At 38.2% G+C, this 72,089-nt stretch overlaps 2 protein-coding genes across 2 annotated transcripts; one reads left to right on the forward strand and one right to left on the reverse strand.

Moving 5' to 3' along the window:
- The first annotated feature begins 14,009 nt into the window (after window positions 1–14,009).
- Window positions 14,010–21,697, forward strand: LOC121326904 (regulator of G-protein signaling 5-like). Its single transcript, XM_041270545.1, has 5 exons — window positions 14,010–14,136; window positions 16,963–17,076; window positions 18,372–18,433; window positions 20,683–20,849; window positions 21,147–21,697. The coding sequence occupies exons 1-5, from the start codon at window positions 14,093–14,095 to the stop codon at window positions 21,303–21,305; spliced, it is 546 nt and encodes a 181-aa protein (XP_041126479.1). The 5' UTR covers window positions 14,010–14,092; the 3' UTR covers window positions 21,306–21,697.
- Window positions 21,698–32,622: 10,925 nt separating this feature from the next.
- Window positions 32,623–38,747, reverse strand: LOC121327035 (regulator of G-protein signaling 4-like). Its single transcript, XM_041270809.1, has 5 exons — window positions 38,634–38,747; window positions 36,642–36,734; window positions 34,710–34,771; window positions 33,339–33,505; window positions 32,623–33,080 (listed from the first exon to the last, which is right to left on the reverse strand). The coding sequence occupies exons 1-5, from the start codon at window positions 38,675–38,677 to the stop codon at window positions 32,832–32,834; spliced, it is 615 nt and encodes a 204-aa protein (XP_041126743.1). The 5' UTR covers window positions 38,678–38,747; the 3' UTR covers window positions 32,623–32,831.
- Window positions 38,748–72,089: the final 33,342 nt, after the last annotated feature.

Genomic DNA, 72,089 nt, shown 5'->3' on the forward strand with positions numbered 1-72,089 from the left:
TGTCTGTTCTGTTCACTCATTAAATGTTGAGCGAAGCCATTCGCTCAGCTCCACCAAACCTTCTTTTTGTTTATTTCCTGCTTCTGGTCTGACGTCACCCACTCTGGCCGTCTTTGTGACACGTGGTTTCAGAACCGGGATTACCAGCTCCCCCTAGATGCAGACCAGAGCAGGAACCGCAATTTCTTGTTTATATAAAAAAAAAAATGTCAGAAGACACTGTCAGGCTGAGGGACTGGATCTGGGACAATGCTGGGCTGGAGGCACAGTCCATGCCCATAGCCATCCAGGTCCTTTGGCTGACGGACAGGGAGCAATGGGAGGCGTACGAGAGGGAACACACCCCAAACTCCCTGGAGGAAGGTGTGGAGTTGGTCTTCTGCTACCTGGAGGCTGCTATAAACAGAACAGCAGCCCAGGTAGCAGGGTCTCTAGCACCCAGACAGGGGGACCGCAGGGATCCAAAGCCCGAGAAGGCTGTTCCCATCTCCACCAGCAGAGGGTGAGTGCCTGCTGGTATCACTTCCCCTACCATCACCACCTGGAGGAGAGGAGCAGGTGTTTCCTCTGCCTCCAATACCTTCCCTTGCAAGTCAGGGAGAGCCACACAAGTCCCCTGCACGTGAGGGAGAGCCGCACCAATCCCCTGCAAGTGAGGGAGAGCCGCACCAGTCCCCTGTAATAAGAATAGATAACACGTCGCTCCCTCCTCCACCACCAGTAGCAGAGCAGCAGGAGCTGCCTCGGCCTCTGCCACCTCCACCGCCAGGAGCAAAGTAGCAGGAGCTGCCTCTGGCTCCTCCACCAGCAGATAATGCCTACTGGGTCCCTGTCCACCAGCAGAGGGTGAATGTCTGCTGGGTCCCTGTCCACCAGCAGAGGGTAAATGCCTGCTGGGTCCCTGTCCACCAGCAGAGGTTAAATGTCTACTGGGTCCCTTTCCACCAGCAGAGGATGAATACCTGCTGGTATCACTTCCCCCACCAGCAGAGGATGAATGCCTGCTGGTATCACTTCCCCCACCATTACGAGGAGAGGAGCTTGAGCTACCTCTGCCTCCATCACCATCAGAGGGAGAGGAGCAGGAGCTGCCTCTCCCTTCACCAGAAGGACCAGGACTAGATGCTGGCGGTCCTCAGCAGCCCTTGCATAGGCTGCTGAGGGAAGCATGGGGAAGAACTGTCCAGTTGCAGTGGCCGAGAAAAGGGCCAACACCTGCACACCAGCTTGTCCTGACTCCCTGTCTCGCTTCACCCAAGGATGCCTGACATTTGCTCAGCTCCACCAAACTCCACCTTCTTTTTGTTTACTTCCTGTTTCTGGTCTGACGTCACCCAATCCGGCCGTCTTTGTGACATACAGTCATCAATCCTTTAAAATACAATAATTTTTAATATTTAGGGGTGTCTAATACACCACATTAATGTGTCTAATTTTTGGCCTTGCTTGACAAATTCCTTTCTGGTCTCTAAATGGCTTGTTTATTAAGTTCACAAGCCATGGACAATAATAAACTGATTAAGAGGTCAAAGAACATTTATATTGTTCCTCTATTTACAGTGGCTCTCAAAAGTATTCACCCCCTTGGACTTTTCCACATTTTATTGTGTTACTACATGGAATCAACATGGATTTAATTAGGGGTTTCTGCCACTGATCAAAACAAAAAAAAGTGAAAAATAAAATCTACAAATTGTTCTAATTACAAATATAAAACAGAAAATAATTGATTGCATAAGTATTCACCCCCTTTGCTATGACACACATAAATAAGCTCTGGTGCAACCAATTGTCTTTCGAAGTCACATAATTAGTTGAATGGAGTCCACCTGTGTGCAATTAAGGTGTTTTACATGATTTCAGGTTAAATACACCTGTCTCTGGGAGGTCCCACAGTTGGTTAGTACATTTCCTAACAAAAACTACATCATAAAGGAACATTCAAAGCAAATCCGGAATAAGATTCTTCAAAAGCACCAATCAGGGGTAGGATATAAGAACATTTCCAAGGCACTGAATATCCCCCAGAGCACAGTAAAGTCCATTATTAAGAAATGGAGAGAATATGGCACAACTGTGAATCTGTCTAGAACAGGCCGTCCTCAAAAAGGACACTAGTCGGGGAGGCCACCAAGAGGCCTATGGCAACTCTAAAGGAGTTACAGTCCTCCATGGCTGAGCTGGGAGACACTGTGCATAAGGCAACAATAGTCCGGATGCTTCACAAAACTGGCCTTTATGGGAGAGTGGCAAAAAGAAATAGAGCTTTTTGGCCTCAACGCTAAGCGATATGTTTGGTGCAAGCCTAACACCACACATCATCCTGAGAACACCATGAAGCATGGTGGTGGCAGCATCATGCTATGGGAATGCTTCACTGCGTCAAGGCCTGGAAAGCTTGTGAAGATAGAGGGCAAAATGGATGCAGCAAAGTACAGAGAAATCCTGAAGGAAAACCTGCTGAAGTCTGCAAGAGACCTGGGACTTGGAAAAGATTTATCTTCCAGCAGGGCAATGACCCCAAACATACAGCCAAAGCCACACAGGAGTGGTTTAAAAACAAAAAGGTCAATGTCCTGGAGTGGAATTTTATAAGCTGGGTGTCATATGCAAGGTGAACAGTATACTCAATTACAATATTATTTATGTTATATTATGTACGTTATACACAGGAGGTATTTTGTATTCATAACATTGTAATATATTGTAAAAATTATTTAACTCAGTTATTAATTATTTTTCACCTGGTTCAAACGCACAGCCATGAGGGTTCTCCACAGATTCATCTCTAAGCTTGCAAAGAACAAAGAAACTGGCTTTTCAGTTCATTTTTGAAGCATGTGGCAAGGGTTCATTGAGAATCAGTTCTTCAATTAACACCTGGCCACATTCTACACGTGTTCCAGTTTGACTGGGGATTTTAAACCCAGCCTTGCCATATCTAACCCATAGTCAATTTATATAAACCCAAACAAGAAACGAAAACACACCATTTACAGTTGCAGGGCACTCAGTGCCACAGTAACATAAAACAACACATGTGGTATAATTTCCATAAATGGTGTGTCTTCTGAAAATAAGCATATGCTGCAGCAATGTACTGATTGAGAAGCATGATAGATGTTTGATTTCTCAGTTATCAATCCAATAAGGCCAGTCAAAACAAATTCCGCTCTGTGGAAGATGCAAAATCAGCCCCACTGCTGGCAACAAAAGAGAGATAATATCAAAGGTTAAAATAAAGGTGATTTTGATTTGGCGTGTGAATAAAAGAAACATAATCAAGTGGAGGGGAGGTAAAATGTTTCATTATGCTAGTTGAAGGAAAATGGAAAAAGTGAGTGTAATAAAAGCTAATCTGGAGCATATGGTTCCCAAGTGACTATAACAGTTTAAATGGACAATTACCAGTACAAAGTATCAACACATTGCTGGATTCCATTTCACTTGCATTTCTTTCTCTTCTTCTTGAAATAAAACATTACTTGCCTGTTCATAATTAAAGTGTTGTGTGCAAGTCACATAATTGTTTTGGGGACAATGTTTACAGTACATTTTTGTTTTTCTGCAAGTTCAATGCATGTCTAACCAGTGCAGGCATATACAGAGGAACCTCATATTGTGTAAAAGATTAACGTAAAATGCACTTCTGTAGGTGGCTGTAAGTATGTAATAAAATAAAACATTGGTGAAGATTGGATGCAAAATCTAGGCAGTTATCGTGTCCACTGTGTAGAGTGTGACAGACAGACATATGAATATGCATTATAGTCAAAATCTGGACTATATACGTTCTCTATACATTAAGCAGAGCAACAATCAATTCGGCAACAAACGTTGCTGAATTGTACAAAGAAATGTGTTGCTTAAATGTGTACACAAACCAACAATAAGCACAACTGACTAATAAATATCCTCCTGCATTGTCACTCACAGGAGTTGCGTACTTCATATGAGGGATGATTTCTGATCTGAAGACTTTAAAAAGCAGAAATGGGTGCACATGACATTCACCATCAATGTGACATAAACAAAAAAAAAGTAATTCAATATAAATAAACAATAACATACATATCAACCGTCGAAAAAAATACAATATGTTGAACAATCAAGAGCATACAACACTGAATGTTTGTAAGAATTGCATTTAAGGTTTTCATGTCAAATTATATTTTGAGGACTTATAATGCAGATATAGCTTTTATTAGTCCAAACAATTTTAGACAATTTTATGACCTAGGTTACAAAAAAAGCCTTTACAGGAGATAATACAAAGCAATGGGGCCATACAGAGTTTAAGGGCTATTCAAACTGAACCTAAACTTACATGTGTTGTTAATTATGACTGACGGGAAGTGTGGGAAGTGTGGGGAGGGAGTATTGTTCAGTGCACAACATTCCTGCCATTCCAACATTCCTTTTTTATTTTATTTTACTGTTTTAGAGTAGTATTTACATGGCTGTGAAGATTCTGGGATTAGTTTTGAAAAAAAAACAATGATAGTGGGGGAGCTTTCCACTGAAATAAACAATTTAGATTTTTTGTCAAGATCATTTTTATTTATGTTGGCTTATTTTACAAGTATACTAATACATCCTGACAGTAAGTTACAGTTAAACAAGGACCGTTTGGAAACATAAAAGTGAAAGTTGTTAGAGCTTTCCAAGGAAAACAGCAAATGCTATTAAATGTTTTAGTTCTTATTTAACAGATGGGTAATATGGTGAGATACCAGATGGTGGATTTACTTAAAACTTTATAACAATAATGCTATTGCTGTTGTTTATTAGGTTACATTTTATTTAAACAATAAATTCATAACACCGACCAAAAAAAAAAAAAAATTCCTTAATACGTTTCAATCTCAGTTTTAAGAAGTGTGGAGTGAAATTCTGAGGGAACTTGAATTGAATGCTCGGCATTTGCTCCACTCTTTACAAAATATGGGACTCAGTGATGTCATGCTTTTTCCCTGCCATTATAGATATTGTAGCAGAGGAAATGATGGAGACGAGTTTGCACCGTTGTGGCATCAGACCAAGCAGTTTTGATTAGCCTGACTTTAAAGAGCAATAATAGGTTTATAACACTTAGCTAGACTACAATGACTTCCTCTTCCTGTTTAGCAAATACACCCTGTCTGGCTTCCAAATTATATTTCACCCATGAGAAAACAGTAATCATTACAAATAACTACTATTTGAAACAGTCATTCCAAAATACACTAATTAAAATAGCTTGTTATTTGGATTAACATGTTGTATAGGTCAATTTAAATATTTCAAGTAGTATTTCCCCATAAAATCTATAAACGCAATTATAACCTCAAACCTTCCCCAGTGCATGTGAATAAAGATTATTTTTAAATTGCATAAATTAATCTCAGTGTATTTATTTAGCAAAGTTGTTTACCATATCTTATAAGAACAAAAGAAGAGATTTCCTGAATGTAAAATGTCCTTTTGTTTCTCATAAGTGTTAATTAACAGAAAATGTAATGTTTATTTAAACAGAAATATTCTGAGGTAGGGAGATATTAAGGGGTAGGGAGTGCACCACAACAAAATGTACTCCAAGTATTTGAACTTCTTTGAGACTGTAATTTCTACTTCAGACATACATGTCTAGTTTCACTTCAGTGCTTCAATCAAAAACTGTCAGCAAAAAGAATTGCCCTTCGTCTTTTTACTGCGTATAAAACTAAAACCAAATTCCATTCCATTCAGGTGCCTGCGGTTTTCACAAATGATAGTTTGTGTTGATCACTTGCAGTAACTAACTTCTATTGATCCCACCCCTCTGGTTATTCTTTTGGGTGCAATAGTCAATGATGCAATCTAATGCCATGGCCTTTGAGACATTATTGTTTAGAAGTCGGATACTGCTTGATTGAAAGGTTACCTCACCAGAGACCTTCTGCAAAGGCTAAAGTTGGAAAAGAAAAAACAGCCTTGCAGACATTTTTAACCTGACTGATACTATGTTCTCTCTCTCACGCTCAGATTTTATTTTATCCAAATTGGTACAACATAATATAGAGCTTATTCACATACAGTATTATAATAAGTTTAACCCTATTATACCAAGAAACAACTGAGTGACCATAGCCTTATAAACCTGGAAATTACTTTGGATCAACTGATGAAGAGAACAGTAAGCTTTGATGTTTATTAAATAAGGTTTTCTAGTTGGTCAGTCAGGCATATGGGTAATCTTGTCTTTTAAGTTGTTACTGCTTTGCACAAGTCACTGGCCTCATTTCTGAGAACACTTGCTTACAGTACTAGGGGAACATTTGAAGATGAACAAAACCCTGACCCTTATGTTATGAAATGTTGTACATCCTAATTTAGGAGCACATGAGAAAATGATATTAACTAGCTATTTTCCCCTCATAGCACTTGTCAAGCATTCCCATGACACTGAGCGTAATATGATAGTTAAAATGTTTTCTTGGCAGTAGACTGAAGTGTCCATAATAGAGAGATAATCATGCCACGTGTTATGTTCTGAATCCATGGGGTTCAGAATTAAGTCACCCTGTTTCATCTCAGAAGTCATATAATCTGTAAAAGCCGGTTAGTGAAGAAATATTGTAAAGAAATATAAAGGAAAGTGTTTTATTTAATTTAGAATCATATCCATCACTATTTAAATACAATCGTGCTATTTATTGGTGGAAGCTGAGCTGCGCATGGTTTAGAGTTCTGCTGTGACGTCAATCGATTCCTCATGCTAGTTGAAATGGTAGTTACTGTTATTGTACTAAATAGCAGACAGCACAAAGTACTTAAAAGTATAAATAGCCCACAAATGAAATGTAAATAAAGCTGCATCCACACTGGACACGAGCGAATAATTTAGAAGTCACTGCAGTCAAATGGGAGTATCGACACCAACAGCGAGTCACGCCTCAAAACAAGTTCATCATGGACGACAAAAAGTTAATTTATGAAGTGCAGTAGTATCCATTATTATATGATTGTAAATTGAATGACTACAAAGATATGCAGTAGAAAGACAATGCCTGGGTGGCTTGCAGTTGGTGTTTTAGCAGCACTGAGACATGTTTTTTTTTTTTTGGTTTGTTTGTTTGTTTGTTTGTTTTTATCATAAATAACATTTTGTTCACTAAATTGCTCTCTGGCACTAATCCGTGACAAGAAGTTCTTTACAAACGCATAAAGCAAAGTTTTGTGGTTGAGCTGTTTGTTTTATTAATAGTTCCAGGAAGATTTGTGATATAACAACATTTCCATTAACCACGGAACACGTAGTTATTTGAATCACCAGACAAACAAAAATATTATCAATGTCCTTCTACACTATATGTTGTAAGGTAATTGGTGACTTGTGCATAATAATATTTTAATAATAATAATAATAATAATAATAATAATAATAATAATAATAATAATAATAATTATTATTATTATTATTATTATTATTATTATTATTATTATTATAATAATAATAATAATAACGTTTCACTTTAAAATACTTTAAAAATGACGTTTATTTCATACCAGTAACCTAACCTAAACCTCAGGTTCATGGCGTATTATGGTCACGTGGTAAGGGTGTAGCAGGTCAATGAAGCACTATGTCTATTATGAGTTGCACATGCAGCACTACCCTGTGTGAGCTACGCTGTGGGAGCCTTTGTTCTTCAACTATATACACTTGCAGAATTCGCTCGTGTCGCTCTGGCCAGGGTGGGATACAGCCTAATTAAGACTCCAGTAAATGAACAGTCGAGCAAGAAGGTGAAATAACCTATCTTAGACTTTATTAATATAAATATGTATCTTTACAACAGGTAGCATGTTTTAGTTCAAACTCAAAGCAGCATATTCCAGTCCTATTCATTCTGAATAGTTGGAAAAATGAAAACTCTGAATTGGACATTTGCCATGACAGGTGCATGCTAGTATGAGAATACAGTCAGGCTGTTCAGGAAAGTTGCAGTGAATTGTTTATTTGTTTTTGTCATCACATGTACTGTAAGTATCCTACAATATCAACAAGTAGGCATGAAACAAATGTGCCTGTTAATGAGATCTTAAAAAGCCTTGATCTGCTAGTAGACACAGTTTTGACAAGGGACATCTACCTGTTTGATGGAACATGTAGCACATTCATTCCCAAAGATAAAACAAAAAAAGAATCACTGAATAGCCAGTACAATGATCATATACAAATGATTTAAATTGATCATATACAAATGAAGACGATCCTGTAGTTAAAAACTGAAGATTTAAATGTAAGTGTAAAGCCCTCCACACACAGACAACTCAGACCACCCCGACTCATCTCAATTGAGATTTTCCTGACAGGGTGTGTCGCACATTGCTAAGACTGAATTAGACTGACCACAACTAGATTCTGGTGATTACAATGTGTGCAAATTTAATTAATACTGCCCTGTACACATTTTTTTATTAACTTAGCCCAACATAGCAACCCTCACATTATGCATGGAATCGTATGCTGATTAGATGACGAAGACAGCACCGCAAGACAACCAAAAAGAAGTGCCTAGCCTATTAATTTAGCTATTGACCTTATACACCATGCAAGCGTTTCAGGCAGTGTTTGATTTGTTTTATTTTTTATAGCATTTCCAGTTGGGAAGTTTTTATATGTAATAGGACGTTGTTTTTATGCCCAAAATCAATTTTGTAGCATCAAAATACATTGACGCAGGTGAAGATATAGGTGATAAAAAGTTTTACTGAAGTTCTGAAACTCATTATAATGGTTTTAATCCACTGTTTTTTATGCCAACAAAGCTCTCAATTAGGCCTGCTTGAACTAACAATTTGCATAATTAGACTTTTTAAATTGTTTAGCTTATAAAAAGTTGGAGAATTCAAGTTCCTTTTACAAAAAAAGGAAGTGATTCATGAAATGCTTTTGGAAGAAATACAGGACTTGCAAACACTGACACATTGATGCATAGAGCCCACGGTGTGGTGTTATACCTTAAAGCATCAAAATATGTCGCTATGACTGGGATTGTCCTGTAGTAATATAGGCAGAGGAAGGTATAAGGAGTGAGTTCTACACATAGGCTACTCAGTAAGTGGTGTTGCTTACATGTTGAATAAAACAAGTTCTCTTTCAACGTTTGAGGCTTTGGTTGAGCGAGCAGCTCAACGTCTACAGGTGGAATGGCCCAGAGACAATGAGCCCCAGGGCTCCTGGTTCTCCTCAGTTAAGCCAGTACAGAACAGGACACTGCCCGCTTTCCCCGACTTTGTCAGGCAGATCCAGTTTTCCTGGTCCAACTCAGCGTCAGCATCTAGCACGGTGGCTGGAGCTCAGGTTTTTCTTCCATGCAGGGAGCAGAGGGTGCCAGCTTGGCAGCCTTCCCTCCGGTGAACTGCCGTTGCGTCCCTCGTACAGGCACCAGGCATTGGACTGGCCAAGGACCTACAATGTCCAAACAGACAGTGTTGGACAACAGAGACGCACCTCAAGAAGGCATATGCTGCTTGCTCCCAAGCTGCCCAGCTTTCCAACGTGTCGAGCATGCTCTCTGTCTATCAGGACATCCTTATTAAGGAGTTCCCTGATATGGTCATGGCGTCTCACAGACAAGAGCTGAATCATGTCTCTGAGGCAATCACCAGACTGGCCCAATTCACGGCCAGAGTGGAAGGCGCTGGTGGTCACGAGACGGCAACTCTGGCTTTCCCAGGCTAGAGTTCAGGAGCAGGGAAAGTCCTCTCTCCTGGATGCCCCTATCACTCCAGAACATACGTTTGGCCCCACAGTGGAGGAGATGCTTCAGAGGACTTTGAAGACCAGGGAGGCATCAAGGCAGTATGTCCAGCTGCTTCCACGGAAGCATACCTTGCCTGTTAGGGCTTCCCCCCTGTGGGGGCGACAGCCTCTGTCCAGGCCCGCTTCTGCTCTTACAGCACTCCCGGCAGCACCTGCCCTGCAGTGCCATCAGCCAGTAAAGAGGGTCAACTGCCACCCTAGGGGTGTCCATGGGGCGACCCAAGGGTCCCGCGACTGTGCCCCCTGTGCAGCCTAAGGCTCAGCATCCCTGAAGGGCCACAGCAGCCTTCAACCCCTGTCTCCCAGTTACTATACTGGCAAACCAGTACCAACGACAGTTGGGAGTTCAAGACTATGCAGGCTGGTTACAGCCTTCAGTTCCAGTTAAAACCACCCCCCTTTCTGGGAGTGAAGGACCCACTCCAACATGCGGCTCTCAACACAGAAATCTTGGCGCTTCTCTTGAAGCGTGCAATTTGTGAAGATCCCTCCTCTTGCAGGGAGGGGTTCTATTCAAAGTACTTCCTAGTGCCCAAGAAGGACAGCGGGTTCTGCCCTATCTTGGATCTCAGACTTCTGAACAAACACATTCGGGTGTTACGTTTCAAGATGCTCATGCACCGCCATGTCGTTCAGATCATTTGGCCGGGCGATTGGTTTACCACCGTGGACCTGAAGGATGCGTACTTTCACATACCCATCAGGCCCTGGCACAGGAAATACCTTTGCTTCATGTTTCAGGGCAGGTTTTAAGAGTACTGCGTACTCCCCTTCGGCCTGTCCCTTGCTCCTCGCACCTTTTCCAAGTGCATGGACGCCATTCTGGTCCCCCTGCGGGTTCAGGGTGTTCGATTGATGAATTATCTAGACAACTGGCTCATCTGTGGTCAGTCACAGGAGCAAGCCCTGGCACATACGGCGTTGGTCACAGACCACCTCCAGCAGCTCGGTCTCAGTATGAACCTGGAACTCAGGGCAGTAGATCTCGCCCTACAGCACTTTCTTCAGGTGGTCCTGAACAAACACATGCTCGTGTGGTCAGACAACATTATGGTGGTGCATATATTAACCGCCAGGGCGGCCTGAGATCTCCAAGCCTTTAACGCATGGTGTTTCAGCTGTTACCGTGGTCGCAGCCCTGGCTGGCTTCTCTTCGAGCAGTCCACTTACCGGGCCGACTCAACCACGGCGCGGATCTCCTCTCCAGAGGAGGTCCCCTGGCCTCGGAATGACGTCTCCACCCCAGGGCAGTGGAACACATCTGAGAGTGGCGGCAGAGCAGACGTAGATCTCTTTGCCTCGCGGGAGTCTACGCATTGCCCTCTTTGGTTCTTGATGAGAGACCTCGACAGTCCCTTAGGAGTCGATGCCCTGGCCCACGAGTGGCTGACTTATCTCCTATGTGACTTCTCGTCGATACCACTGCTCCCCGCCTTCCTAGAGAAGTTCAGGGTAGAGAAAGCTACAGTGCTTCTGGTAGTTCCTCCGTGGCCCCGAAGGAACTGGTTTTCGACCCTGGTGCAACTCCTGCACGACCAGCCGAGGCAGATCCCCCTGCGGGCGGATCTCCTCTCTCATGCCCAGGGTGATCTGTGGCACCTGAAACCCCAGCTGATGCAGCTGTGGGACTGGCCCCTGAACGGGAATACCTGTCAGCTCTAGGGCTGTCATCAGCAGTTATTCTCACTACTCACAGCGCAAGAGCTCCCTCTACCAGGTCGCAATACGCGTATAAGTGGCAGTTATTTCAGGACTCAGTTACTTGCCCCATGGCCGTTATCTTACAGTTTCTACAGATACTAATAAATTATGGTATGTCCCTTTCCACATTGAAGGTGAACCTGGCAGCGATATCTGCTTGTCACACGCGCATTTCCTGGCGTCCCAAGGACATCTAGACTCCCTTCGTGGCACCTTGATGTGGTGCTGGAAGCCCTTACAAAAGCCCAGTTTGAGCCCCTCCATTGGACCTGAAGCTCATGTCTTTAAAGACTGTGTTTTTTCTGGCTATTGCTTCAGCAAAACGGGTGAGTGAGTTGCATGCACAGTCTCCATGTGACCAAACTCGACATTTTTGCCAAGAGTAATATCCCCATTCCACGTGAACCAATCTGTGGAGTTAATGGCATTCCATCCTCCTCCCTTCTCTAGGATATATTGCTATATTGACCATACATAGGGTGTCAGACACACTGAACAGTTGTTTGTGTGCTATGGTTCTAGGACGCTGGGTCAGGCATTGTCTAAACAGCGCCTGTCCCATTGGATAGTGGACACTATTACTCTGGCTTATGAATCTGCTGGCCTTTCCCCTCCGGGGCAATTGAAGGCGCATTCTACCAGGGGTATGGCGATGTCCTGTGCTGCGGCTAGTGCTGCTTCAGTAGCCCTTGCAGCCTGAAGCAAAAGATGCTGGGCTTCCTACGCTCTCCATAGTCATTCAGCACCCATGGGGTGGGGCACTGACGTCAGAGCTATGGAGGCCTAAAGGCAGCTGTTATATTAATCTCAGCATAATCCTATCACCTGACGGTGATACCAATTAGTTGATGGCTATTTTCTCTTTCAGAGAACCTGGGTTGCACACACATCCTTACGTTATACTTTACAACCGTTTCTTTATTGTTATTTATTTATTGTCCACAACACAACATACTGTTTATAGCAAAGTTCAATAATAGTATTTAAATAAAGTATAGCCTACTAACCATATCCATGTTTGAGATCGACAGACTCTTTCGGACATGCAGGGTAAGGAGCGTCAGGTTCTACACTACCCACTCTTGATGCAGCATTCTTGCCTTTTTTATCTTGGATAATCTTGGTTATGCACACTGCTACGATTCATCCAGACTATGTACGTCCAGTTGAGATGAGATGAGTCCGGACGGCTTGAGTCGGGTTGTGTGCGGCTGGCTAACAGGCCAATGTTACTTACATGGGTCGTTACTGAATAATATTGAATCAGACACAGAGCAGTGGGTGTTGACATGCTGCACAGGCACGCATATTTAATTAACACACAGGTGCTGCCACTAGGGTACTAGCAATGGCCCTAGTGTTAGATTTAATAAAGAAAACAAAACCAAAACTAAAAATAAAAGTTTGCCCACAAATTTATCTCGAAAATGCTACTATAAATGAGAATGTTCAATGTCATGCTTATGGCAAATAAAAAAAGTACTATATATCTTTTTCAGTGAAAGGATACATGATACATTTAAAATTTTTTCCTTAAAAAATCTAGTTTGTGTAATTATTTTCCAAAAAAATGTAGTCATTTTATAAGCTAAATAACCCACTCTAGGGTGTGCGGCAAGACCATTCTCAAAATGCACACCCTGTCGTCGGTTATTTTTTACATATTGTGTGGTTATAATACACATTGTTAAAAAATTTGACTGTATAATTGTCAAAAAAAAGTTATTCCTATTTTAATTTTGCCATGAAATGCCCCATTGGAATGTATTGTTTTGCATGTACTCTAAAAATAGAAGAATTATAGTGGACAGTCGAACCTAGTGATTTCACCCCCCACCCCCCTCCCCAACCTTATTATTTTATTATTATCATTATCAGTCTATGACAGTATGCTCACTTAGAAGAAAAGGGTAACATCTAAAAAGTTTTTCATATACTATTGCATCAAATGTATTGTTTTGTGTCTGCCCTAAAAATAGGAGTCTGGTGGACAATTGAGCCTAGAGACTATTACAATATGTTAGCACTGTGGAAATGTGAAGAATCACATTTTAATTTAATTGTGGAACTAAACCATTTTAGTAGGCACATTCTAACATATACAGTAGGCTATTTATTCCACTTAAATTGTATATATTTAGGGTGACAAGACAAAAAGATAAACTCTAAACATTCAGGTATATCAGCCCTTTTGTAAAAGGGACAGGAAGCTTAGGTGGGAAATGTAAGGTTAGCAATTTGCACCCAGCATTAACTACAAAGCAATTACATCCAAAGCCTTACATTTAAAATACAAAAGTGAAATATTTTAACCATTGAACTGTATTTCCTGTTTTATCCCATGGTTATGGTGTATACATGTAATGTTGCATAGTCTTGGAATACTAGTGATGTCATAGGTCTGTTTCTTGTAGACCCCTTGTTCCCCAAAGTATGTAAATATTATAGGAAACCCTGATTGGCTAAGCAACTGGCATTGGTCCAGCAGACAGGCTCTATAAAACCTCAACAGCTGTAAGACCAGAGCAAAAAGGAGAGCTTCACTGTGCACTGGATGAATACTGACTTTGTGAGAGAGCAGGACTGTAACAACTTGTTAAAATGTGCAAAGGATTAGCAGCCTTACCCCAGACATGTCTAGAAAGGTGAGAAAGATTTTTTGAATATATTCTTTGAATTAACATGGTTGTTTTATACAGTAGCACTGGAGCTGTGGGATCTATATTGCGTTTTTTTTTTTTTTATTGAAGTCATTTTTCCAAACTATCAAAAGTAATGTTTTGTTTATTTACACATTTTAGTGCTATTATTTATTGCTGGACTGTATGCACAGCTATGTGGTTGAACTTGCTGATTGTGATGAATTGAGTTCCTAAAAGATAATGGGTATTTAAATCAAGAACATCTTAGTTTTATTTTGACTATATTTATAAATGCATAAATAATACTAGCAAAGTAGTAGAAAGGTATACTTACTTGTAACCCATGGGGACCACAAACAGAACATCTTTTTAATTGAACTAATATGTATTAAAGTGACGATGTACAGTCACTTTCAGCAGGTAGAATAACATCCACCAACCTCTAAACAAAAAGCATCTTTGCAGTGTGTATATCATTCTGTTTCATATCAGTGAAAAATGTTATAATTGATACCTGATTTATATCAATATAGGTAACAGGCAGACTTTGATCCGAACAACCTCATTTATAAGGTCTAAGTGACTAATACATTGATCCTAGCCAGCGAGCAGAATGTTTTTTATTAGATTAAAAATGGGCTCTTTCAAACAATCAGTGGTTTGTTTTGTGATTTGGTCTATTCATGATATGAGCAACAGTATATCACGGTTGCAGTCGTGTAGAAAATCATTAGACTACTAGTTTTAATTCATTATAACTGAGTACCTGTACCTTTGGGACCAAAACTATGCAATATTATAGTTTTTCAACTTCATTCTGTGTGTTGGTATTCTGATATTTGTAACAGGTTTCAATAAAATATATAGCCAATGTCTGGTACAGTATTTGGCAAGCTGCCTTTTTTTTTACTAAGAGTAATTTTATTTACTTAAACAGAGCTTCAATGTGTATACTTTTAGCATTTTAAAGAAACCAAATGAGCACATAGAACAGTAAAAAATATTCATTTTCATGCAATGAGTAGTATTATAGGAAAAAATTAATCTGACTCAAACTGTCTTGCCTGTGTTTTATTTTTAATGCAGTTAATAACCTCTACCTTCTGAGTTCTTTACTTAGGGTGCAGTGCAATTAAAGGGAAAGGATTTTAAGAAAATACAATGCAATAAGCAGAGCAAATGATGTTGTTGTTTTTTTTGTTTTTTTTTTCATCATTGATGGTCTGTTTATCGAATCAAAAGAAGTCTTGTTTTTTGCAATAATTTATTATTTTCCTAACATGATAATTTTCCTGAAATGACAGGGTCATTTACTGTTGTTGCCATGCTATTGGCTTTACCAGATGGATTTCTGTCACAATAGTGTTCTCTTCAATTGCATTGCCTTGTCCTTGGCCTAAATGGGTAAGAAAGGGATCAGGAGCAGATGCACAACATTAAATTCATCGAGCTAAAATGCATTTAATTCTAAATAAACTGAGCTTAAAAACACATAATAGTAGCACCTAATTTAGTTTTCTTTAGAAGTGGATGCATATCATTCAGTAAAACACCCAAAGCTCACCATGTTTTCTCCAGCCTGCCCATACCCATCGCTTTGTTGTTTTAAACAGGCTTTTCTGTACAACATAATTAATTGTTTTCTTTCAACAACCATTTGTTTAGCTGTTGAGAAATGAGATAACAGAAAGCTTCCATGAAAACCTTGTTGATATGGATTGCCAGAATATTTGAAAACCATGTCACATATTATTTGAAAAATATTTGAAAACCACACCACTTCATGTAGTGTCTAAATTATATGTGCATCTGAGAAGCCTTGTCTACAGAGTGATGAGAATCAGAGGGTTGTAGTTAACTCTGAGCTAATACGCAACCAAAGTATCAGTAACGGTTGACTGAAAATGTGCTTTAAACACAGACAGCTGCACAACCTCGTGAATCAATAGTTATGCAAGTGAATGAACGGTTTTAATTAAACAGTTACATTTCATAATGACAGGTAATAGATGTACATGTACCAGAACAGTTGAGTGCTGAATTAGTGATTTCTCAATAGTGTTGTTGGTGTTGTATTGTAGGTGGAACTACAAGTAACTTATTATGATGATAAATGATTACAACTTTTTCTTGTGTGGTTCGTTTTCAACAACTATTGTACTTGTTTGCATATATCGAACTCCCTTAGGGTCAACCTACCCCGCTGGGATAAGCCACAGCTGGATTTTTTTAGATGATTTTAATGTTAGGGAATCACCTTGAATTGCATCAGCCACCTACTATGATTAACTCCTAGTCATTCAAATGTCCCACATCGCCCTGCCTTTCCTATAAGACAATATCATGATATAAGGTCCCCATGATTTGTTTTGTTGTCTTTTCATAAATCACAAATATGTCCTTATGAACTTTAATAGGAAACAGTATTTGTTTCACTTATGAGTATATATAACCAAATCTCCCACATCAATTTCATGTATTTAATTTACTGTATTTATTCCAGTCCCATCACTCACTATTGTATATTATGCTATAGCTGAGTTCCATTTAGGAAAATAAATAGATCCTACTGTAGTGCTATTGTCAGGGTAAACTACTGTACATGCCAGTCATTCAGTTTTCATTGTTTTGATGAGATGATCTGAACATGTCACTGAGCTTTGAAATATTCCATACACAGTCACATACTGGTTTAAAAGAAAATATATTTGTTCATATGTAATGCTTTTAATGAGTTTCTGAATCCTGGTCTTTTTTTATATTTTTGGGAATGCATACAATGGTTATTAGCTATTACCACATTATATTTGTGTGTCTCTCTTTTTATAGGGCTAAGGAGATCAAGATTAAATTGGGGACACTCCTTCAAAAACCTGAAAATGCCATTGACCTTATTATCCCTTACCCAGAAAAGCCCGAGAAGAAGCCAGAGAAGTTTCAGAAGTAAGTAACTTTACAAAATTCAGATCTAGATTGGTGGCTACATAAATGTGAGATGTGTTGTGTTATTTCTTTATTTTCTTTTGTGGCAGAGACACTCAAAATATTCCCTGAAAACATTTAAATAGATTTTCTGACCAACACTTCTTGTAGTGGTCATTGATTATTTGGTTTAGGCTCTATTATGAAGTAATTGGTTCGCAGACAAGAGGGTACTATTTTCAATAGTAATGCGAATTGTGCACAATAAACTGGTATGTTAAATACCCTTTTTAGATGAACCATAGAATTCAGTTGAAATTTCAATTGCTTGACTACAGCTTACACTCATATGGATACACACTGACATAAATTAATGTAAGTGGCACAAGACAGACTCTGCTGCCTTTTTCAGTTTCGTTCCATCGCCCATCTGTTCTCTTATTTATGGTTTCATTATTTAGAGACTAAATCCATTTGGAATAAAGCCCTTGAGCAAAATGCTCAAATAAAGGTATAGCAGATGCTCTGTTGTACTTAATAAGATAATGTCTTACCGTTATGATTGGCTGATGCCCTGGCCTCATAAATGATTGCTGTTGAATCAGTCGCTATTTAACAAAGGTCTTTGTACTTTGTTATACTGTCATGTAACATATCACATTTAGGATTAATTATAGAACTGGAAACTTTAGCGGTTTCAAGCCTGCTAATTTGAGGTCAAATAGATTTGTATATGGCCTTTGAACGTGGCACTATATGCTCTTTTATACTGTCATGTACCAGATCAAGTTTAATTACAGAACTGGGAACTTTGGAAGTGTCATGCATGCTAATTAAGGTAAAATACATTAATTAGTATATGACTATAGCACTTGCTAACAAGCTACTTATTGTGTTTAAACTATATTTAGATAACTTTAAGGAATGTTTCAAGTATTATTTTGTTAAGTGTTGTTCATTAAAGACCATTTGATTTAAAATAAAATCTAGTTTACAGTTAATGAAACCTTTACACTGAGGCTTAGAGGTTTTACAGAGGCTTAGGTTGTATTGTTATTTTAAAAGGCATGATTTGATATAAGTTTCTAAACATCATTCTAAAACGGTCCTTGGAAAGCATTTCTTAAAACAGCCTTTAAAGTTTTGAGAATAAACAAATTAGAACTAATATGGGTGCTTGGGACTCCTATCCTTCAATGTGTACAGTAGCGACTATATACTTGACAAATCTAATCAACTTTCTATAGACAACACTGCTAAATCCAATTTCATAGAAAGCTGGTAATTGTCAACCTCCCATGTGTTTTATTTTACAGACCATCGCCAGAAGAAGCACTGCAGTGGCGTGAATCCCTGGATAAACTGTTGCTTAACAACTGTAAGTCCTTTACATCTACATCCCATTATCTTAACTCGTGTGGTCTCTTCACAATCCCTGCTGACACAATCTTATTAAGCATACACCTTTACTTTAAAGTGAACTTACTTGCAGAATCATATTTATCTTTTGTGCAGAAAAATAAGTTAAGGGCATTATACTGTCCTTAAATGTCAAACAGCTACAGGTTACATCATACACCTTCTCAATGCTTTCTCTAAAATAATAAGGAAAAGTGTTGTGAACCTCTTGCATCTCCAAATAACAAAAGATAATAGAAAAATATTAAGTGGATCTTATTGAAATGACACGCCTCAGAATATTTAGTTCTCCCTGATTCATTTATCATTTTGTTTATAGTATGGCAAATCCCAGGAACATGAAGTTGAGTATATACATTGTTCCTCTATGGTATGCATGAACTGTTTATTCTATCTAAACTAGCAAAGATGTTTAAAAACAGATTTTCAGTAAAAGCAATTAAGCTTTGAAGTGCATAATGAGAGTTGACTTCCAGCTGGCTTCGGTGCAATACATTTATATAGAATATTTCACAAGTTATTTTCCATTTGTTAAATAGACAGCAGTTGACGTTTACAGATGTACTTTGAAATTAGCAATGGCTGCACAAGCTTACCAACAATGGTAGGATCCACTGCTGTCCTGTTTGTTTGTCTGGTCTGTCTTGTCCTGTGTATATATACTGTATGTAGTGTATGGGTGCCACCACACCACTTACGATAGGCAGAGGAGAAAGGGGGAATCTGGCTGCTTGGTCCAGGAGGAGTGGGTGGGAGCAGGGGGTGGGGGGGGGGGGGGGGGGGGGGGGGGGGTGGGGTTATGGCGGAGGGGCCCGCCTGCCCGGGAAGGAAAGGGAGAGGGGGCTGCAGGTTCGAGAGGTAAGCGGATGGATCCACTGAGGCATGACATTTAGAGTGAAAGAGGGGCTGCAAGAGTGTGTGTAAAAAAGTCCTTCGTAGGAGATATAGTCCTCTGTAGTTAAAAAGTCAGTGTGGCAGAGTGGTCCAGTGGTCCAGGGCTTATAACCAGAAGGTCACCAGTTCAAATCCCACCTATGTCAATGACTGGCTCACTGTGTGACTCTGAGCAAGTTACTTAATCTACTTGTGCTCCATCCCGTGGATGAGATGTTAAATCAGTGTCCTATTGTACATATAATGCACAGTTCACAGCCTACCTCTGTAAAGCCCTTTCTGATGGTGGTCCCCTACGAAAGGCACTATATAAAAATAAATATATTATGCATAGGAGTTAAAAAGTCCTATGTAAGCCATATAAAGTTCTGGCACTAGGACGCTTCTGTAGATTTTCAAGTGGGATAAACAGAAACAAAAATATACAGCATTTTTGTATGACTCACGTAACAATATCACATATCTACATGCACTTTATTTATCCATCAACTTACCAAGATGTTTTTATCTTAAGCTGAAAAAGTCAAGTCAACTAAAAAACTAAAAAAGAAATTACAAAATGTTATGGAATAAGAAAGTATTTACAATTAAAATGTAAGGTGTGAAAAAAAAAAATCTGTGAAGATTATTATAAAACTGATATAGAATAAGTAGTTATACCTTGTCTAATATATCCTGAAAATAATACAATCTAGGTATTACAGTACTATGTCCTTAAAAATTTGTAGCAGTATTCAAGTGTCAAATAGGTATTGGGAATTCATAGCATGGCTTTTCTTCCAACTGTTTGTAGGAGTATATGTATATTAATATTCTTCCTTGAAAGATAGTATGTCAATGTTTGGCAGTTTATCGAAACAGAGAATAAAAAGGGTTTTCAAAGCATGTCAGCTGGACATGATGGTAGTTTCAGCTAAGCAAGGGCTGAAGGAACGTTAAGTGTTTTCATATGTTTTTATGTTTTCCTTTTTTTTTCAACACTTTAGACCCCAGTGAGGTTTTTTAAACACTGTAAGAAGTTATTAATCATTCGTGACTTTATTTAACTCGTGGTCTTTCAAGCCAAATGCTTTCAGCCTGTTACTGACGCACAACTACTTTTGCAGTAAAGATTTGATCAACACTTTGTCTTATATGGCATAAAGCCCAAACACAGCCAAGCATCAAAGTAATTTGGGCTAGATTTGTTCTTCAGTTACCCCACAATAACTGAGGTGGTTCAAAGGCTTCATAGGTCACAGCTGATTCTTCTCTGCTACATATAGTGCAGTAATAAACTTTGAAATAGATGTTTCCATTGGTTCTATTTTACAGATGGGCTGGCCACTTTCAGGAGCTTCCTGAGGTCTGAGTTCAGTGAGGAGAACATTGAGTTCTGGATGGCCTGTGAGGACTACAAAAAGACCAAGTCCCCAGTGAAACTGGCCTCCAAGGCTAAAAAGATCTATGAGGAGTTTATTCAGAAAGACGCTCCTAAAGAGGTTGGTTGCAAAAATACTGATTGCATATTTCATACTGGGGTACTGGTTTCAGCTATTTGGTTTGATCATTAGAGGTTTGTAGAGAATTCTTAAAATACTTTCTCTTGTTACATTTATTTTAGAAATATTATAATGAATAATGCATGTCTTATAAAGCCATCTTACTGCAGGAGCTACAGCTCACGTATTATTGAAAACAAATTAACTAGAGCATCAGTAATACCTGTTTATGACAACTGCCATGGCTTACCACCTGACAATTATTCTAAATGTTAACCAGCTATCTTTGACCAACAGGTGAACATCGATCATTTCACCAAAGATGTGACCATCAGGAACCTTGTGGAGCCTTCACAGACCAGTTTTGAACTGGCCCAGAAGAGGATCCATGCCCTTATGGAGAAGGACTCATTTGGCAGGTTTTTGCGGTCAGAGCAATACCAGGAACTGATATAGCAATGTGGTTGGGCTGTGTAAAGCATCTCATCTTCCAAATCTCAGTAAACTTTTCCTAACATCTCTGACTTCAAACCAATTCCATTATAATGAAGTGTAATATTTTGGTTTCTAGGTTGCTTATGTAACTGTTTAAAAGCCACTGTTTCCTATCACTTGATTTTTGTTCCAGGTTTGCTTTACATACAAATAGTTTTCTTAATATTAACTCACAAAATGAAACAATGTACACAACAAGCCTAATCTTAAAACAGGAATGACTAAACAGTGGCCTAGGTAGGCAAGATGTAGCATTTCAATGGTCTGACAGCTGAAGGGTACAGCTATGGCCAAAAGTTTTGCATCACCTAAAATTTTTGGATTGAGACGTAATTTAAAAAAAAAAAACTATGAACATAATTTAGACCTTTTATTTAACACCATCTAATCAAAGAAACTACAAAATTATATCGCAAAAGTCTACCGGAAGCCTTAATAATAGTAAACTATTTCATGATAGATTTACAAATGTCACATTTTTTGTAAAGTACTTACTTTCTAATCACCCCTATATAGAAAACTACAAAGCGGTATGTAATTCAATATGTTTACATTATTCAGCAGGTTTCATTCAACTTTATGAAGCAATATTAGTTCATTTTATAGGGTGATGCAAACATTTTGGCCACAACTGTAGGTGCTTTCTAGCATGACAAAACTGATATTGTTATAATGTCTTTTGCTACAACACAGTATAATGTATTACACTTTCAGTCCCAGTAGAAATCTGTATGCGTTTATATACTGGTATATAAAAAACACACAATTTAATTGGGACATGGCAAGGAATTTGGCCCCAAAATATGGATACATAACCTTAAACACCTTACTATTTAATTTCTCTGTCTACAACCCATGTTGGTTCTTTACAGCCTCTTCCAACTTGCTTCAAGATGACTTTGCACAGCCCACAGAATATCGCAGATGAGCTCTTAAGCAAACAGTGCATTGCTGTTAACATTGGCATTCCCTGTAATACGTTTTGTCACTTTCCCTTAATTACTGTAGTAGATATAATAAGTAATGTGTATAAAGCATAATATGTGTATACCATCAAAAATATAGATTTTCCTGTTTTTCAAAAATTCTGTTTAAATTATACAATAAAACAATATTGGCAAAATCCCTTAGTAAACAAGCTTAATGTTTCCCAAGATCTAGTTCAGGAACGGCATGGTACCACTTTAAACGGTCAGCATTCTACAAAACCTGTTCTAATGCACTATTCAGCTCTTCAGCTAACTTAACAACTGTCAAGTATTCCATTACGTATCCAGACACAGTGTTTTAGTCACAAAACATCTTACATGTTTACTCAATTGGTTGCCCTTTATTCAAATGGAACCGGTGCTAAACGATGCCCCTCATTCTTCATCGATAGACTTAACATTTGTTGTGTTGGGGAGGATGTATGGTAAATGTAATTCCTATTTCATCTTTGTGAAACTTGCTTAAAAGATTCAAATGCAAAAATAAAGCAATCTGCTGTATACAAGAAAAACTAAACTTTTTAAAGTTCAGGAAGCCTCACAGTTAACAAATTAATTAGAATGACCTTTTCATGAAAACAGTTTCCAGCAGCAGCAAACCAAACCTCAAGCCATACCAGTTTTATGCCTGGGAAAGTTTTCTTTAGAGATATGCGAAGTGATTTCACAATCACCGCTAAAGCGCAAGTGGATATATTGGGAAGTCTGAGTAGGAGTGGAACTAAATCAAAATTGTACTTGTCGGTTGAAGTTTATCCTTTAAAGCGATGAATTGCAGAGCGTGCTACCCAGGCTCCAGATCCTTCAAAATCATTTATTTACAGGTAATTAAATGCATTTCCTTAAAAATTACAATAATGATTAAGTGGGGATGTAACATTACCCACATAGTTTAGGATTAATCAAACATGTTTCCACATTAGGCTACAGTCCAGTTCACACATGTTGGCTTCATTTCTATCATCCATGTTATTGCACAGTCTACTGGGTGCTTTCACCTCTGGGCCTTGTTGCTGTTGTTAAAGAAACAAAGACATGTTTTATGAATATCAAACATTGGTGAGTTCAATCTTTGTGAAGGGTTCCCAAGTGGCTCACCTGGTAAAAGCACATATGTGTGGTGTACAGGTTGAGTTATACAGCGCATGTTCGCTGGGGATTCCCAAGGGTGCGTCACATTGGCTCTGGTGCTCCCGTGGGTTAGGGAGGCAGAACCAGCAAGGACTGTTTCTCCTCATCGCGCTATAGCGAGCCCTGCTGGCCAGGCGCCCAATGAGCTCAAAAGCGGACACCTGGAGGGCGTGTCTTTGTCCTCCAGAGGTTGATGGCTCCCTGATATCCGCTCTCAAGTTCCTGGGTGTAAAAGAGAAAGCTTTCTCGGCGGTGAGTGGTGGTGGGACATCCACTGAAACTTCAAATTGGGGAAAAATTGGGGTAACATAATTGGGCACACTAAATTAAAAATGTATAATAATCGTTGTGAACAGGGCCTTTGTGAATAGGGTGATGATCTATCTATGGGATAAATCTTTATGCCATTGACTGCTATTTTAAAAAACACACTTATATAGGCCTTATTTTTTAATGTATTGCCCACCTAAAAAATATACTATGACAAATGTCAATTAAAAAAATCTGCTTACAGTACTTTTACAGTTTAATGATGACTAGATAATGTTATATATATATATAGAATATATAATATATATATATATATATATAATATATATATAGTATATATATATATATTATATATAAATATAATGTTTATAATATATTTATGTCAAGAAAAATACACATTTGTGTTCTTTCTTTCACTGTTTTACCAATATATAATATACCTGTATGTTAACCTATGTATTAAATATATTATGTTATGCATGTGTGTTTTTATTTATTATTGTTCTAGGTATAAATCAAACTTAAAACATAGCATTGACATCAATTAAGTACTTATTGCCATCTCATTAAAAAATAAACACTGGGGGCTCCCGAGTGGTGCATCCAGAAAAGACGTTCCATGTGGAGTGCAGGATGCGCTCTATAGCCTGGACGTCGCCGGTTCGAGTCCAGGTTATTCCTTTGCCGACCACGGACGGGAGCTCCCAGGGGGTGGCGCACAATTGGCTGAGTGCCGCCCAGGGGGAGGGAGGACTAGGTCAGCCAGGGTGTCCTTGTCTCACTGCGCACCAGCAACCCCTGTGCTCTGGCCAGGTGCCTGCGGACTTGCCTGTAAGCTGCCCAGAACTGCGTTGTTCTCCGATGCTGTAGCTCTGGGTGGCTGCATGGTGAGTCTGCAGTGTGTAAAGAAGCAAGAGGCTGACGGCACACACTTCGGAGAACAGCATGTGTTCGTCTTCACCCCTCCTGAGTCTAAAAATAATTGGACACAACACAAAAAAGTTGAACGAAACAATACAAATAATTGGCAACTACTAAATTAAAAAAAAAGGAAAAAAACTAAATAAACACTGCAAGTCAGAATTTCAATTGAAGAAGATGAAGTTATTTGACAACCCGTCCTATCTATATAAGAAAGATTTGGGGAATTAATAGAAACAATACATCAAAAAGAAATACAGAAATGTAAATGCCTAATTATGTATTCCCATTAAAAGGCAATAGTATTTCAGAACACAAAGACAATTAAAATCCATTATTAAAATATAAAAATAATAGTGCCTTGATCCTATTGCTACCCTTTAGGAATCAAAACCACCCCCCAAGACAATAAATGCAAATAAGGACTTATTGGGTCAATGCTGAAGCTATAGTTAGTATGACACCATATGCATGTAATTTCTATTGTAGTTAACAATATAAAGATGCATTAATACCATCATTTCTGCAAGATGTATTTATTTATTTATGATATGTAAAAGTGCGTCCTTAAAGTAGCACTCCTGTGAAGTCGTAATATAAACTGTTTAATTTAAAAGATGCAAAAAGAAAAAAAATCATGTGTATGTTAACATACTACAGGTTATAGAACACATATACTTTGATGTAATTCTCCTATTGACTAACAAGATTCAGCTGGCAAGCTGGATGTAATCCAGTTAACCAAACTGAAAATAATGAACTAATTTCCTCATTTGATGACTCATTTTCTTTCACACTCATTTCGGGGAAGCAAGTACAATCCCTCTGCTGTTCCCTTTTTCTTAGACTTTCATATAATTTATGCCAAAGAAGATATGAAAGCTATTCAACATTAAACCAAAAACATCCAAGTTGTTTAAAATATTGATACAGAGAAAATTATATTTCTAGAAAATGAATTATGGGTTATTTTATTTACATGGTCCCCTTAAAAGTGTCCAAGCTTAGCATAAAATAAACAATGTTAAACAATTGCATACTCAGTTTTTATCTTTCCTCATCGTTCCATGAGGGAACACGACTCCCAAGACCTGAAGTCATCTAATTTTGAAAGTTTCACCATTTTAAATTTGTGTCTAAGTGCAATCTGTGCTACAGCACTACTCGGAGGCTGGGCTTATTTTCCAAACTAACCCTCTGCTCTAAGAATGTCAAAGTAAGGGGGCTGTGCAGGGTACTGGCAGACAAATACACCATTGCGTTTTGACTAACAATACCCAGACAGAAGGTTAAAAAATGTTTTACCTTGAGATATCTTAATTAATGCAGTTCTGCTAGACTAACACTACACAATGCCACAAACTATCCAGAATGTCTTTCACACTGTGCCATTTAAAGAGACACACACTTACCAATTTCATCACACACAAAATACATGTACAAAAAAAAAATCTCTTTGAAAAGGAACATGCAGGCTTTTAACATTTATTTGCATTACATGTTACAATGTGTACTATAATTCTTATTCTGAATTGTATCCAGACCAGACTGTATTTCCATGGTTCATAGATCCAGGTATAACAGATGTGTTATTCAAGGTCATTATGGGTGGCAGGCTCTCCAGGTATGCAATCTGTGATGTAACAGAATATGCACAAATAGTATGCAATTGGTTTTACTGACAGATAGACTAGGAACTGCCTGAGAACAGAAAAAAAGGCGGAGCACCGAAACTAGACTTCACGTCCACAATAATCTTTAATTACCTACAACAACAGAGGATTGTAAATTATTGAAAACACACCCTTTAGCCTAAATCAATGGCATTACTTTTAAAAGCATCAGCTTTGCGGGTGACATTTTTAGTATATTAACTTTATTTAAATGTCAGTCAATATTTCCCATGAGTAATTGTACAGCAATGGCAATGTATTAGAGATAATTGTTTAAAGCCATCATTGTGGTTAAGAGTTAAAAGAATGAGTTCCACTGGTTTCCATGGGTGTTGAAAACAAATATATTGTTTAATCAACTTGAGTATACATAAAAAAAATATACATGTTACATGTTCACAGGTCTTGAGTGGTCACAACCAGTTGGGATTAACTGGATAACTTGGATCCAAGGAATGTTTTTTATGCTATGCCAGATGCTACAAAGTCACATTAACCTGTTCTATTATTCTGTTGTGCGGTGTATAGACCTTTCATGCACGACTGTGGTCTGCTTTGCCTGTCAAAAATAGGTCAAATATTTGAAATATTCAAAGGATGAGGGATTAACACAGAATCATTTGTTGACAGACAGCAGGATGTGTCCTGAGTCACTTTCACTATTGTGAACTGTTTTGCATTCCTTGTTTTATTCTATTAAAATGCTTGCTTGATGACAAAATATATTGTGCTTAATACTACAATTCAACACCATAGTGGCTAAAACATTACGTCTGGATTCATCTAAAAGTGAATAACTAGAAAAAATAGTCTTTCCCTTCAAGTTTTCTTAAATACAGGGTTGATTGTAACCTCTGATTCACCCTGCATTACTACTGTATATTGTTGTTCGTAACTGGAATGAATTCAAGACAGTCCATTCCAGGGTAATTGTGCCATTTAGAAAGCCTTTTGCTCTGATGCTCAAAAAAAAAAGATCGACATACACTAAGGGAATAAAATCACTTATAAAGATGTAAGATCATTAATTGTCTGTTGCAAAATATTTCTGATTCTATCCCACCACTAATGCCAACTAATATACGAAGAAATAAAATAACTGTACCCATTATCACAGCTTTTTTTGCAGTCGATTGCCTCTTATATATCAGTCTTATATTAAACACTTTGATTTGATGTGTACAGAACAGCAAACCATCTAGTTCTTTGGAACGTAAACAGTTAAATTGTAGCCAAATACACATTTATTCAAGTTAAAATATATTCTAGATGCATTTCTTATTTCATATTTACCAGATCAGCCTTTCCATTTATTTTAAAAACCTTCCAAGTTCTACTTCGTTTTTGCATATTCCCCAGAAATAGATCATGAGCCGTACCCCCAGTGGCTGTCTCTGTCTCAACAGTCTGCTATAATGCATGACTCCTTTTTCTTGAAATGTTTCTCTTCCATAATACTGTACATTTACAGATAAACTGTACCTACTGTTCCATGAGCATAAATCTACTAAATAAGCTGAGTTGCATGGTGAAATAAATCTGTTCAATTTTTTAAACCAATAAACCTGGCTAAGTATAGAAAAAAAAAGGTCACAGGGCAACATTAACAACCATTGAGTGATGTTTTAAATAATTGGTTTGTCATACCATTTCCATTTACAGTCATGGACTGCTTATACATCTTTGGTCGCCTGGCATCTCCTCCTTGAATGTGACAAAAATAAGGAGGTGAATGCTATCTGACGGCAAGCCTAAGGGGAGAGATCCTGCTACAGAGGTAAAGGAGTTATGCAAAGATGAAACAATAAGCAGAACACGAGGCGAATGTAATACCCTACAATTAAATAGTACAAGACCAAGATGAGACTGTACAGCAGTTAGGTACCAATCATTCTTCTTAGTATAGGTATTTCTGGAGTTGGCAAGTAAACAGACAAAACCATAATTAAAAGTCAGCAATTGTTTGCCAATTGGCATTTGGCCCTGAAAAGGATTTATGATTAGCTGGCTTCAGCTTAATTTATTTATTTTTTAATAAATGCTCTTTTCCTGAAATGTGGTATTTAATGCTTAATGATTTAAAAGTTTCATAATACAGATATGTCTATGGCCCAATCGGGGTTAGCAAAAGACTTTTCTGCAACTTTTATAATAATTTAGTTTGTTTGTAGAGTATTTGATTTTGACAATTTAACTAAAACTGTTAATAAATTTACTCCGGTATACAAAATGAGGCCATGTGTATAATTATTTTTGTTTTTTTAAAATTCTTAAAATGTGTAAGAATTTGACATCATATTGACACTGTAGTTCTAAACGGTCACAATTTTATTCAGAAAAATAAGTCTTTTCCCAAATATACAATTGTGATCTTAACATAGATTGTACATTTTCTAGATAGTTTTTTTTGCATGCGTCACGCAAGTGTCGTTAGGGGGACCCCACGGGCTCAGTGCCCCTGCATTAACGTATCAGCTCAAGCAGATGGGGACCCTGGGACATGTAGTTCAACGTGTGCAGTTTTACGTGCTTCCGGCTATTGAACTCCCTCAAGTTAATGCTTTTGTACCGAATAGTACATATGGTTGGGTATGTCTCTTGGACTTAGACGATTACAGAGTCACCGATCGGTCCGTGTAAATGGTGAAGATGCTCTGGTATAAGTTACAGGTCTGTTCCGGACACCAAACAAGACCACTAACGTACGTTCCATTTGTGAAAATCATGTGGTTACAAAAATGTTTTCATGCACGCGTAAACAGTATTAAAGTAAAAAATGAATACTCTTTTTGCAGCATGCTTGACTGTTTAGTTTTAATGGTCGTTACTTCTAAAAACTGACATCATTCTTTTCCTCGACAATACATGGGCTCCGAGCTCCCCTGTCGTCAGCAGTATAAGCCGTGCACAGTCGTATACATCAAAATACAAGTGAGGAAACCGGAATTAAAACTAAGCACTATGTTTGGTATGTTAAAATAAACACACTGTTTTGACTACAATTAACACAGAACAGTTTCGTAGCGTGCAATGCTGCAGTAGTTTTATATGCATTTAATAGGAGGTAAAAAAGACTGCTGCAGTAGTTCTAGGTATGTAGGTATGCCCGGTAGTTCTAGTGTTAATCTGCTTGTCTAGTGGTCCCAGGGGTTTGTATCAGGTCCCAAGCTTGGGTTAGCACCTGCTTCCTTACTTCCCTGTCAGTAAATAAAAATATAGCTTTACTGAATAACAAAATAATTGTATCAGGGCAGCGCGCAAACTAGCGACCCCTCACAACGCAAGCGAGCATCTTAACCACTATGCAAAAGAGCTGGGCTTGTCTGCATTCATGGCTATAGAGCTTTTTAACCTCATCTAAATTCATGACAGAGGACATAAACTGTAACGTGAGTGCATCACTGTGACAGAGACAGAGTTATTCTTGGTCATAAATCTCCCTCCCGAACTGTGAGGGCCCTGTGTAAAGGGAACAGAGTACCCTGGACTGAATGGCCAGACAATGGCCTGAACGGAACTCAGCCATCTAGAAAGGGGGCAGAGCTATGGTACACTAAATCATTGACCCGGAAGGGAAACGGTGTGGCCACTGCGGATTGGAGGAGCAGTTGCAAATGTTAACCAAGTGGTCATGATTTTCATTTTTCAACCTTTCATGCATATATTAACAAATAGAAAATTAACAGGACTGTATAATAGTTTGATACAGAGTACTGAGTCATTATAGTTGGAAGCTTACAAGTACTGTACCGGTAGTATAAATAGATATTTATATTAATGTTATAATAATGATGCTGCAGATCATTTCAGATTGTTGCTGGACTGATCATCTCCTGTACGCTTAAAAAAGTGGAGTATCTTTTGTGGGGTATTGTGACAGCTGGTTATGAATGACTACCACTGAAGGAATCTGCTATACATGTTTTATTATTCAAATTACATAATTATGTCAGTTATCAAAGTCAGAAATGAAAATGAAAAGTAGTACTTTTTAGAAATTAAACTAATTGTAAAGTGACTTACTTTTGATAACAAGTTTGGTATATCTAAGGTAAGGTGTCTATTGTTGAGGGATCTAGCTTAAATTCAGCTAGAGAGTATATCAGTTTATTCATTGCTTTTTTGTATGTTAAAAGTTTCAAGTAATTACTGTTTAGTCCTGTTTCGATCTGAACCACTTCCAGTGAATGATTCTGAAGGCATACTAAATACGGATGCTGCAGCTCTCCCAAAATCTGTTATAATGGTTACTTACTGTATCTAGGGAAATTCAGCCATGAAATGGGGGTGGTTATGAGCTTATTAGCTGGGCTCATGATGCCTGGGTTCAAAGTGAAAATAGTGTTGCTTTATAGGGGCAGGACAACTACAGAAGGTTTAGGGCAAAGATGCACTAGCAGAGAAATAAGGTGACGCTCCAAGGGTGATTGCAAAACTAGTGTAGCATGAAACAGAGCTGCACCATTTTATATGTATCTAATACAATATACTCCTGTCAAAACGTATTCAATGCACGCTGGAAAGAATGTATACAGATTGTATTTGTACTGCATATGATATATACACTAGTATAAGTAGTCGTATTATCTACAGCTGACATTGTCCCAATAAAGAAAGGTATTGGCTGAGACTGTTAGAAAAACATAATTTTATTTAATGCCAGATTGCAATTCAGTTATGCCCTATGTACAGTCAGAATGAGTCAAGCTCTAGCAATTTGAACATTTGGAAAGGTTAATTCATGGATTAACATTTAAGCACAATAGCACTTAAAATTCATCATAGAAAGCTGATGAAACACAGCCGAGTAAAGTAGCATCAAATCTCTATCAGGATAACAAACAGGTAATGGAAATTACTGCAGTTATCCTTCCCATGTTGCACAAATCGTAAAATGGCAGTTTTCAGCTGTAAACTCCATCGCCTCTCAAGGGCTCAGCTTAAGCTGATTCGGTTGAATGTATGTCTCAAAGCCGGGTTGAAGTCAACCCATTTCTGAAATTCTGCGATTCAGATTTTACACTTAATATTGTTCAACCTAATGTAGCTTTAACTTATATGTGCATTTTAAAACTATACCGTTTTTTTTTTTTTTTAAAGGTCCATAATTTGTAATGGCAAATACTCATTCTTAAAAGCTGTTTTAAAAAGGCAGAACTGCCATTTCAGAAAAAAAAAAGAAATAATGCTAATTTACTTCAACATAAAACTTTATCAAAATATAAAAATACATATGCAATAAAAAGAGTCCAATATGATACAAGGTGAAATCATAAGTTAGTGATAAATAACATATATAAAAAACTCTTATTACACATGTTGCCCACTGCACATAATTACAGTATAAATACTAGACCATTTAATATTTTATACATGCTCAGACAAATGCGAGTTCAGTACAAAGAACAGGTAGTTTGATGCACAAGTTCCGTATAACATATATAATGCATGACAGAAGCAGGTTGCATTAAAGTACAAGTTTTGTCTTCAGATTTATACATAGACAACATACACAGTACATCACAACAGGTAATAGGCCTCTTGACAGCAATACAAGATATTATGTAAAATGATACATAAAATAAAAAATGTAAGCTTTGACAAATGAGTTTTATCAGTGCACCGGCTGGTATCTGCACAACGTTTTACATTTGTGAAGTGGCTGTGTTAAACAGGCTTCGGTCTATGCCTGTTAATAACTTCAGGGGTTCCTGAAGTTGTTAATAGCATCAGTGAATTGTTCTAGATTTAGTCATACCCCAAGGAAAAAATGCAATAGCAAAGCTTTACAAAGGATTCTCTGAGCTTAATTTGGAAAATCCAAGCAAAAAGGAGAAGACCTGCATATTTCCGATAAGAGGGAATGAGGATAGGGAGCTCCCGAGTGGCGCATCCAGTAAAAGCGCTCTGCGTGAGTGCAGGATGTGCCCTATAGGCTGGACGTCGCCAGTTTGAGTCTGGGCTATTCCACAGCTGACCGTGGATGGGAGTTACCAGGAGGCGGCACTCAATTGGTTGAGGGGGAGTCTAGGTCGGCCAGGGTGTCCTCGGCTGACTGCGCACCAGTGACCCCTGTAGTCTGGTCGGGTGCCTGCGGGCTTGCCTGTTAGCTGCCCAGGAGCTGCATTGTCCTCCCACACTGTAGCTCCTGGGTGGCTGCATGGTGAATCCGCAGTGTGTAAAGAGGTCGGCTGACGGCACACGTTTTGGAGGACAGCGTGTGTTCGTCTTCCCCGCTCCCGAGTCAGAGCAGGGGTGGTAGCGGTGAGCTGAGCCTAAATAATAATTGGCCATTTCAAAATTGAGAGAAAATAAAAAATAACTGACAATGACTAAATTAAAAAAAAAAAAAAAAAAGGGGGGGAATGGGGATGGTCTTATTATTTTTCCCCCAGTTAGGTTAACATTGTTGGTCTTTGCTTGAGTAACTTGACAGCTCAGGTACCTCATTTTCAGATAGCTGTGTTTGGCTATGTAGCAATGCAATGCACACTGAAGCTCTTTTAGGCACACTGGGGAAATTGCTGGTTGAATTCAGTGACCTTATTCTTTCTTCTCTTCTGGATCCTAAAACTGCTACTGCTACTGGTCTGCTGTACCATGTCCTGATAGAGCTTAGATTTCAAGAACCTTCGGTAGGAATCCTTCTCCATCAACAGAAAGATCCTCCTTTGAGCCTCATCAAAGCATGCAGTTGTGGGTTCTAAAAGGTTTCTGCTGGTCTCCTCTCTCGTTGAAGAATCAAGGTTGACCTTTATATGCAAAAACATTAAACATTTTAGTGTAAATAAAAAAGTCCTACAAAATGTATTATTTTAAGTATGTTACTTAAATAAAAAGCTTTTATTAATCTAAGGGGAAAAAACTTAAATAGCAATAGAAACGAATTTTTTTTTTTTCTTAGTTCATTTTGTCTTAGATCTTTTTTGGTCCAATCCCTTAAAAACCGAGTGGAACTAGGTTGTTAATTTGATTAACTCCACTATTGCTGTTAGAGCACACACACTTACTTCTTTTGGAGACTGAACTGCAACATATTGTTCATAAATATTCTTTGCCATGGGAGTCAGTTTGGATGGCAACTTGATTTTCTTATAGTCCTCACATGCCATCCAGAACTCTATATTCTCCTCACTGAATTCAGACTTCAAGAAAGTGATAAAAGAGGTCAGGCCATCTAAAAGACAAGAAGGTCAATGTTAAGTCATCATATCAAACCAAATTAACATTGCAGAAGAAAACTGCAAAGTTTCTGTATGTATTTTGCAAAGTCTCATTTTGAATGGTAGCATAAGTGATGTAAGATTGCATTATCTTCAATTCAAAACCATGAACGCCTTTGAATGTAAAAGGAATGCATGAAGATCTCTCCATGTAGCTATGGGATTCAATGTCAATAGATCAAGGAAATGGAAAGGCCACCACGTGAATGATTCTCAGGGGGTCAGTGATCTTTCATAACATAACCCCACATGCTTCTATTTGAAAAGCTGCCAGTATAAACAAATAGCTCCTTCTAGGGCCACCCAGGACTGACTGTGGACACGTATTACCCATTAAGATCATGAGAACCTCTTTCTGGTTGAGAATTAGCCAACAGGTCCACCGGAACTTGGGTCACAAGTTCTAGAGATCCTCTATAGCAATGGATTGCAAACAATTCCGATCACTTTGAAATCAAAGAATATGTGTGTCATTTGCCAAACTGGTCTTGGGATGTAGTTATATTGTGCACCATTTGTATGAGGAGGGCAATTACTATCTTACTATAGAAAAAAATCACTTTCCCAGTGAAAACTTTGGGAGGACAAGTACTCTATAAAACAAGATTATATTTGAAAACATCTACGTATTACTCCCATTTTACAGCATACTCAAATTGTAAACTCATTAGGTTGTAAGTCATCCTACTGCAAAGCTGGTGCTTATCTCTTTACACAGGACCATAGTCATTTGAGTAGTACAACTACACCTATGTATATTAATTAACACTTTAAACTATTTGCACAGTGGTCATTCTGAGAAAAGCAGCTGATTAAGTGACAGAAAGTGTCATGTGTATGAATAACAATGTATAATACAACACAGGTTTTCTAATGGATGAGATGTATTATCTGAATTTGTGTAAACAGTGAACGAAAAACAAAGGTGATACATATTTTGTTTAGTTAGTCCAATAATAGGTATCACCTCTCCTTTGTCTTAAATTATACATGTGTGGCATACACCTACTGTACATTATTTAGGATACAAGAAATGTGTTCTAAACTAGCAGATAGGGGCCATTGCTTACTTGTTTTTTAAAGCATGGTAACAATCTGTGTAACAAAAGCATGAGCAAAATTGTGCATCATCTATTCAGTCCAATTCCAAATACTTACCCTCATTATTTATCAGGTTTTCTAAAGATTCATCCCATCTCTGGACTTCATCAGCACTGCTCCTATAGATATATATTTTAAAAAATTATAGGTTTTCTAAAAATTATGCAACACACATAGATGTGTATATATTTCCAAAATTATATATGACTGCAGAATGATCCTTAAATAGGTGTACTTTCCAAAGATCTTACATTGAAGCACAACTTCAATTGGACAAACATTTCTGGACATTATACACTATGGGCCTCATTCACTGAACAGCGGTAAATGACCAGAATTACCTCAAAAATGAAAGCAGCAGTAGCTCTACTCACTAAGCTAATTATAAGCACAAATACAGAAAGCTAAATGTTTCATTTGCAAGTTGTCACATCGCGCAGAATTCAACACACTGAAAAAATGATGCACTTTTACACACATTGTATTATAGTATATATACTATACACTTTGACCCTGAAGTCAGTATTGGGTTGACCAAAAAGAAATTAATATTGTTTAGGAGCTGCCCCTCTATAAATATCCACAGATAATTTTTTAGCCCAACGTGATTTAACCCCTTAAATACAAAGCCAGTCATTCAGTTTGGAGCAGATCAAAGTCTGAATAAGAAGCAGCGAATAAGAAACACGCGGATAAGAAACAGGTGAATAAGAAGGCAACTTCAGCCTCGTTGATGGTTTAGGCTGAACAGCATCACAGCAACCCAGCAGGCATATTACTGTTACAAAACGTGAATCTGTTACCTCTATCTATTATGAACAAGTAGCAAATGAACAGGGGAGGTGAAGAGTACAGTAATGTAAAATACTGTAATGAAAATAAATGCATATTTTTCACAGTAGGCAGTTAAATAAATGATTTCTGTGAAATTCATAATACAATGAATTTTCCGGGGCTCTACATATGAGGCTAGTATGATTTGTGCTCAATCTGTATCTACTTATTACCTCCTCCTCACACAGCCCTAGTAACCGACTGGTCTGAAATACTCTCTCCCTGACTCTTCTCTCTCTCTCATCTTCTGCTGGTTCGGCGACACTGCCTGGTTTCAATAAGCAGTACTTTTAACACACGCCGAGCAACCTATTAAAGTTTGCACCCTTAAGTGAATATGGTTTGCATATGAAATACTTCCCTTGCTGTATTTGGTGATGTAATTTGCATACATTTCCATTCATTAACATTATTCATTATATTTAAATTACTCGAACACAGTACTTTTAACACACATTTTTTTCTACGTGCTAGTTTGCCTGCCACTGGTTAGTAAATACAGCAGGTGTACAAAGCACACAGTAAAGGGGCTTACTGCATGTAAAACACGTTACCACTGTTTACTGAATGAGGCCCTATGTGCCTTAAATGGCTCTTAAATCATATATAGGCTACTGTATGGCAAGTCTGAAGTTAATTCTGTTCTCTCTGCACTGGGTTGATCTCCAAAGCCAGCATCGCAGCCGTTGTGTGTGCTGATGTGCTGGGGAGGCAAACTGAGCTGATCCCTGGAGCCAGCATTACACTTCAGCAATCAACACCAGACAGAAGGATATCCACATCATCAGATGGAAAACAATGCAAATGGATGGAGATGCAGATGGATCACACTAGTTTACTGCAAAGCTACATCTTAGTTGGTGCTTATCTTGGCGAGAGCCGAGTTCAAATCAGCATGAAATTCAACATCTACTCTCATGTAATGGAAATCTCTCTATGGTTTGCCCATTAACTTAAAGGGCATATATTGTTACAAGAAGGGGTAAAACTTGAATTGTTACGACATCATAATGTGTTGTACAAACAATATAGCACAGCATCACAACAGACATATTACTGTTACAAAATGTGAATCCGTTACCTCTGTCTATTATGAACGGGCAACAACATTGTAACAGATATACTGTAGCTTCCAGGCTTTATTGAAGTACTCACTTTTTTGCACCAGCTGCTTTTTCCTTCTTTGGATCACATACCAATTCTGGCTTTTGTAAAAACAAGCCAAGACGGTGCTTCATATCTTTTGCACTAAAAAAATTAAAATAAGTTTATAATATTATATATTATATATATATATATATATATATATATATATATATATATATATATATATATATATACTGAGCCATTCTAAAATAAAAGGCATAATACCACAATGTTAATGTCAAAAAATTCCACTAGAGGAAAATATACTTCAACTTTTACCCATTCCACTCCTCGAGACCATCACTTTCAATTCAAACACAAAATGCCTCGTGTTTAATCCCTCGACCACACCCACAGTATAGAAATGTTCATTAATAATCAACAAAATTATACAAAGATGTAAAGCTGGTACATTTTTATCTCAAGCTGGTACATTCGTATCTCTGGAGAAACAGATAATGACATAGAAAGTCTGTACAGCACTAAAACACTACGTTTAAAAAACCAAACTGTACTGTTGAACCTTATCTTCTTTAATATTAGCATCACAAGGATATCCATGTATTATAAAAAAAGATAATAGATGGGCCTCTTCAGTGAGTTACAGGAAAACAATTCCATCTCGGGTTTCTGTGACAGTTTAAATGACTCGTGACAGAAACCCTGACCCGACCTAATTTATGACGTCACAGAAACCCTATATTATAATATATATATATATATATATATATATATATATATATATATATATATATATATATATATATTAAAATGACAATAGATCTCATATCTGACATATATTTGTATTTCCAGTTATTGCAAAAAGTATTGTTGAGTTTAGTAAATAAACAACTAATGAGTTTCTTAGAACAGACTAATACCCTAGCAGATCATCAATCTGGATTTCCCTGCAATTCTGAAGGTGATTAATGGTGTTGCACTTGCTTTGAATTCTGGTAAATTTGTTGGTGCTTTATTATTGGATCTATCAAAAGACTGCTGTAGATGCTGTAGATCATACAATTCTGTATAACAACATATGTTACTTAGAAGGACTGTGGTTCAAGTACTACCTAAAAGACTGAGCACAAGCAATAAGAGCTGATAGGTGTATTACTCCCTTTGAACCTCTATGTAAGGGAGGACCTCAGGGTTCTGCCCTTTGACTGATCCATTTTACCCTCTATATAAATGACCTTGGACTTGTTTTGGATTATACTAGTATACATTTATATGCTGATAACACTATTGTCTATATGGTAGGACACTGCAGAGAGGGATTTGCAGGATGCATTTCATATTTTACAGCACAGACTGTTTCAGGACAGATTATTACTGAATGTATTGAAGTCAAAAGCAATGTTGTTCTGTTCTAACAGGAGGGACTGGAAATCTGTCTTGGGTTATTGTGACATTGCATGGTGTGTTACTAGAGAAAGTATCTAGGTATGTGGGTTGATGAGCCTCTTACTCTGAATTACATTGTATTATTAATCTATCATTGTATTAAATAAATAATACATTTAAAAAAAAAATTGCAAATACATTTGGGATTGCTGTTTAATAATTAAAAAGTTTCCATCACACTTTCCACAAAACATGATGTAGCTTCTTTTTAAAATAGACCAGTTCAACACATGTTCTCATTAATATTAAAAGCACACTGACAGAACAGCACTGCGGGGTATGGTTTTGTTTTGGGGGATTTTCATCACTTAAAAAGACTGCACATAATATGTTAAATATTTGCTATGTGCATTTGTAAAATACATATTTATATTTGGTCTAGGCAGGTCTTATTTTCAATTTACAAAATTGAAGTATTGCAAATTTCTGTAATAAAACATGCAAATGGACAAAGAGGTTTTAGGGATTTATAGTCAGTCATGCATGCTGTATACCGTTTAACATAAATACACAACTAATCTAGATATTAAATACCGGTTACTGAAATATGCAACGTACAAACTGCCAGTAAAAATAGAGAAACAAAAGCCATACCTTCTCAAGCATGTTGCAGGCAGTGCAGCAAGTCCCTTACACATTTTGTTGTTAGGTTATTATAATTCTCAAAAGTAAATGTAAAATGATAATTGGTGAGACCAGCCTATCAATGTTTTGCTGTGTCTGTCTTTCCCCACTCAGTCAGCTTGTTCTTATAGCCCGTAATCTCTGGGCTGGGGCCAGCTGGCTAGCCAATCATGTGTGCCAGTATGCAGTTAAAAAACAGCTCTGCTGACAGCAGAGAGTAGAGGAATGGAAAGTAATGCAGACACTGTATGAGAAAACGTGTCACTGAAATTATAGTGCCCAAGGAAGGGCTGTTTATAGTATTTTGGTTAAAAAAATGTTTCTATCACTACAGAAAACTACATTTTACTAATTTTCTCTTGTTTCAATTGAAGCATATTTAGAATTATATCATAAGATCCAACATATTATGACTTTTTGAGGGGTTGTATTTAAAATCAAACAAAAGCTTCCGAAGCTGTCATTGTATAACCAATAAATGTGCTTCTGCATTATTTAGACTTGAACACATATAAAAATGTTCTGTACGCACAAGCCATGAGTGCAGGTTTGAACTGATATTCCTTTTGGCACCATGTGTACTTGCGGCGACATACAGTTTAACTGGCATGGTTTAGGTACAGTACTCAACATGTCATGTCAGACACATCTACTGTACTATATGTACACCAGCTAGAGAACAATGTGGTAGATATTTGTCTAAGCTTTGGTCAATGGAAGAATCTGCACATTTTCTGAAAGGAAATAAAACATGACTATATTATAAAATTAACTTGGGAGAGACAACCTGCAGTACAGCTGTAGCCAGCAGTTTTGCATCACCCTATAGAATTAGCACATTTGTTTAAGAAAGTCGAATGAAACCTGCTGAATAATGTTACGTTAACATATTGAATTACAAACCGCTTTGTAATTATCCATATACTTAACGAAAAATGTGACATTTCAATGTCTAACATGAAATATTATACTACTGTTAAGGCGATATCATTTTGTACTTTGATTACATGAGGGTAAATAAAATATCTAAACTATGTTCACTATGTTTAAAAAAAAAAAAAAAAAAAAAAGACTAAATCCTAAATTACGTGATGTAGAGCTTGTAATTATAAAAGGCTCCTTTTTAATTTCGCTACATTAACCACTTTTTAGAAGACATGGATTCAGGTGTTTGCATAAAGGGTAACAGATTTCTTTTTACATGCTTCAATAATTGTGGTTAATGAATGACTTAATGGTCAATGAATAACAACAAATATTAAAATACGTTTGTCGTCATTATTTTCTAAGTAAAGCTATTATATTTATATATTTTTTTAATTTTAAAGAAGGCATAATATACTCACATGAGAGACAAATAATAAAAAACATATTTAAATGTATGGCAGTTTTAAATCTATTATATTAAATATATTCATATACATTTTTTAATTCATATGTACCCATGAAAGCAAGATAATGCATTTTGCATTTCAATGGCCTTCTGTAGCCAAGAAACTTGATAAATAAAATAAACAAAACACATTGGCAGAGATTATAGTCCTCGTAATCAGTGCTTTTATTGACCATGTTTTAAACATTTTCTACAGATTTATATATACAATTAAGTAATCTATTTCCCTGTCACTACTTGTACTATAATTCTTGGAAAACCCTCTAATGCTGGCTTTACCTTATTAACATCGCAGCGACATTCTTATCCAAAAAAGGATTTGCGGAAGTAAACATAACTTCAGTAAAGTAGTGTGTGTAGGTGTCACCTGACCTAAATCCTATGCCCAGTAGTTTCCCTGGGATGGGCTGTAGCTCTGAGGTGGCTGCATGGCAGACCTGCAGAGTGAAAAGAAGCGGGTGGCTGATGGCACACATTTCGGAAGACACGTGTGTCCATCTTAGTCTCTTCCAAGACAGCGCGGGGGTGGCAGCAGTGAGACGGGTTGAAATAAAATAACTGGGCTTTCCAAATTGAGGAGAATATGAGAAAAAATTATTGGCAATTCCAAATTAAAAAAAAAAAAAAAAAAAAAAAAAACTCATCAGCTGAGTCAATGTAGGGTTAGGGAGTAGGAATCTTTTTTCAGCATTAAAGACGCAATAGGACATGTGTTTTTTTTCCTACAACCAGGCTGACAGTTCCACTGACGCAAGTCAACAGGGGGAAAAAATAACATGACGAAGAAAAACAATTTGCACAGACATGTTTCTAAAGACATCTGAAACACATTGGAAATGTGAAAAAACGGCAAGTTATTAAAAGTGCTCAGCCATTTAAAGTGGAAATATTAAAAACACGAGCCAAGTTAGTAGAAACAATTGGGGAATGTTTTTGTTTCAGATGTCACTTTTTTCAGTTCATGGATAATAACGCACACACATTATGAGAATAGCAAAATTGTTCAGCCTATATCGAGGCAATGTATTGTAGTTCGGATAGGGTAAATGTAAATAGTAGCCTAGCCTAGCCTAGCCCAAATGTTCCATTTTAAAAATATATATAAATAATTTAATATAATTGATATAAGTGTCACAATAAATGTGTTCCCTAATATATTTCCATGTTGACAAACAAGTCAATTGTCATTAAACTAAGATGTTCTCTAATATACATATGTGTGGATAAAAGTGCAAAAAATCTGCGAAAAAAAGGGAGAAAAAGAAGAACATTTTTACCTTACTTTGGTGACTTATTTCTCTTACTGTATGAGAGGTTGTAACAGGGTGAGGTCTGAGCTGGCTATCTGATGCATACAGGGGCGGGGGGGGCGGTCGGGATCCCTGTAAGATCTGCCTGTCAATCATGGCAGTCACACTGAGAGATGGGGTGAGGGTGTGTTGTCTCTCCGTCTCTCTGAGTGGTCGGGAGGCAGGCCTTGGGGGGTTCACTCAACCTATAAAAATAACACTGTGTTATCTCCTCAGCCCTGCCCATCTAGGAAGAACGACAGCAGATTACAAAAAAATAGACCGCCAGTGTCTAGAGCAAGAAAAGGAGCGAGCAAACGTGGCTGAGGAAGACAGCCGGTGCATCTATTTTTACATACCTGAGTGGGATGTTTGAGATTAGTTGGGGAAGTCTGGTCAACCCCGAGAGTTATAGCGAGAGAACAGCAACACACAAATAAGACCGCAGCTGCACTGAATAGTGGTGGCTACGGGATTCTGCTAGGAGCAGCACTTTTTATTTATAGGTTTATTACTGTGTTTTATTTTCTTTTTTGCTTTCACCTTTTGTTAGTGAATATTATTTTCAGTACTTGCAGGTGCACTTGAACTGTTTACCTGTGTTGGTAACCCTGTGGTCCTGATTACCATTGTCGGTATTCAGGCCCCAGACAAGAGCACCCTCTGCGGGCAAAAATAAATCTGTGCACCCCAGTGGTGTTTCAAAAGAAACTTCTGTCTCCTGTGTCAGTGAATTCCCCATACCCCCTTCTCAGAGGTATTTACCTTTTTTTCTACATTTCACCTAAGAGTGTTGGGGCCTACCAGTTAAAAGTGAAATGGTGCTTTTGGCTGATTTACTTTTGTTATGCCAATACAATACTGAAAACACGTAAAGTATCCATGCTGTATAGATAGTCACTAGCAGTTCTCGTGCTTCGCTGTAATTTGGCGCGAACTACCATTCCTCTCGATTTGCAGACTTCTATAGTATTCTGTATACAGTATACTGTAGTATACTGTGGTTTAGTGAATTTGAGAAATTTTCTCATTTAAAATTGCTTATTTAGTGTATATGTACACTACTCGACTCCACATACAACCACTATGTATACAAATTGTACATTTTGTTTATAGTGGATTTAACCACTAAAGTAAACTATTTTCTTGAGCTGCTATTGTGTACTTTATAATACTATAAGGGCAAAATCACATCAGTAAACATTTATGTAAATATTCTCCTTTACCTATTATAACCATAAAATGCAAATATGTTTTGGTTTTCTTTGTTAAAACCAGCAATAGCTGGAGTTACACAGTGACACATACATGTTGGCTCTTTAGTATTGACAGTTCTCATGCTTTATTTCAAACTAAAGCCCCTTTCACACTAGCACTTCTACCCGGGTCCTGGCTAACCGGGTCACAATCCTGCCTAGTGTGAAACCTCGTACCTGGGTTTGGACCCGGCTTAACCCGGACCCAGTGACCCACCTCAGGATGTGGGTTGACAGACTTTGACCCGGATTGAACGAGATAAAATGCTTAATGGCCATTCGTGAGCCGATGCAATAACAAACAACCAAGCCTGCCTGAAATTTTATTTTCCGCAAGGAACATTTCTATTGAGCCAAGTTTTTGTTGCTTGAGACACAGCATGAGCCAGATTGCAGCATAGAAACATTTGCTCTAATCAACATTTGAGCCGATGGTTCATTCCATAGAAGCTTGGATGGAAGCGTCAGTAACAAGCTGCTTCCAGGGCATTGATACGCGCATTGTGCACTTGCGTCTGTCACACAGGTCAACCCTGCTTTATTAAAAGCAGTGTGAAATCACGTACCTGAACCGCATGACACCGAGTCCTGCCCGGGTAGGTTCTGACCTGGGTAAATCATGCCAGTGTGAAAGGGGCTTAAGACATGCACCACAAACAGTCAACAGAACAGTTTATTCCTGGATTGATCCCAAAAAAGGATTTCTTCAAATGTTATTGAATGAGGTCACTTCACTAAAGGTGTGCTGTGGCAGAGCTGAAACCCAGCCCATGCAAATAATGTTTTTGCAGAATCTGGCTGATTAATTAATTGGTGATCAATTAAGCCCAGCCATGGGATTTAAAAGAAGAGCCAGCTCCCCCGTTCTGTGTTTGTTAGTTTAGGATGACTGAGAGCAGCAGGATGTGCTCTCTGCTCTAGCACCATGATATCACAGCTTGGGTGCATTTTTGTTTTGTTTGCTTATTTTGTTGTGTAATCAAAGTGCGTAAAACTGCAGTGCTCTGCCTCTATGTCTGCTATTCCTGCTGCTGGCCAGCCTTGACTGCAACACTACTCTACCACATCTGTTTTGATTTTGGAGAGGTTCTGATCAAAAGGTGACTGGCTGGTGGCAAAGAATGATAACTGCAGTGAATGAATGTCGATGTAGATGAATAATATCTGTTTAACATTTTTTGTTATGCAAGGTTGATATCCCTTCTTGTTCTTTTTAATGGTGCAGTTTATTGAAATAGTCAGGGTTTCCTTTATTATATAATGTTCATTCCAGGCAAGTATAAGTTTTTAAAATTATCTTTATAACCCTTTGCACACAGGTTGTTTTGGATTTCGAACTGATCACCCGGACCTTCCCAATGACTGTACAGGGGCTACGCAAACTGGTAAGTAAAATAATGATTATTTTATTACAGGAAATTTACACAATCAAATACAACTTATTTTATAAGATCACCTTGCACATTATCTCCATACAAAACCTATTCTAAAAACACCTAAAACTGTACACTACGTAAAACCACTAAAACCTTCCATAAAATATTTCAACAGGCTACTTGTGATTGCAGGGGGCTATCAGGATTACAATTATTCCACTCCACACAATATATCATCATATCACAGTCCCGAACAATATAAGCAGCTGTTTGGTGAAACGATAGTTCCGGTATATTCAACTGGGCCTCAAAAGGCCTAGAAAACTCAGTTTGTAGGTCCTGTATTCAATCCAAGTCACCAAACACCATCCCGGTAGAAACACCAACAAGGAAAGGTAAAGTTAAAGGTGACCGATCCAAGAACCTCTTAATCCGTTGGTTTCTCCTGGTGTAAGGCTTATATTTAGCTCCCTTCAGACTCAATCGCCCCTCTCCAGCTCCATGACACAGGATCCTGCAATCCTGTAGTAGAAGAACAAACAACACTTGATCACACTCCCTCAGTGACCCTGTTACACCGCGATCTCAGCCCTCCCTACTCTGGTTTGATCTTCTAATCCGGCCACTGGCACTTAAATTAGGTAGGGTAGGGCCTTGTGTCCCGGGTGTGTACAGGGAGCTGCTCTTCTGTCCCTTGGCTGGTGTTTGTTTGCTCTTCCAGGGTGTCGGTCAAGGAAGGACTATCTTGCGAGGAAGCAATACAACACATTGTCAAACCACCATTAATACTGGTAATCTAAATATTTCTATCAAGCATCTTTACTTCTGAAGCATTTGTCAAACGGTCCTCATGAAATGTTATGTCCTTTTGTAATCCAAAAAGAACCACTTCAACAATAGAATTCAAGGATGAATGCTTAGCTTTGCTATCAGTTTCTGACCGGTCCTTCCTTCCACGAGGCTGCCATGTCTTTATCTTTCTGTATTCCCTTTACAGTTCCAAACGATCCTTGCTGTTTACCATTTAGACCAGCCTGTCAGTCTGTCTGGAACCATGCGCTCTACTTCCTGTACTTTTGGTTCTCTTTTTATAATGGACTGTCAATGATATTTAATTGGCGCAATTGGAAAACACCTGGCTGCATTTGGAATTGGGGAATGGGACTAATTTCTCCTTCCATTCACCTGTGCTGTTGTACAAATAATAACACACACTTAACAAACAAATACATAAAACAAAAATACAAAATAAGCAACAAAAGTGCCTTCATTTGGGTAATGAACAAAAATAAAGTGTGAAACATAACACATGCAAATTAAACCAAATTAATGTAATAAATACAACAGCAAAACATAATGTGCACAACCCCAACTTTTAATTAGTCACTCGTGACAATATTATAACAAATTATGGCACAAATGCGAAAGCATAGCGTTTCCAAATATGTTCTGTCACAATGCTATTATCGAACAACACCCAACTATTAAGCTATAAAACTAAGATGAACTTTAACCTGTGTATGAAATATACAACAATATACAAGACACCTGGGTGTCTTGTATATGTCATCATTGATTATTTTATTCTCCATTGTGTTAAAAGTTCTATTGAGGTAATCATGAAAGAGATACACTTTGTATTTCACATGTGGTTGACCATTTTGATTAATTATTTGATGTTTCACTTGGCCTTTATATTTGGAATCTATATTTTTTTAATCCAACACTCTTATCACCTTATACACAATAATGCCTGCCAGTCACATATACTTGATTTACTAAAATACTGAAGTATCAAACGTTACCTGACAAGAAGTCAAGATTGAAGTTCATTGAATTTAAAATGATATTACTTTCCACTATTGCAAAACCTGTTACACATAGTAGAGCAGTTTTGACAACCACACACTAAACTGTCAATAACAACTTACTATCCCTGGTGAAATAGTAAGTATTAAAACATAAGGTTGCAGATGCAACCACGGTTGTCTGAAAGAGAAAATAGCCATCAACTAATGGGTATCGCCGTCAGGTGATAGGATTATGCTGCGCTTACTATAAAAGCTGCCTTTTGGCCTCCGTAGCTCTGATATCAACGCCCCGCCCCTCGGGTGCTGAATGACTATGCAGAGCGTAGGAAGCCCAGCCTCTTTTGCTGCGAGGCAGTAGCCAACAACCCCAGCATGCGCTGACAGAGCATCGTGCTTACTGTCTCTCTCAACCTGAATAGGGAGAGGCAAGACTCTGTTGCGGTAACTCTCAGAGTTGTTAATGTGGCCTTCATAGACACCGAGACTAGGTGGAGGCCCAGAAAATCCGATTACTGGCTTGGCGTGAGGCAGCACTTTTGCACATTACTTGATTATTACTGTGGTGAGAATGCTATCGCTTAATATTTTTGTAATTTCAATATGCAGTCTACCACATGTTGTTTATATATATATATATATATATATATATATATATATATATATATATAAATCCACAACCCGAGCCAGCTTCCTTTTTTACACTCGGGAACTTGAGAACAGATGTCAGCGAGCTACTGACTTCTGGAGGACAAAGGCCAGCCCTGCAGGTGTCTGCTTTTGAGCCCACCAAGCACCTGGCCGGCAGGGTTTGGTGTAGCGCAATGATGAGAAACAGTCCCTGTTGCGCTAAGGTAGTGTTCATTGCGCTACCTTACCCTCGTGAGCGCCAGGGCCAATGTGACACTCACTTCAGAATCCCGGGTTCTGTTACCATTTGAGGTAATTATTACCGGTATTGTCCACACCATCAGAAAATACCATAAACCTCAAGACATCTTTGAAAAAACAGCCCAAGTATGTGTTGGAAATCCTTTTCAGATTGATCTGACTGCAAAGGATAGCAAGTCCAAGTGTTCTGAAAAGTACAAGTATTAACAACAAAATGTTATTAACCTTTTTGTAAACGACAAATCCTATTCCCCAATTTGATCTGTATGTCCAGTGATAGCGTAATTAAATTAGTCTTCCTTTTAATACACCCATTAGAGGACTGAAAATATTTCAGAAGAATAGTACATTGGATGTTTAACTGTATTCAATGCATTAGATTGATTAGGACTAAATCTCTTAAATGCCATGTAGGGAATACTTAAAAAAAAAAAAAAAAAAAAACGTGGGCCACTGCACATCACACTTGTCAGACAGATTCAAAAGCACAACCACTTTAGGGAGATTTACTTGGATATGAAAATCTGTATTCACTAAACCTGTATGCCTGAGTGAAATCTACAGTAAAGTAATACAAATAAACATTTTGCCTTTATATAACAGTAGGTATAGGTATAGGTATATAAACAAAATATCAAACATTAGGTGAATTTATTTTCTTTATATTGTCTAGTCAAAACATGTTAAATGTACAAAAAGCCAGATTTAAAAAATAGATCAGCTATTACCATTTAAACATATGGTATATACATAATCAGAATGATTGAACAAATAATCCGTAAAAGTGTTTATTTTATTTTTCAATGGCACGAACACAAAAACGTAATACTCCTGTCTCTGTCACTCCACAAGGCTCCAGCCCATCAAGCTCACAGCTGCTCAAGGAGCAGTAAACGGGCGAGACACTTGAGGCAGGCAAAGGATATTTCCAAAATGAATAGTTAGATGGCTCAGGTTTTGAAGTACCTGGTCGGGCAGCATGTCTACCCCCTGCTCCGGCCCCAGCTCCGCCTCTGGCACCTGTCCTGGGACCAACCCCACCCTCTCCGGTGGTCGCCCCGGACAGAGGGCCAAGAACTGACCCAGGAGACAGGCCTCAGCTCTGAGGTTAGCTCAGGCTCAGTTCGGGCGCTTATGGAGCAAGCCTCCAAGTTCCTCCAGGTTCCCTGGAAGGCAGCTCTGTTTTCAAAAAAGTGCAGGCTTCAACCCCCCAGCCCTTCCTGGTGTTTCTGGATTTTCTGAAGGAGGTACAGTCTTCTTGACACCTACTGGCCTCGGCGCCGAGTGTATCAAAACAAGCTGGGTTTAGCAGAATTCCCGCCAGTGGATTCTACCATGGCGGTCCTGGTACGAACCCCTCTGGTAGGAGGTCTGTCTAAGGACCCTGAATGCCCTAACGGCCAATGCAGGATAACAGAGGCCCTCCTTAAGAAAGCTTATGGATCTGAAGCACAAGTTACGTGCTTGGCTAACATGACAGGTCTCCTCACGACCTTCCTGGATGGCATTTTGCAATCGGTGCCTCTCCCTGAACCAGTAGCTTCTGAGCTGCACTTGGTTTCAGGCAGGAGCCGGCAGAGGAGTTCGTGTGTCCTGGTCGGGCCGTTGGACCTCCCTGCACATAAATGCACTGGAGTTGCGAGTGGTTCACCTTGATCTCCAGCATTTTCATCCGGTGCTCCAAGGGAGACGTGTCCTTTTCCGGATGGACAACATGTGGGTAGTGCCGTATGTCAACCGCCAGGGAGAACTTTGTTCCCTGGGGTTACATCACATAGCCTTCAAAATTTTTTATCTGAGCACAACGGAACCTGTTATCCCTCTCGGCTGTTCATCTTCCCAGAGTGGTGAAATGGGCAGCGGACTTCCACTCAAGAGAGGGTCCTCACCCGTCAGAATGGCGACTCCACGCTCAGGTGGTAGAGCGCATTTGGGAACGTTTCGGGAAGACCCAAGTCGATTTCTTTGCCATGGCAGAGATGACTTACTGCCCTCTATGGTTCTCCCTCCACCGCTGCGGTGGTCCACTAGTCGTCAACGCCCTAGCCCACGAGTGGCCCAGGATGCTCTTATATGCATTCCCACCAATACCGTTGCTCCCGACCTTTCTAGAGAAGTTCCGGAGAGAGAAAGTGATAGTTCTCCTGGTGGTCCCCAGATGGCCCAGGAGAATCTGGTTTTCAACCCTTTGCCAGCTACTGCAATCCCACTATGCCTAGATCTCCTCAGTCAGATGAGAGGCACTCTCTGGCACTCAGAACGGCAGACTCCAACTATGGGTCTGGCTGCTGAATGGGACCATCTGTCTTCCTTAGGGCTCTCAGGCGCAGTACACTAGGGCCTCCTCCACATGGTCATTATCTGCCTGTAAATGGAGGTATTTTCAAGACTGGTGTATGACCAGAGGTCATGACCCTATCTATTGCCCTATAGCAATTATTTTGCAATTCCTGCAAGAACTATTGGAGGTGAATAGATCCCCCTCTACGTTGAAAGAGTACCTAACAGCCATATCTGCATGCCATGTTCCCATTGACTCGGTATCCCCAGGCAGTCATTTGCTGGCGACCCTTTTTCTGAAGGGCGGTTAGCGGTTATGTCCTCCTAGAAAGGACGTACTCCCCGAGTGGAGTCTAGACGTGGTATTGGAAGCCATCACTAAGGTCCCATTTGAGCCTATACATTCCATAGAAATATCTCTCTATAAAGACAGCCTTTTTGTTAGCCATCACCTCCGCTAAATGGTTCAGTGAAGTGCAGGCTTTGTCAATGCACAGTTCCTGTATGCGCGTTTGGGACAAAGGAAATCGTATCGTTATGTACGAACCCAGCTTTCATCCCTAAGGTGGTTATGGCATTCCACTTAAACCAGTCAGTGGAACTAGAGGCTTTCCTTTCCCCTCCTTTTCCTTCGGAGGAGGACCAGAGATTAAACTACCTTTGCCCAGTTTGGGCATTGAGATGTTATGTTGACAGGACGAGAGCGTTGCGTCAATCTGACCAATGACTGATTGTCTCACTGGATTGTGGACACAGTTTCAATTGCATACACTAATACCAGCATACACCCACCAGGGTGGGTGGCCACACACTCTACCAGAGGAGTGGCTACCCCACATACTTTCACCAAGTTCTACTGACTTAACGTGGTAGATCCCTCTATGCCTCTATTAGGCACAAGGGTCCTTGAGGTTGCACACTCACACCGCCAACTGTGGTTTTGCAGGTTTGAGTCGTCCCTCTTCTGCTGTCTCCACTCATGCCTTCTCACGAGAGCTTTGGTATACTTCCTCCCAAAAGTATTGTTGGTGGTTGTCTTTTAACTGAAAGGGAACGTTAGGTTACGGATGTAAACCTGGTTCCCTGAAAGAAAAGACGACCACCAACCTGTGAGTGAATTCGGTCACTTTTGCTGGTTCGATGCAAAAGAAGAAGTGAGCTCCATGGAGTGATTGTTTCCTCAGGAGTGGGACCAAGGATGTCACTCTCTGGAGTGGCCTATTGGCAGTTCTGACATAAAATGCTCAGTAAATACCTGGCCTGTGGCAAGCATATCCCAAAAGTATTGTTTGGTAGTCTTCTCTTTCAGGGAACCAGGGTTACATCCATAACCTAGTGTTGTTCACATTGACGTTTAACAAGCAAACCAGACTCTGTGCATTTGCCAAAAAGACAACCTCTTTAAGTGGACTCGGTACGGTTCGTTTCCCAATCAGACTTTGTTGTTCACACTTCACAGCAAATGAACCATACCAAGTGCGGACCAAACCCTAAACTGACCCAGTGTGAACACATCTAGTCAAACAAAATTAAGTTTTAATTTACTAAATCACCTAAAATATGCACAGGTTCATTATGTTGAGCAAAATACTATACTGGGCAAGAACAAAAGAGAGACCACTAACAAGTAAAAGTGTAACAATTTATTTATAAAGAAATCTCTTTACCAATCAGTTACTGGTTATAGCCTATGCATCAAACGTACAAAACTTTCAAATAGCAGGCAGATCTATTCCATAGACAAGACGGTAGATTCTAATATAGTACAAAGAAACAGATCAAAGGGAAAGTTTTATAGCCACTTTCAGTTAAATGGGGGCAAGTAATTGACAGAGTTATTCAGAACAGAGACCATTAATAACCAAATAAATGACTCTCGGCCAATAAACTTGAATTTATAAAGTGCAATTACTCAATCAAATATTCTATTAGCAGCAATAAGGTAATTAATGATATAATTCAGGAGGGGGAGTTAAAATTAACAGCAATGAGGTAGTTAAATACATAATTTAGCACAAGGAAGTAAAAATTAGCAGCAACAAGGTTGCTGAATATAGAGTTCAGCACTGATAAGTTCTAATTCACCACAACTCATGGAATCAGAATAGCGGTGAAACAAGTATTACACTACAAAACCATTACATATTAAACTACAAACCAATTAGTGTGCTCTAAACCAAGTAAATGTCTACACCACAAGTGCTCACATGTAATAATTATAAAAGTACATTCACAAAAAAAACAAAAGGAAAGAGATACAGCAAAAGCCAACCTTGTCACCAGTATTATCATTCAATGAGTGTGTTTTTATTGTATTTTAACCTACAGTATTATAGTAAACACTGGGTTACTCCGATTCACTTTAACACAGCAATTTAGTCATAATCAATCCCCTTCTAGAAATCTAAACCAGATGTGCACGTTTTCTCCCTAAGAGCAGCGCCCAAGTCTTCGGGAATCCAGACACACGCACCCAACTCGAGACAAAAAGTTTATAAGCTTAACTCCACCCACGGTCTCCCAAGTAAAGTTTAGTTTGTTTACAAACACCCATAGGGAGTGTTAGATACTATGGAATCTTCACACACCATGTATGGGTTGGTTACAACCCCAGACTGCTTAATAGCGTATACAGTGCTTTAAGTTAACTACTCAGAATAGTTTGGGCTGAAACAAAAGCTCAAAAACAATTACACTACCTCCATCAACGGGGCATAACAAGCAGGGGTGTGTCCAGAATTCCTGTAGCCTTAGTTATCTGTCTCTCTGCGCTCTGTCTCCATTCCCGTTTTAAAGCCAGGTAATTAGCACACACGCTTCTTTCCCTTGCGTTCCGCTCGTGTATAACAGTGGCTTCTGTAATAGGAGTCTACACACACTCTTAGTCAGTAGGTATAACTTAACTTACGGTTGATGATCATAGCATCGACTCCCACTGTTGGAAAGTATTTTAATACAAAGGTACTTCTCTTACTGCAATTACCGTAGTTCTAACCTGTCTTTGAAAATGTAATTGATTTGGAGATTCGTACCTCTTTTACCAGACATGTTTTGTTTTAACTTTAGCTGAAAAATTGTGACCAACATAATATTCATATATTACAGTGAAACTATTAATACTGATGATTACATTGCTGAAGAGGAATAAATGCATGAAATACATATTAGTACTTGGTTCAAAAATAAACTTCAATGCAATTAGTAGGAAATATTGAACAAATAATTACATTTAACAATCCTTGGAGACACAGTATACATTTCCAGCAACACCTGTTGTTAACCCAGATGGCCACGATTATGTAAGTAAAATTAGAATGTTTCTGTAATATCACTTTAACATCTTACAAAGTATTTTTAAGATTCACTCTTGGAATATTAGCATAGCGTCTCCTTAATTACCATAAAATGACATCCACTGGTGCGGTACATGTTAGTTTTAAACCCATGTCATAATAAAACAGGACAGGGCCAAGTTGTTTTGTTTTCAAGAAAAATAGCACCACAGTCATAGCGTGCTAACTCTATTTCTGTTGTAAATGTAGCCATAGTTTGTAATTGCTATTGTGTCTGGCTTTTAATCAGAATCCTAGTAGCCGTCACTAAAAGGGATTTTGATTAGACATTAGTCTCATTTCAAACAGCACTGTTATTTCAGTGATTACATTCTTGCATTAAGCACAACCCTCCTAAATGTACAATTCTAGGAAATAACTCCTAAAATGGGAACTGCCTTGATTTTTATACAATGCTAGATAAATAAACAATCTTGCACACTTTAAACGCTAGTGCATGTCAAATGGGAAACAATGAAGCCACATTGTTTAGCCAGTTTTCCAGAAAAGTGTTACTGGATTCAGGTTGTTAGTTCAAGGCTTACCTTTTGAGAATATAAAAAATCTGCTGATAGGGTTTTAACAATTAATGTTGAGTCTTTGAATTGTGATACACCCATTGCCTAGTGGATTGTATTGTAAAGTGAAACATTAATACTACACACTATATCATCCATAACCATTAAACACAGAGTAGCACTGAATTTAGAAATAATAAAAGAAACTTCAATGTTAGTCAAAACACTACATGTTGCGGCTGTAGATCATTCAAACTAACCAAAGTTTTGTGAAACCTTTTTGAAAGTGTGAGAAACCATAGTTGCAGCTTAACAACGATAAACCAATGTCTGAAGTAACATAGTGTGCCTCATTATTTATACATGAAATATTGTGTATATTTTAGATTGACAGTATAAGTACCAGATGCAATGAGAAAAGATAGTTTGTTGCAGAGAATAAGCTCCTTGTGTAGCTTCCTTCAAACATTCCATTTGTAACATTAGACAGATATCTGTGAAGCAAAAATATACATTTTACTACATTCAGCTATAGAATAAACTGCTGCTTTTCAGATAACACACTTGCTATGATTATATATATATATATACTATTACTAACACACACTATACTGTATATATATATATATATATATATATATATATATATATATATATATATATATATATATATATATATATATAGTAATAGTGTTAACCACTAGAGTGACAGGAAAATGACCACTCACAATACACAAGAAAAATATCAATTACAATAACAATGTTAATTTAGTTTAAGAAAATGTATTTCAAATGGGAACATGATACATTTGGAGATATGTTTAAGATTTTCATTACATGAGAGTAGATGTTGAACTTCATGCTGATTTGAACTCGGCTCTCGCCAAGACAGGCACCAACTAAGACGTAGCTTTGCAGTAAACTAATGTGATCCATCTGCATCTCCATCCATTTGCGTTGTTTTCCATCTGATGATGTAGATATCCTTCTGTCTGGTCTTGATTTCTGAAGTGTAATGCTGGCTCCAGGGATCAGCTCATTTTGCCTCCCCAGGCAATCAGCATGACAACCGTTTGGATTGAGCTAAGTAGAGTACATCTCTAGGGTCTTCAAGTGGGCACCTTCCATCCTCTGTGTTTTGTTGACTAGCCCATGACACCTCAAGAGGGCTCAACAGTAATTCTGGTGTCCCAGCATCACCTCCCTCCATCCTCAACAAATATTAAAAGAAATTACAAACAAGTATCAGAATGAAGAAATTCATTTAAACGAGGTTAATCCATGGAACCGTGAGTCACAGAGCTATGGGATCTTCTCCTAATGAGGCAATACTGGATGGGAAGAAATAAGACATGAGCAACTTGTTTCAAAATGTAAATGATCACCACAAGGGCATTTAGAGTACATACAAAAAGACTGATGGTTGAAAAAAACTACAATAAACCACTTACTGTAACATTCCACATTTTTTAAATGAGAAAAGTCACTCATAATAGAAAACCATTCATGTTTATATTTAACCAGGCTTTTTTGAACTTATGTTCTTATATACACAAGAATTAATGTGTCTCCTAAAATAAAGTATGATCAAATAATAGAACTTCTAAACCATTTAAAAGTGTTACTGGTGAGCTGCTGACCAGCAAGAGACCTGATCTTAATAAATAAAGGCTGGTCTTTGAATGAATTCCTGTCACAGAGACGCCCGAAGTGGATGGCGTCAGAACCAGGAAGAGGAATGAAATACACAGAAAGGACGGATAAGTTGAAATGATGGGGACGCTTGCTTGCACCAGTTTATTATAAATAAAAGGTTTAACAAACACGAAAACACAGGACACGGCACTGGTAGCCAAAATAAACAGAAACAAAAACGGACTAAACTTAACAAAACGGTGCACGGACAGACACTGACAAACGCAGTGAGTTTTGAACACACAAGCATCAATTAGCAATTGTAATTATCACTTTCCTACTCTCTCTCCCATTCTCCACTCACTGAACACCCAGCCACAAGTGGGTGAAAACATACTGTTTTTATGCAGCTGTACCAAGACTTGATTGCTAATCAATCATTCAACTGGAGTCTCGGTACAACTGCACATGAATTAATAAAGTGCAATTCCCCGTGCTCACATATTACATTTTACTTGCATGTGAAGTGCTGTGCAATCCTCATGCCTAAATACAAATATACATTTTAAACACTCGTGTTACACAGACCTGTTTATATCCCATGTACCAATGACTATACACCAACATTAAACACACAACATATAACAGATAATATACACAGGGGCGGGCACTTTGTCACAATTCCCCACAAGGAATTCAATACTTGTAACATATCACAGCACCCTAAAGTGGATTTGCTCATGATTATTATACTACATTGCTCCTATGAACTCATGTTCAGTAATCATTAGTATAGTCTTTCTTTCAAGAGCAACCTCTATCAACTAGTTCTTCTGAGGAAAAAATCAAAGACGTTAATCAACACAGTTCCTGGCATTCTGTCCTTACCCATAAGTGTATCAATTGACTGTCATACAAGGAATTTCTCAGCAACACAAACATTTCCCAACATCGTACTGAAGGTGGTTTATGTCACCACTCAAGTATTTTGTATTGCTTGGTTTACACCATTGAAAGCTTGTTAAAGGTCGGAGCTTGCATTACCCTTTACCATTTATTTTTATTTTTCAGCTTGGAGCACAAAATACAATCCATAAAAGGCAAAACAGCCTTTTTACCAACTGTATGTAGCATTGTGTCTGTTTTACACTTACTAAAATGATCCATGTCATTTAGCAGTGAGATTCTCACTTGATAACGGACAATGATAATGTTTATCACCACTTGGGGGTCTAGGTCGGCCAGGGTGTCCTCGGCTCACCGCGCACCAGTGACCCCTGTAGTCTGGCAGGGCGCTTGCGGGCTTGCCTGTTAGCTGCCCGGGAGATGCGTTGTCCTCCTATGCTGTAGCTCCTGGGCGGATAAGCATGGTGAATCCGCAGTGTGTACGGTCGGCTGACGGCACACGCTTCGGAGGACAGCGTGTGTTCATCTTCACCACTCCCGAGTCAGCACAGGGATGGTAGCAGTGAGCCGAGCATGAATAAATAATAATTGGCCATTTCAAATTGGGAGAAAATAAATAATTGGCAACGACTAAAATTTAAAAAAAAAAAGCATTCTCTCCTTCCACCACATACATTTTTTTTTTTTTTTAATGCAGTAAATTATTGTCCCTGCTTTCACAAAGTAATGTTAGCATTATTCAATTCCCAACAGCAGACAGACTGCCTGGACCCTGTTCCTTTACAGGTGACACATTACAGAAATCACCTCATAAATGCCATCTCCCTTTCAATTTTATCACAAAGGAGCTGGCAGTTTTTGGAAGAACAACAAGTATTAAAAGTTACAACAGTAACTATTTTAGTTTTCTATACACCATATGTGTATTCCATGATATTCCCATTAAGTAGTGGTAAAAGCATAGCAAAGTGTAGGAAATCATATCAAATTCTACAAAAGCATTGTAGAGCATAGACAAGCATGGAAAATGATTGGTAAAGCATGGGAAAAAAGCATGGTTAACCATGGAAAAGCACGATAAAGCCACAGTATTAGCATTTTAAAAGTGCATTGGTAAATAAATGTTGCATATACATTCGTTTTAATATGGGAATGCGTATTTCATTCTCCATACAGTTGTTATACAACATTGTATTGATTGATTTGCTTGTCTGTCTGTGTTTAACTAAAACAAGGTGTAAATGTCAATGGTTTTCTAACATGGTGAAAACCAGCAACATTTCATATGCCTGCATTCAAGTAGCTTGTTCAACGTCCTTCTAAATATTATTGGCTGAAGCAGTTTTAAGTAAGGCTGGATTTTCATTAATTAAAATATTAGTGTGTGCTCCCATTGGCTATAAATGTTGCAGTGTTTTCGGCACAGTGCGAGATTGACAGTTGGAAGTTTGTCTGGTTGATTGGAAATGTGCCGGTCCATACAGCCTTTAGTATTAATCAGTTGACAAATTATTAGATGAATTAACAAACGCGTTTATGAATTACTGTATGAATTGACAAATTTATGGACGAATTGCTGGTCAAATTGACAAATTCACGAATTAAACGAATTGACAAACAAATTGACAAACTAACAACAGGATAGTTTTGGCACAAATTGCACGCCATACAAGCTGGCAGGGAGTGGATTGGCTGGTTTTCAAAGAACTGAAACAGGGTTGGGAATTTGATTGGCTGTTTTTGAGGAAGGGTGTTTGGATCCAGAATTGTGGACCAATCGTGTCTTCCTTGTTGATTTGCTGTCCAGTAGCTGCGAATTGAGCCTTCATTACGGTGTCCTGTCACAGACATAATTTCCCTCGTCTCTAGTCCAGCGTCAGAAAGTATGTTGAAGTAGGTTTTTGTGTTATCAGATTAGTTGTAGATTAGAATGTTAAGGGAAAAAGCTGGTATTTGTGCACAGATTGATTTTAAAATATAATTGTTAAGCACTTCAATGTTCCAGCAGCCATCTATGCAAAATAGAAGCCCGCTAGATCTGGAAGCTGATTGGCTGTTCGCACTCAATCATTTTCTAAATATATACATGCACTGAAAAGTGAATAGCTTGCAGCGGCTGCTTGTAAACTCGTAAAGTCATGGTTGAGGTCTCTTACAGCTTAGAATGCATGTCCAAGAAAGAGCTATATAGTGTACTTAAAACCTGGCTTCTGGCTAATTGCATTATTTAAGTAATGTATTCCACAGAGTCCCAGCCAGCAAGCCATCTAATGAGGAGATGCTCAGATCTGAGTACTAGGAATTATATTATAAACACAATAGCAGAAGAGGCTCAATAAACCACATGGTTTAGTGTTTGTGAAGGAACAAGTCCGGTTGGGTCAGAAATGGCTAATACCTTCAGACAAAATCACACAAAATTCAGCTTATAGCACTTTAAACACAAATATTTTTGTACTTCTATTCCAAAAAGCATTTGACGGATTAATGCTGCAGTGTTTCTCACTGACAATCAATTTAAAATACCAGTTGTGATTATACATTTATTTAGGTTTTGTGTTTGTTTCTTTTCTACCAGAAACAGTTCCATTTGTTTAAATCCCAAAAGTAGGTGAATTTATTTGTTGCCTGTTCAAATCTACATGCAACTATCTGGCTGATTTGATAAACCTACTGTATACCCGTCTGGAATAAGTCTCAGATTAATTTTGGGCACATTTTATAGCACAGGGGAATCAGCCAGGGACCTGAAAGGCTGGCAGGCATAATGCCAGTGTTGCCAGAAAGTGCTGTTGTTTCTAAAAGCATTGTAAATTTATAACGCAACTCACAGAATCTTCTCTCAAAACAAACTTTCTTCATAAGGCTACTGACTGGTCAACCAATCACACATGGCATTTGTTGAATCCAAAAATGAAAGACCACCAATTGAAGCTGCAAGGATAATAATCATGCAAATATGATTTTAGCACAAATGAAGCAGTGAAAGCATTAAGAAGAGATTTCAATATGAACATAATCATTTTGAAATGAAATACAGACCTTATAGACAATGCAGTTGAGCTCTTTGAAATCAGCCCCTTGCCACCCATACCCAAGTATTTGCAACATCATTCATACATACAGTCTGAAGAAATGCAGTCACTTGAAAGAAGATGGAGGGATTAGCTGAATTGCCAGGTTATGTTATCCCTAACCTAAGTAATTACCAATTACTTAGGTTAGGGATATAGAGAGTACAACAATCTAGCTGTTTAACCAAACAGACTTGTGCTGTACCTTTACGGGTTCCAATTACGCACAGCTTGTTTTTGGTTTTCAAACTTTTGATTTCCATCTTCAGTTTATTCACAATAACTTCAGTTTTTACTATAATATTAAAAAGCAATATCGGTACATCATGGACCTGAAGCAAAATCTTTATTAAAGCATATATCCTGGGTCAGACAGCTACGAGCTATAAAAATATAGAAAAGCAAAATATAAAAATGTACTGTATATCATTTAGAAATAGTACAACTCTGATGAACAATTGTTGGTAATGTTAACAAACTCCAAATGTATCTTGCATTTGAACTCTTGAACTAACTCCAGTTTCTCTTGTTGCATAAATCATTTATTCTGTCTGCAGAGAAATAGCCTTTTCAGCTGTTGGCAGAGTTTTTTTTTTTTTCTTTTTTTTATTATAAACAGACTATAAGATACTTAAAAGGCTTTGGATGATTTTAAGAGATTGCACAGTCTATGCATTTATTAATTAATGGTAATTAATCATGGAAATCAAAAGCCAAATACAGCCCATCCTTAGAGGCATATTCAAATCCTTTCCTTTCTCCAAGGCGGGTCAGTAAATGCTATAATCCTGGGTGACATGACGCTCAAAGGTAGCATAGCATTTGTAATGTTCCTACAATGAGGCATGGACAGTAAGTATTGTAATTCATGAATCAGACAGATTAATACAGTTTCACAAATTGATTAATGGAAACTTGTCAAATAAAAAATATATATTTCCCAAAACACACAGAGCCTGATGGAAACAATAGTCAGGATGGTCTTGCAGGAATGGGATACAGGACTCATTAAAACAGACGGGGTACAGAAAAATCAAAATGCATGTGTTCCATATTATTATTTTTATTATTATTATGAAGCTCATACTAATACATTTTTCTTCTAACAATATTATAAATGTATGTATCTCATTTGTTCAAGATAATATGTTAACCCTGTCACATCAGTATATCTCATTATCTAATGGTATTTTCTCTTAATTAGACAAAATGGCAATTCAGCAATTTAAAACTCCATATGATTTCTCTCAACTGCTGAACAATATAGGACATGAACATAACATATAATAACATCCCCTGCCAAAGATATACATTATGCATTAGCGGTATAAAGAAAAAAAGTGTCACTCATTGTCACAAAGACGGCTGTACTGGGTAACGTCAGACCAGAACCAGGAACCAACACAGAATAAATAGAGAGACGTGGAGTTTGGTGAAGCTGAACACTTGGTTGCGCTCAACATTTAATAAATGAACAAACAGAAAACTACACAGACAAACACAGTGAGCCAATTATTTACGTTACTTTTTTACTTTCTCCTCTCCACACCCATTCTCCACTCACCGAACACACAACCCAGAGTGAGTGAAAACATGTAAATGTATCGAGACTCGATTGCTAATCAATCATGCAACTGGAGTCTTTGTACAACTGCACGTGAATTAATAAAAGTGCAATTCCCTGTGCTCACATATTATTACCTTTTACCTGCACGTGAAGTGCTGTGCAATCCTCGTGCCTAAATACAAATATACATCGTGCTCATAACCCATATTACATCCCTTGTACTAATGACTATACACCAACATTAACACGCTACATGCAACATACAACACAGAAATACACACAGGGGCGGGGCAACATTGCCACACTCATATACACAATAAGTGGAATAAATTGTTATAACAAATCACTTAGCTTAGTTAAATTCAGGAAAGTGTATTCCTATTAGTAGATCACAATGATTAAAAAAATATAAATGAACTACATATAAGATAATACTTATTTGCATTTGTCAGATATACTAAATGATCCATCGACCTTAGGGTAAAACAAGCTTGGAAAGGCTCAGAACATAAAAGAGAGACTCGGTAACAATTCTCTTTTTTAATTTGAACACAGAGAGGAAAATTGCATTAACTACATGATTCTAAAGTGCAATGCAGTTTAAAAGGTTTGTTTTGTATGCATTAATTATGTCAAGCATTGGTGTGTTACTGTCCTGTCATTATCTTATCTCCACTGGCAAATAGTCTGCACTATATGGAAACCATTGACAGCAAAGCCTGGGAAAGCAATATTATTAAGCTGATGACTGGAACCCAGAACCATGATCTCAATTTTATCTGAATTCAGAACAAGGACATTTCTGGTGCATCCATTTTTTTTATTATTATTTATTTATTTATTTTTTTAATGTCAGCCTAATTTTGTGACTATCTTTAGGCAATCTGTTGTTAAGACGTGCACAGTACATGCATTTCATTACCCTTCATTTCCCTCAGTTAAACGACTCGACTGAGGAGTGCGATTTCCTATTCTGTTAGACTTCAGATTGAACAAGACATGTGGTCTCAGCTTGGAGCCCACTGCATCATTATAAAAAATAAACAGCACATGTGTCCACACACAACTCCATCACAAGAATACTTCCCATTACAGGAACAACCACTAGAGTTGCTAGGCCTTTCTAATTGTGTGGTAAAAAAAAAAAACTCACCTTCTCTCAAGTAGATTGTTAAATTAACAAAAGCAACAATCGATTAAAGCTAACTTGTGCTCCTAATCGACACATCTTAAAACAGTTAAAAATCCCTTCTGAGAATCTGCATGTAGTAAAGTGTTATAAAGAAAATATACCCTAAGCACTGAGTGGATTTAAAGGGCAGACACATTTATGATTTACAGTTCAACTGTTAGCATGTATAATTTAAGCTCTACTTCACAGCCAACGGCACATTTCTTTGAAAAAAACACAACCAGAAGCTTGCTTGTTAAAAAAAAACAACAACTAAAACTTGTTCTAAAGGCTTCCTAGGCATGTGCTGTAAAGCCACAGAGCCTAATAAAAGAACAAAGTTAATTTAGTGCAGTACGTGTTCTGAGTATTATAAATAAACAAACAGTATTACAAATGTGCAAAGCTGTTTGTGCTTAATGCAGAAAACAATTAGGACTCCAGTTATTTAAAGCAGTGCTGGACATAAACTATCGTTGCAGTGGAAATTAAAACAAGAGTAAAATCCAAATTATAGTTCTACTAAGTGGCATGCAAAACCATACATAAGTCCACTATGTTTAGTTTGGACCATACAAACAGCTGTGATGTGATGACACCAATTTTTATATATCTGACTGGATAATTTGAACATTATGTTAATGACTGGGGTCTTTATACTGTATACTGTATCTGTTTATATAAACATGTAGATTAGAATATCAGGAACATGTTTAAAAGAAGAAGGCGGTAACTACCCCCACCCCCACACCACTTTCAATTCTAGCAACACCATCTGTAGGGTCAATTTAGGATCACAATGAGGTTAAAATGAGAAACACACAAAAAAACAAGTATCCTGTTATAATCTTGCTGTCAGCATCATTATACATTGTGACATTTCCAATCCTAACCGGCTGTTCCTTGTAAAATGATGTCATCTTTGAAACATATTATCATTACTGAATTTATAACAAAAAGGCACATAACCTGATACTGTGTTACCTAGATAACAAAAATGCATCTAATTTGTTTCATAACACTGCGCATCAGCCCAACATTAATTTGTTCAGACATTGAAGTGAACCTTTTACATTAAATTAACTGTCATTATTAAGGGTGGCCTTGGGGTTAGTGTGTCATTGTGTACAATTAAACTTCTGTCAAATTAGTCCCTCCTAAGGTGAGTCATGATGAGTTTGGGATAATCTTTAACTCTATTTTTATTTTTAATAGTAACACGCTTGGGTTTTTTCCAATTAAATGTTAGTTATTGCCTGGAAGACTGTAGCATTGTTATGTGAAAGAAAAGGATGACTGTACTATTTTATACTACACATTACATTGTAATTATGCTGAACACAGCATCAATCCCCCAAAAGACCCCATTTGGAAAGGTCCTTATAAACCTATACAGCATGTGTTCATGCTTCTTTGGTAATTCCTTTGCAATATTGGCAATATTTGAAACCTTGCCTGCGTCATTCAATTACATACAGACTTTAAATAGGGACTGAGATTGATTACCCTATCAAACATACATAAACACTTGGTTTTGATAGCTTGATAACCAATGATCATGGCACTTTCTAGTAACTTAGAGAGCATATATACTAAATGAGAATGCTTTCAATTATAAATAATATATAAACATATCATTATCTAGACCATAAAATGTCGACAGCCTTGAACTAGGACGTAATAGTCATGTTACAAAACATATGGCAATAATGTCAACGCAGACCCATAAAGGTCAGATTTACTCACTTTCACACACAAATGACCCTGAGACAGATTGAATTAGGCAGAGATCAAAGAGGCATAACGTAAAGAGGTAATTTTCAGTTGGGACTACATAAATCATTCCTCATAAAAGTCTTATTTAGCCATAAACATACGTCACTGAGGTATCTGTGATGGGGCTCTTCCAGTGAGCAAACAAGGTGTCGCTGCATAGGAGAGGTGGAGGTACTGTAGCTTGTAATGGGAAGAGGCTGATCAATGTACTTCACACAATCTTTCATATTCCATGAAGAATAGATATAGATATAAAATGGATTTAAAAAAAAAAAAACACTTAGACTTTTTAATTAATAAAAATAATATAGCTTTGAGGTCTGCTATATTGTACTGGTATAGTATATGTTTTAGTATAATATATCCAGGCAATTGGTAGAACCGGTTGCTCTAAATCTCAATTTGCTGCTATTCTAGTAGGTTGATCTGTTAAAAAGGGGTGTGCAGAACAGACCCTAGCCATAGTTACAGCATTCAACCTTACAATGAGAGAAACTACAGGTGTCAAACACGTGGCCAGTGATGACACTGTGTGCATATAACTTAAGGCTCATTAGACTACATTTATGCTTTACATTTTTTTGTCATTCCTGATTAAACACAATACACTAAAGAATGTTTAAGGCGAACTATTGCTAGATTTACTGGAATTATACAGTCAGAACAAATTATTTAATTTAAAGCAAGAAATTTAAAAAGCAAGAAATTTAAAAAAAAAAAGCTTACCAGCTGCTGTCAAAAAGAGAGTGTGTGTGTGTGTGTGTGTGTGTGTGTGTTAGACTAAACCTTGTTCACCTGGGTGGTCATACCACTTATAGCAAAACAACAGTAATGTGAAACCTCCCCCTCATTTGGGAAGTCAGAAAATACAAAATATAAAAGTCCCTGAAGGAAATAAGGATGTAAAAGTAAATTACTCTCCTAGGCCATGATACAAATTGAATTAAAGGTAAAACAAATGCCAGTTGCTACGTGCACCACAGCACACGGGTACAGATAGTTATCAGACCAGATGTTGTCAAGTTACTGAATTCCATGCTTTTATCTAAGGAAACAGGTTCTCAGGGCAAGACTGCAACCATGCTAACAAGGCTTATGGTTAAAAAAAAAAACAGCCCCAGAGACCCAGTTTGCTAGAATAAAACATTAAGTCTTGCTTTGCAAAAGTGAATTTTGAGCACTTATAGAGCGCATTTGTCAAAAGAAAAACAGACAGAGGCCATTACCTGCTAGATTGTTGACAGCAGCGACAAGGTCAATTATCTACAGGTAAAGTATTTTGGGGTACGAAGATATTATTTTTAAGGCTGCTGGAAATTTCTGTCACAATTTATAGAATTTATTCTAAATTCCTTTTAGAAACCTGATTGGTTGAGGTGACTCATGAGGTTTATTGTACAGTAGGCTATTTTTGATAGTGAAATGATATGGAAAGAGCCTCAAGCCTGAGATATGTTTTTATAATCAACGTGGCATGGCTTGGTTTGGTTTGGCAGAATGAGATAGGACCCAAATTAAGTCTTCAACCTGCCATGTGCAGCTATTGCAACTAGGAGTGTTAGCAAACTGCAGGAGCTTTTCCAGATCAATAGGGTTACTCTATAAGGGAAACAAAGCAAAAATAAATCTGACAAATAGCACATAAGCTTTGTATGTAACAGTCGTGACAAAAAACAAGTTAATATTGAATTATTTGCAAGTAAAAGGACACAATTCCATTATCATATGGTTCTCTGTTTTACTTTTACACACCCTTTTTTATTTAGAAAGCAAAAAAAAAAAAACAGTATAGTATATCGGCATAGCTATTATTCTGGCTCTCATTGCCTAAGAATCATCAAATGTCTCAAAACCAATTTAAGTCCATATCTTCCAGTCTATAAAGGTAACATACTTGGTACACTGATGAAAAATTCTTTACAGAAAAAAAAAATTAACTTCAATATTTGAAATGTATAACTAACGGATCTTTATTGCAAGTTTTATTGCAAGCTTTATTGCAAGCTATAATCACCACCCAAAATGTTAATTGTTGACTCTCTCTCTATTTTTTTGGCCAAAAAGTTTGATTTATTTGCTATAAATCTGTTCTGCAAGCTGCATTGAGATAAATCCTACCGTGTGAAACACTTTTTATAATGCTACAGTGTGAACCTGACACCAATCATAATGAAGGTACGATGCTGGATGAGGTGCACAATTCAGAGTCAGTGCAATATTGGAAAATAATCTATTGGACTACTATTGCAGCGACCAGTCCCCTTTCCTTTTTTATCAAATATTGTGAATATAAAATGTACCCCTTTCTGCAATAAAGAGAGTAATTATGCTTACCAGAACTGCTCACATCTTATGGACAAAGCCTTAAGAAAGAATTGTTGCTGGATTTTTTGTTTGGTTTTGTTTTTTTTATCTGAAAATAATACCTTAAAACTAAAAGTATACAATGCCACTTCTTAAAACCGTTTTTTTTTTTGTTTTTGTTTTTTTTTTAAATAAGATTGCAGTAGTGTCAATGAAAACAAAAGAAAGAAACTGCTTCTGTTGTATATACTCAACCCATCAGATTAAGGGTTAAAGTGCTGCTTTAGATATGAGGATTAGAAAAGGTCAATCTCAGTTGTTTTGTTCAACCTGGCAGCCAGCACAAACGCACATTACTTCCTCCATTAGATTATGAAGATATTGCTTATCATTGTTCTGCAGCCTTAAGTCTTTTTTCTAACAATATCCACTAATATATAGACCATTGGCAAGTGAGGGCGATTATCTTAGACCCTGCAAGTTAAACAAACTTAATAAATCATTCTACATCAATATACAGGGCGATTAGAAAGTAAGTTTACCAAATCAATGGTGCGTTGAGGTGGTAAACTTACTTTCTTATCAAGCTATATATATTTATATAAATACACACATACATACATACATTTCACATGTTGTTGTGTCATGTTTAAATGAGGATTTTTTTCCCCACTTATCTACACACCATACTCCACACTGTTAAGGGGAAAAAGTTTTTTTATTGAGACAGCAATCTTCAAGTCATGCCACATATTTTCGATTGGATTTAGGTCAGAGCTCTGACTGGGCCACTCAAGGACATTTACCGTTTTGTTCCTTAGCCACTCCAGTGTAGCTTTGGCTGTGTGCTTTGGGTCGTTGTCATGCTGAAAGGTGATCTTCGGTCTCAATTTCAGCTTTCTTGAAGCGGGCAACAGGTTTTCCTCAAAGACTTCTCTGTACTTTGCTCCATTAATTTTCCCTTCTATCATGACAAGTGCCCCAGTCCCTGCTGATGAGAAACATCCCCATAACATCATGCTGTCACCACCACGCTTCACAGTAGGGATGGTGTTCTTTGGGTGATGCGCTGTGTTGGGTTTGCGCCAAACATAATGCTTTGCATTTAGGCCAAAGAGTTCCATTTTAGTTTCATCAGACCATAAAACCTTTTGCCACATGGCTACAGAATCTCCTGTGTGCTTTTTTGCATACTTCAAGGTGGGCTTTCTTGAGTAATGGCTTCCTTCTTGCCACCCTACCATACAGGCCAGATCTGTGGAGTGCTTGGGATACTGTTGTCATATGCATACTTTGACCAGTCTTAGCCATAAAAGCCTGTAGCTCTTGCTATGTTGCCATTGGCCTCTCAGTATCCTCTCTGATCAATCCCCTTCTTGCTCGGTCATCCAGTTTGGAGGGACGGCCTGATCTAGGAAGGGTCTTGGTGGTGCCATACACCTTCCACTTCTTAATAATCGTCTTGACCGTGCTCCAAGGGATATTCAAGGCCTTTGATATTTTTGCCTTTCAACAACTTTGTTCTGGAGTTCTTTTGAAAGCATCTTGGTGTTCATGGTTGGAAGTCTTTGCTTTGAAATGCACTACCCAGCAGCGGAAACCTACAGGAACTGCTGAATTTATCCTGAAATCATGTGAATCACTACAATTTAACACAGGTGGAGGCCACTTAACTTGGTGTGTGATTTTGAAGGCAATTGGTTACACCTGAGCTAATTTAGGGGTGTTATTAGGGATGGACACTTATCCAACCAAGCTATTTCAGATTTTATTTAATTAAATTTCTAAAATATTTTTTTCACTTGGAAGTTGTGGGGTAGGATGTGAAGATAAATAAAAAAAACCATATTTTACCACATTTTAATTCCAGGCTATAAGGCAACAAAAGGTGACAATTTTGGAAAGGGGTGTAGACTTTCTATAGGCACTGTATATACCTAGATTGTTGAATTACCATTATTGACGGTTTTTGAATTGGCATGTATCACTTAACACATTCACAAAGAACAATGCCACACAGTTTTGTATTTCTACTTTTAATTTTAAAAACATTCAGCTTTTTTAAACTTAGCTATGGTTCACTGACACAGTGGAATTATCACAGTATCATATAGTAATTGTATTGCCACGTGTGAAAACTTTAACAATAAAGCCAAAACGAAACACTTAAAATTTAAAACTGGTTAATAGACTAGCAAGCACAGGCAAATTTTTTTTTTTTTTTTTTTTTCCCTCATTTATATTAACATATTGTTTATGGACTTTGCGATATCTGCACGGTGGGTGTCTTAATAGTAGTATCTACACATATAGACAGTAACAATCTAAAGCAAATTTGCACCATTTTGTAAAAGACTTCTAAAAAGTCTGGCATAAACAATTTTGGCTGCTACTTAATTAAACCTTTGTATAAATAAATAAATAAATAAAACACAAAACTGCTTTACCTAAAAAAGAATAGTGCAGGTACCCCAATAGCAGGCACAGTTTACACAGCTTCGGGGTTTCTGATCGCATCATAAATTCCAGGTTTCCTAAATTCACTGATGGAAATGTCTGGTCTGCTTTTAATTTTTTCATCAAATTGGCTTCATCACACTTGCATTCTCATATTCACCTTGACATCTGATACATTCTTTCCCTTGCCCATTGCTTCTTTAATCTGTACTGCATACCAGTCTGTCAGAGGGTTGAATCACGCGCACTGTATGCCACATTCTGATTGGTGGAACATTTATTGGCGATCCAATCAAAACTGCTAATAAAGCCAAAATACATTTCCCGCCAAAATTTCCCGTTATACGGTATATAACTGCAGAAGTTCAGTGACATCTGCTGGCTATTAATAAGTATTACAGCTTATTAACACTAGGGCCCCGACATTTGAAAGGTTTGCACAACACAGGGAGGGTTATGCGCCTCTGCACAACATGTGCCATTGTCACAGGAAATAAGCTACCTGGGAAATAAGCTAGCTGGGAAATAAGCTAGCGTTTGCCTTTTTGAGTCTTTCTACGCATGCGCGAATCTTAATTTAAAAGTTAAGCCAATCGAGTTTTTCTGTCTGTGAACTTTAAGAAGGCTGTTATTGCAATCTTTCCAATGTGTCTAGTTAATTGTTTTATTCTTTAAAATGTTGTCAGGATTAAAAGCTGCATTAGATCTGGTAAAAATCAAAAACACGTTGTTGTAATATTAATAACATGCTTTTCATATTATTTAATAATAGGTTAACTTTAGGCTACGTAGTTTACAAAGATTACATTTAATCGCTGGCTACTTTATATTATAGGTTTTCTTTGTACATGTATTTGCAATATATTTGCAAGTATTAGCAAAATAAATAAATACAATATATGCAATATGTTGTATATGGGTTATGACACAAGCAGAAATAATTTATCAGTTGTTGTGCGATTTATTTTTATGTGCAGTTATATTTGCGTTTAAAATGTAATAACAACAGTTTCTAATATGACATATTATCTATTATTTAATAATAGGTGTTAAGTTTAATTCCCAATGTACAAAGACATAGCAAACTGACACCAGAATTGTCATTTTAAATTTGTAATCACCGTGGATATTTATATTAGGTTTTCTTTGTCCAAATAATACAGCGAAAGAGAAATAAATACCTGTATAATTTGTATGAGATATAGAACTGCACTGGAATAAAACGAGAGATGAAATACACTGTCATTTTCAAAAATAATGAAAAATGTAATATTTAATAAGTATGAAAGAAATCTCACTAATAGATTATTGTAACACAGTCAAAGGACCATTCCATGATGTTTAAATTATTGAAAACAGATTTTTGCTGCTTACTATTAAAATATATGACCAAAAATGTGTGTGCAAGTCGCATTTTTACATCAGCGTAGTCAGTATATATATATATATATATATATATATATATATAGAGTGTCACTCAAAGTAGTTTACATAATTATTTTCAAATTGGAAACTATTGCAACCGGTGATAAGGACTTATATTGCTGACCACTCACACGACTGAAGTGGGAACATCTTACATGAGTACTCTCTAAACGTGGTACATGAAGTAATTTAAACCTCCAATTTAGCAAAAACACGTAAAGAGTTGCAAAAGGATTCATTAACAGGTTTAGAGATACCCCACGTAGACCTGATTACAATGTCAAAAACATTACTCTCTACATGAAAAGTGTTTGTACCCACTTTCCCACTCAATTTATTGAAAAGATTCAAAGTCACAGAGCAATTTATCATGTTAAAGTAAGCCTACATAAACACTTATTAAACACTGATTTGCTGGACAATATATCACATGTACACAAACAATTTTTGAAAGGAAATACACATTTGGCAAATAGTAATTTTAACTATGCATATAATAATACCGAAAATTGTTTTTAAAATATTTATTGCTGTTAAAAAAAACTAATACAGCGAGCAATTTACTGAAGATAAAATGTATTTACAATACAAATTAACCGTAAATATACATTACAACAAATGTCACCTTTTCAAACAAAAAATACTGTCTGCTATACACTTCGATAAATAAGCTAACATATTTAAACAAAAATTAGTGTCTACAATGCAATACCTGTTTTTGTTTCTCTAACAAAACACAAATGGTGTCCTGTCGAATGAATTAATCTCCACAGAGAACCTTGCCTTTAAGTTCTAAGATTCGTGCATGCATAGAAAGGCTCAAAAAGGCAAATGCTAACTTATTTCATGTGACATCATACTCGAAACTTAATTTTGCCTGTCACAATCCAATCTGCGCTGTGCACAAATGTAATGTATTGAAAGAGCAGTATGGCAGTAGTGGTCAACAATTAGTGTGATCCTGCCATTTTCGAAAGTATGCGCCAAGCACAAAACCAGTTTTGCAAGGAACAAAATAACGCTTTTAAATAGCATGACTTAACTCCGCGTACTTCACTGCAGCACTCACTCAAGCACTGAACCCAGGAGCTTTCCAAGGTACAACAATGGAAAACACACATAGTTCTGTCTACATCTACAGTAGGCTACAGTATGATATGTAACATAGACTCTGTTTACACTTGCGGTTTAGGCCAGCCCAGCCCAAGGCAGCCCTTAGCCGGGTGAAATTTAGACCAGCTTTTTGATGCGGCCTAAAGTAGGCAATGCCGCCTCAGGGCCGGCCTATCTGTATGTGAGAACCCAACGCAGGCCCTGGGCTGACCTTAACGCGTCAATGCAGTGACGTAGCTCAAACCACTCCCCTACTAGTTCCAGCCTAGTAGATCAAACAATGTCGGTTTTAAGAGCTAGCAGCTGGGACGATGCAAAAAATGAACCCTTAGCGGTCCATTTATTCAGTGCTTGTCAGGCGCGTCCGATCCAATTTATTTTCACACACACTGTTAATTTTAAATGCCCTGTTCTAAATATTTTATTCAGAGTAAAACACCTTTAAAAGGTATTGAATTGCAAAAGGACAGTCCTGCATCTCCAGCCAAGCCCAGGAGAGGAAGGTAAGGAGGAGGCAGAGAAGGGGAAAGGGGAAGAGGAAGGCAGAGCATCCATCGCTTCCATCTCCACCAGCAGAGGGAGAATGCCTGCTGATTTTGCCTCCAGAGCCAAAGGGAGAGCCGCACCAGTCCCCTGCAAGAGAGGTAGAGCCACACCAGTTCCCTGAAACAAGGGTAGACTACACGCCGCTCCCAACTCCGCCGCCAGGAGATGACACGCCGCTCCCACCTCCCCTGGCAGGAGCAGAGCAGCAGGAGCTGCCTCTGCCTCCGCCACCTGCACCGGCAGGAGACTACATGCCTCCGCCACCTCCACCGCCAGGAGCAGAGCAGCAGGAGCTGCCTCTCCCTTCACCAGAAGGACCAGGACTAGATGCTGGCAGTCCTCAGCAACCCTTGTATAGGCTGCTGAGGAAAGCACGGGGAAGAACTGCCCAGCCTCAGTGGCTGAGGGCCAACACCCACACCCCAGCTGGTCCTGACTCCCTGCCTCGCTTTGCCCAAGGATGCCTGTCTCACTTCGCCCAAGGATGGCTGCCACGCTTCGCCCAAGGATGCCTGCCACGCTTCGCCCAAGGATGCCTGCCACGCTTCGCCCAAGGATGCCTGCCTGGCATCGCCTGGGGTTGCCAGCCGCTCCACATCGCCTGTGGTCGCTGGAACTGCTTCGCCTGGGGTTGCCAGCCGCTCCGCATCATCTGGGGTTGCCTGTTGCTCCGCATCGCAGCAGGAAGTACTGTGGCTGGAACCCCACCAAGGGGAGCTACCGGCCACAAAGAAGGGGGAGAAAGTCTGGAGACCACTAATCCCAGCAGCAGTTTCGCTGCCGGAGATCGTGGGGGAGGTCAGGAGACCTGCTCCCACTGCAACACTTTCACTGCTGGAATGACTGTGATCAGAGCCCCACCAAGGGGAGCTGACGGCTACGAAGAAGGGGGGAGGTCAGGAGACCACCCCCCAAGCAGCCTTTCCGCTGCCAGGCCTACCCCAGCTGGAGGAGCCAGACTAGGGACTATTAGTGTCTCTGCTGACGGCATTTCCGCTGTCAGCTGGGAAGCTGCCGGCATTGCCACCAGCAGCAGAAGAGTGGCTGGAGTATGCCACCCCGCTGTCAGCATTGCTGCTGACAGCCTTACGACCTGTGGGCCCCTTGAAGCCTCCAGTCCTGGCCCAGGACTTCGTGCTGGACTTTTGTGCTTTTAAGGGGGGAGGTGGCCATTGAGGTCATGTGTGCTTTGCACGGGGGTGGGGGGGGTTTATATGTGACAAAGTGCCCGCCCCTGTGTGTATTTTCTGTTATATGTTGCGTGTGCTGTGTTAAATGTTGGTGTATAGTCATTGGTACGCGGTATATA

This window comes from Polyodon spathula, chromosome 14 (assembly GCF_017654505.1).
Source record: "Polyodon spathula isolate WHYD16114869_AA chromosome 14, ASM1765450v1, whole genome shotgun sequence".
Lineage (NCBI taxonomy): Eukaryota > Metazoa > Chordata > Actinopteri > Acipenseriformes > Polyodontidae > Polyodon > Polyodon spathula.

Excerpts from the sequence above, each read along its gene's own strand:
- LOC121326904 (XM_041270545.1), top strand. The coding sequence starts at position 14,093 with ATGTGCAAAGGATTAGCAGCCTTACCCCAGACATGTCTAGAAAG. Across the intron at positions 14,137-16,962 it reads CCCCAGACATGTCTAGAAAG|GGCTAAGGAGATCAAGATTA; the intron begins GTGAGAAAGATT and ends CTCTTTTTATAG. Across the intron at positions 20,850-21,146 it reads AGAAAGACGCTCCTAAAGAG|GTGAACATCGATCATTTCAC; the intron begins GTTGGTTGCAAA and ends TTTGACCAACAG.
- LOC121327035 (XM_041270809.1), bottom strand. The coding sequence starts at position 38,677 with ATGTGTAAGGGACTTGCTGCACTGCCTGCAACATGCTTGAGAAG. Across the intron at positions 36,735-38,633 it reads CCTGCAACATGCTTGAGAAG|TGCAAAAGATATGAAGCACC; the intron begins GTATGGCTTTTG and ends TAATTTTTTTAG. Across the intron at positions 34,772-36,641 it reads AAAGCAGCTGGTGCAAAAAA|GAGCAGTGCTGATGAAGTCC; the intron begins GTGAGTACTTCA and ends ATATATCTATAG.